The sequence below is a fragment of the Anabas testudineus genome, chromosome 13 (genome assembly GCF_900324465.2).
Source record: "Anabas testudineus chromosome 13, fAnaTes1.2, whole genome shotgun sequence".
Classification (NCBI taxonomy): Eukaryota; Metazoa; Chordata; class Actinopteri; order Anabantiformes; family Anabantidae; genus Anabas; species Anabas testudineus.
Genome location: NC_046622.1, coordinates 8,298,446 through 8,354,354, shown reverse-complemented (window position 1 = coordinate 8,354,354; position 55,909 = coordinate 8,298,446). Strand labels below are relative to the sequence as shown.

Sequence of the window (55,909 nt, the reverse complement as noted above, 5' to 3'; positions counted from 1 at the left end):
TCTCAAGTTGTGGCAAAAATAAATACAAAGGCTCCGTTTAGTAATTTAGGGGGTACTGGCTGAATTAAATGAGTGAATAAAACAGCAGCTATTTTCAGAATTTTTATTTTATTATAAATAGGAGTGATAATGCGCTTATACACATGACATTACGTCATAACGCTTTGTCAAATAATACAAAAAAATATATGAAAGGAATGAAAGGACTGGTTCTAACATAGACAGACGAAACAAGAGTGCTTATGAAGGCACTGCTGGGCTGAAATTGGATTGATAAAGTATTATTAGTCACTCATTTGTACATATAGTGTGGAAGGTTTTATACTGTTGACAAACAGTACGCTTGTGACAATAAATATGACTGGAATGCATCTGAAACCTAATCAATATCACCTTCTTTTGCTAAATGGAAACAGAAAAGATGCCAAGCAACACAATATAATAAAAAATGCAATTTTGGCTTCGTCATTCCTGGTAATTTTCAGTTTTTATTGGCATTCCCTTGATTCATTCTTTTCATCACGACGGCACTGACTTAAGTCCTTACAAATGTGGTCCCCTCATTGCGCTATTACAGCAATGTTGACAATGTTTCCTATTTGTTTTGGACCGTCAAGCCTTCAAAGGCACATGTGTTGTTCCAGAGTTCCAAACTAGATCCAGAGTATGAATCAAAAGTTTTTTTGTGAGACTTTCCGAGGCACGTTTGATTTGAAGAAAAAAAGATCCTAATGTTTAATGATGAGGTCGACTCTACGATACATGATATTGCACTTCTGGTCAGCAGGGAGAATGGCTGTCTTTAGTCTAAACTCTCTCAGCCTCTCGGTTTCTCAAGTGTCTCTCGGTCGTGACTTGTGACCTGGTGGCTTTTTCTCGATGTGTGAGGATCTTTAAAGGGTTTTTTTAACCCTGTGATGGATCTTGCCTGCCCCCCCCTCTTTAAAGCCACTTCTCCACCGCCCTTCTCCGCTGCTCTCTCATCTGTCACTTTCCCTAAAGTCACCCCCTGACCTCGTCCGAGTTGTTCTCTAAAACTACAAAAGGCCAGGAGCCCTGTCTCACCGTCCGTCTGAAACATCAATGAGACAGAAGGACAGAAAGAGAGACAGAGAGAAAGACGAGGGGAGAGGGGGTAGAATAATGTTTGAATGAGCTTTTCTTTTTTTTTTTGCACAGCTGTGGTGTACATTAGAGTTTCGGATACATTAAAAACCCACAGATTCGTTTGCTCACGTTTGTTTTCTTTCTCTCTGGAATTTCTCTCCATGTGTGGGATGTGTGGGATGTGTGGGATGCTGGGATCTCAAATAAATGCAATAAAAACAACAAAGCCCTTTTTCTTTTTTCCCCATAAGCAGATACAATTTGGGGATTCATTTGGAGATACATGGAATTTCATATGCACTTATGTGGCCCTAATATATGTAAACATGTTCCTTCGCTCATCGGCTCAAAAGGCCGGTAGTCTGTGACGATAGGTGTCCTTACAAAAGGCCCCACAGAGTCCACAGATGGTGTTTGGTCACTGGATTTGTCTGGTCAAAGTGCCTCTTCATGGCACTGTAGATGGTCACAGCTTCATTCACAACACTAATGCAGCAATGTTCAGTCAATCAGTTTTTGGTTTAATATTCCTTCTTGTGGTCCCTTCTTTATTGTGTCTATTCTCCACCAGGAATTATTAGTATGATGACCTGCAGTAGAGGACGTGTCCTGGTAAATTGTAGCAAAATGTTGGTCCAGATATTAAAAGATTTCCATCACTGTACACACAAATGTTCCTCTGTGAAGTCCAGAGAGTCCGATCAGGTGATCTCAGGCCTCAGATAAGGAAGGGCACCTGTAAAAAAGGATGGGACAGTTGTTAAATTATAACCAGTGAAGAGGGATTTTTTTTAAAATACAGTGGAAAGATGATAAAAGAGATATATGACCGCAATAAATTCTGGGCATATGTTTCAGCGTGCCATTCTTCTAACATATGGCTGTTGTTAGCATAGCATGTGGTTTTTGGTGTCAGATCAATTGAGGGAGATGTGAGAACAGAAGTGTGAAGATGCTTTGAATAAAATCAACTATAAGTTTAAATCTGCAACATTACAAACAAAATATAACGTTAAACAATAATGTATAGAATATGCTTTTTACATGATAGACTTATTGAGACCAGGTCAATAGATGTAGATGTTTTATGTTTCAACTGTTTACTTATGTTTTCTAAACATTTTATTTCTCAACATCAACTGAATGCCATCTCCATACAGTCAATATATTTCTGACGAACAATTTGTGAATAATTAAAGTATTACAATGTACAGCCAAGTAAATATCTGCTTTAGTTTTAAATTGCAGAAAGTTACTTTGCAATGCTGCTAAAAGTAAAAAATCTAGACACATTTTATATGGGAAATGTAATGAATTAATTAAAATAATAAACAATGTCATAATTAAAACAAGTCTTTAGATTGCAACTTAAAATGTTATTATGTACTGTGGTTAAGATTAATTTAACAATAACTATATAGAACAACAGATATGAGAGCAACAAGTGTGTGTATGAGAGGAGGTCAAATATTAATCAGACGGCATTATTCATTATATATAAAAAGTATTTCATTTGGTAAAAGATGGGTAATAGTGACAATTGTAATGAAATTAGCATAACTTCTTTTTTTAAAAATCATACTTTTTCACAATGTGACATTTAGTTACAGCAAATAAAGATGAGGGAGTTCAATATAAAAAAATTCAATTCAATTACTAATTTGTTTTCTATTTTTTGTGAAATTACCATTGATGTTGCTATTTTTAAAAGGAAAGTATAATAAGGTTGTTGTTTCCTTCTATTATCAATATTCACTGTCATTAAAAAGTGCTTTATAATTCACTTCCAACCTAACTTTCCCTTGTACCCAGGACTGTGTGTAGCCACTACACATTTAATCGGTACCTTGTCATTTGCAGTTGCTGTAATCCAAAGTGTTACGCTGTTCTCTATTATATATTAATATAGGTCTTCACATTGATGCTGTGAGATCAGAGATTTAGATGTTTAATATGTTTTACGTTTCTCATATATGGAGGACCACAGTAGTTAGTGCGAGCTTTTGCCACCGTGGCTAAAAAGGTAAAAAAAAAAAGAGCACAACCTGATAAAACTTTACCAACATAAAACCCAACAGTAAGAACCGTACACTGACAGGTGATCTCTGCTTAGCAACAGAGACACTGCAAAAACAAACAAGTATTTCTTGGATTACCACTCTTTATTTCCGTGATGCAGTCCAGTGAGAACTACACGTAGCAGTATGGACCAGTTTCTGACACTGTGCTGGAACCAGGAGCAGCACTGTTCAACACTGCTTCCCCAGCTGACCTCAGTCCTAGCACCTGTTTCTAATAGCTGCACTGCCAGAGGCTATTAGGATCCATCCACCCCCAGAAAGGACCTTTCCTCTGCAGCTCCAAACCCAACCGCACACCGGCTATCCAGTCGCACTGATTAATCACATCAAGATGGACTGCTCAGGCTTGTAACGCTGTGGAGGTGTATGCAAGTGTGTGTGCTGTCCTGGTGGCTGCCTTTCAGCCTGTGTGTGTATGTGTGTACACACGCACAGTGCCACATGCTAGCGGGTTTTCATGTGTGTCGTCCTAATTCTTTATTCTGTCCACTTTGAGATATTTAACCGAGATATTTCATTAGGCATTTGCTGCTCTCGGATATTAAGTTAGATATTCATTTGATACCTGCCACCCCACAGAGCTACATGCAGTCAGACTCATTGGACCGTTGCCATGCTCTTTGAAGGGACCGCTTGTCTTGAGGTTGCCACAAGGTCAGTGGATGAACCTAATTGGTCAACCCCCTGTGGACCAAAATTGAAAACGGCGGCCGCTGTAATCATTCTGTGGCAGAGAATGACGTTGTCTTCCAAAGTTAGGCAAAGATTTGTTTGAAGTTGATTTTAACCTTTGGAAGAACAGTAATGTGAAGTGAAAAGGCCCTCTCACTGTTGGACAGGTAAGTATACTCTGAAGGCAAACAGTCTGAGGAGGGCTATTGGACACTGCTGCAACTGCGCTTTACCCTGATGGGAGCTGACTACAGCGTACCTGACCGCAGAGTTCAGTATCAGCGTTGAACCAATCAAATCAGATCCGCACAATTAACCCCAACACTTGACACTGCAGGACTGGACCCGGAAAAATGTTCACCGCCTTCAACAACCAGTGCAGCAGCTACCTGTGCACTGTCAGTTGCATTTACAAGTGTTTTTTTTTTTTTCCATTCCTGGAATCAAAGCGAGGTATTTGCGGTTACAGGGTATGTGTCTATTGAGCTACAATAATCATACACTGTATCAGCTGATTTGATTCAGATGTTTTCATTTTAGTTCTTGCACTGAAAGTAAGTGAAAGGCCACTATAGAGGAGGTCAGTGGTTTGCACTAGAAAATTGAAAAGGTCTTCATAATGCCTAAGGTCATAAATTAAAAAAACATAATAATCCTGTGGATTTCTTGTTTTGTAGTCACGTCATCTCGGACCCCAAGACAAGCATATACTCAAAAACTACATTTGAAAACGTCTGACAGATAAATTGTAGTTTACTACATAAGACAGCAACCACAAGAGCTGCCTAACCACTGCAATGCTTTAAAAAAATCATAAATGTCACTACCAAAAGTGCTAATCACCAATGAATCAGGCCTAAACAACCACAAATACTGTATAGCCGTGTATATACTGCCTGTAAACTGAGCTACATCTTAGTTTTTTCATCTGTACAGGGTTTCTGCTCAGTTCAAATTTAGAGTGAGTTTGATCAAGCCACTGTTGCACCAATAACTATCAAACAACAGAAAAAAAACTAATAAAACAATGAAAAATATATTTTATCTCATCTTAATTATAAGACATCAAAGTACTCAGACATAAACACTTTATTCATACAGTGTGAGAATATTCAAAGTAATTAAAGGTTTTGTGACATGTGTCCAGGATATTTACAAAAGTCCAAAATAAATGAGATAAAAGTCACATATTGTTTTGTAAGTGTAAGTAAGGTTTTTACAGAAATTTTATACTTTTAAAAAGGACCTGAAAACTGCTGCTACTGACAGTTACACGTTGCTGAGCCTTCTTGCATTGGCGGAAAAATACGTAATGCATGGAGGAGGTTAGTACTAGTGAAATGTGTTTTTCTAAAACACCAAAATATATGTATAGATTTACATTAAAATATTATATATAAATATATTTTTTGTTTGTCTTTTTGTGATTTTGTCTATACTTTGTGCTTTGACCCCTTTATCTTGGTTGCTGTTTATTCCTTCCTGTTTGTTTTTTTACTTTAAATAATTATAGTAATTGTTTTTAACAATATGGTATTTGCTTTAATTTGTTTATGGAGGTCTCAGTGTGGAAGTCAAAAATGAGAGAATAAAAAAAGATTAAGTGTATTGACCTTACTTTGTCCATACTGGCCATACTGGTAGGATGCCACGTGGTCGACGGTGTACCCTGGTGAGCTGTATGTGGGGGCGCAGTAGGACTGCGAGCTGGGCAGGGAGGGAAGAGCCGACATGGAGGGAACGCTAGTGAGACCCTCCAGGCCCTTGATGTGATCCATGCGCTGGCTGCAGCTGGCAGCCATGCCGGCAGCGGGCTCAAGCCCGCCTGTCAGAGGGGAGATGGCGTAGTCACTTTGGGGTTGATGTGGTACGCCACCCGGGTTCAGCAGACCCATCACCTGATGGGAAGAACAGAAGGAAGAAGACACAGTAGAAGTTAGTTAGTTTTGAGTGTATTTCGTATCAGAGGACTGAGAATGGCTCTAATGTTGAGAGAGTTAATTCAGTTAGCTTGTGGTCAGCGATCAGAAGACAGCTACCTGCTGCAGTAGATATCATCAGATAAATTATGACAATGAATTGCATTCCTGCAATGTGGCGTTTCCAAAATTACAGTGATTACCCCCAAACCTAATCGTAACCAAACCAAAAAGGGGAACACAATATTTACAGCTAACATCACAAGGGTTAAGAAGCATTTGTGGGGGACATGTTTTCTGTTGTTAGTCTCTGACAAGCCTTTATAATACATCTAATATCTCACATAATATCTCACATATAAAAGCAGAGGGGTGTGTGTAATATATCTCGACACAGATAAAGAGACAAATACACTCTCAGAAACATACACACACACAAGGAAATCCCCCATCACAAACATCAAAATGCTCCCAGCAAGCCCATTCCAGACAGAGATAGCACCAAAGAGGAAGAATTAAGCAATTTGTCTCAGATCCATGGGTCCACTTATTCTAAAATTCCTTTTTGACACTGCTCCAAAAAGCCATGATAACAGCTTATCTCCAGGAGAGATATGCCAACAATGATAACACAAAAGAAAGGTCTGTGTGAGCTCGGCTCTGTTCAACCTCGGAATAGATTTGCAGTTTGAGAAATACGTTAGCTCTTGACCTGGGGTTTATTAGCAACCAGATAATCAAATTTGGGGGAATATTCCTTGGCCAGCAAAGGATGGAAAAGAGCTGTGGGGCAAAGTTTTTCAACTGGTTTCAAAACAGACCTATCCCACCAACCCCCCTTGTATATACTTGCTGACGTTGCTTGTCCATCATTAAAATGCTCAGTAAACCGTTAATAAGACATTGAGACTGACTTTATCGCTTAGGAAAGTAACTCTAACTGAACCTTCTAACTCTAAATGTATCACATCCCACCTCCTTCTCAACAGAACAAAGACCTCAAGGCTCTTCCAGTTGTCCTAATAAGAAGCAGGTATGCTGCTCTTGGGTCCTCTTGGCCCTCTAAGTGACATATTATTCTACATCCACACACACACATGGTCCTGTTTAAATCATTTCCCAAGTAGGGGAGGTGAATGGAGGAGTCCATGTTGATTTGGAGAGGGGAGTTGTATTTTCTCCCATTCCCAGTAAGATTTTCCAAAGAACACTGACCTGCGTTTGGACAGTTTGGTTTAAACAGAAAGCGAGAGAGATATGGTGAGTCTGAAACAAGACACAGAAAGCAGAGATTCATCCTCTTTAAACTGATAGACTATGGAGTTAGCACTCTTTCTGTCTTTTACCTATCTCCACCCATCATCTCTCTTTCTCTCCGGAGCCTCTCCCTGCCTCATGAGATGGCTGCTGGCGGGCCCATCTAGAGTGTTTCATGTTGGAGTGCTGCCGTTGCCAGCAGCCTAAATCCGTAGGTCCAGGACTGAGCAGGGAAGAATGTCAGGATGGGGGAAACATCTGAGATGGGACATTCCTTCTTCGCCATATGAAATATATACAAATAAAGTAGGAACTTTGCTTTCACATGGAGGAATGTTGAGAAGACATTTTAAGAATGCAATCATGAGACGCTTCCCTTGAGGCTACGGTGTGTTTGTGCACATATACATGACTATAATATGATGATGTGTCTAGCTTCCCGTTTAACGTACATCAATGTACAGCATGTTTTATGCAAGAAGCTGTGCATCTCTGTATGTCTTAAAACATGCGGCAAATAATATTGATTCAGTGTGTGAAAGGAAAGCATACGGGAGGGCTTGGCAGACACTTCTTTCCTGGTACTCATACACAATTTTTAAGTAGTATGACTGTTGTTGTGAATAAAATATTTTCCCTGTATGGTCCCTGTCCTGGTTTCATATTTGAAACATCTGAAAAAAGGAATAACCAATCTTCCAAGGTTGGAAAGTTGACTTTGACATGCTGCTCAACCATGTCATGTAATATTTGTGTAAAAGATGTTGCAAAATCCTTAACTGATCCTTATAATGTCATGGAGTTGATCAATTATCTACAGTGTATGTGTGTGCACTCCTGTAATTATATGAATCTGTGTATATCTAGCTTCACACCGCAGCAGAGTGTTCTCTCAGAATGTGTCAGGCTGAAATCTCGTTTTCTGCCTGTTAGGGTCTCTAACTCCTCCGTCTCCTCTGTTGTATCCTCTGTCTAAGTGCAGAGACCTTGGGACTTCATGCCTGGATAATTGGGTGTAATTGTCTTTTCACTTCTCATTTGTCACACACTCAATTGTCCTCTGTCCTTGTAGAGTCATCGATGGTGAGCAAACCGTCCTCCAGTTTGAAGCAGTGAGTGATTTAGTAGCATGCACTTTATGGTGCAAAGTTGATGAAGCATCGAGCTGTGAGTGTATATATTTCTGTATTGTACACTTGAGGGACACAATATTTGAAAAGGTGAAAACATAAAGCATGTTTTACTTTTTCAAAACGTATTTATCATGGAGCTGTGTGTCTGAAAGGATAAATCATACCTTTCTCAATAGTGTTCAACTCTTTGAAATCATGTCCAAATCTAATTCTGCCAAGCTCTGCTGCAGCAAGTTATGGGTATTATCAAGTAAAACTATCTGAGTCTCCAGAGACGTGTAGAGTGAAACTCGGTTTTGCAATAAGTGCACTGCAAAAGCAAAACCTTTTTGTAATGAATGAATGTTTATCTAAATTATTAATTAATTATTCTGTTTTCAATTGAAATAAATTAACACATTAAAAATGAAAACATGATATTTGTGTGTATTGAAATAGAAAATAGACAGTCTCAAAAGGTTTCCTCTTAATGTTTTAGATAAATATGTTACATCGACTGAGATATGTTTAATCCTATTTGGTGCAAGAAATAAAGTAGTGCACACTTTTTATCCTTTATAAGCAAATGTTTTTTGTGTATTTTTATTGTGATGTGATGGTTTACGTTCATGCTACAATATCCCTTTAATCCAAGATATTTTTTTTCTAGGACAATAAAAGTCGCCTAGAGCCAAATTTCTGCCTGCAGTCTCACCTGTGGAGAGAGCCCATTTCCTATGGCGGGGTTCATGGGATTGGCCGGTCCGCCAGGGCTCACAAAGCTGTCCGAATAGCCCGAGAAGGAGTGGCGCCCAGAGGATAGGCAGTAGGCAGAGCCTCCCTCTACCTGTCCTCCACCACCAGAGGTCTGGTGGCCAGAGGAGGGCGGAAGAGGCTGGGGCCGATGCACCGTGCTGGGGGGTTCTGACACTATCAAAGGCATGATAGAAAAAGTTAGAACACATTCAAGAATTGTTAATTAGAAGATGTGAAACTTACAACTTACAAACTTTCCCTTAACCAGAAAATTCGAAATTTTGAAAATATGGGCATAACGTTTAAAAAGTTCACAGGTTTTTATTTATTCATACAAAAACTGAGTATTATCTTATAATAGAGTGAAATTACTTTGATTTCATAATACAATTACATAGTAATAGTTTAAAGTTTTATTTTTACATTTCCAATAAAAAAAATGATATAATAAAAACAATACTTTTTGCAATTTCAAATAGTGTACAGAAGAATACTTAACAGTACTTCATTGATTTGCATGTATTGTGTAATGTTTTAACAACAGTAACTGAAACTGATAAAAGCCAAACTTAAAGCTAATGATCTTAAAAACGTTTGATTTCATTTCTACTTCACGTCAATTCTACTCTAAAACTTCAAATAAATGATCAAATGTGTGGTAAATGATTTCTAGGACAAATGGAAAATCATCTGTTTAAACTAAAAACAAAGCTTTCTTTCATTCCCAACTCCACAAAAATTATAATTACTATTGAATAAAATTCCAAAACTCATAGTTTGAATATGTCAGATGTGATTTTTGCAAACTTCTCATGAAGTCTCAGCAACTGTATTTATGTACAATACGTCCATTCTCTACCTTGTGCTATAGATGAGGGGGGGTAGGGGCTGTCAGAGAGCTGATAGGGTGGGATGCTGGACATAGCTGAGGGTGGGAAACCCCCTGGGATCAAGTGATTAAATGTCATCAGTTGATTGGCTCCTGCTTGCTTTCTCCATCTTGCCCGCCTGTTGCTGAACCACACCTAAAAAGACAATGATAATGTTTCATAACTGTGTGTGTGTGTGTGTGTGTGTGTGTGTGTGTGTGTGTGTGTGTTTCTCACTAGACAACAGTTGTTTACGTCATCACACAATCCATCTGCATCCATTTAAATAGATAACACATCATCTATAAGCTATAAATACACTACAAATATGAAGTCTGACCAGTTTCTCACACTTTTTGGTGCGATGTTAAAAACATATATGGCTCGTTGTATGATTGACATGCTGTGTCCATATGGTCCGAGCTCTTTCTCAGTCTCCTTACACTTCCCATATTGAGTCAGTGGAGAAGATTTGACTAGACTGCACATCGGAAATGTGAATGCGAAAAGCCTAGATTGGGCCTCTACAGTATGTGTGTAAATGAGAGGTGTGTGTGTGTGCAGGTTTGTGCTGTTGTTTGGAGTCAACAGGGCTTTTCTGGATTTCTTCGTGGTTGAGGTAAATTTTGGAGAGACTGAAAGTTGGTGTAATGCTGCATTTGCAGGTTCATACCTGCACCCTGGCCTCGGTGAGTTTGGCTCTCTGAGCGAGCTCCTCCCTGGTGTAGATGTCGGGGTAGTGGGTTCTCTCAAAGGCCCTCTCCAGCTCCTCTAGCTGCTCCGCCGTGAAGGTGGTGCGACTGCGGCGCTGCTTCCTCTTCAGTGGCAGATCGGGCTCTGACTCAACGTCCGAACCCTCATCTGAGTGACTCGCTGTTCAGACACAAGGCAGAAAAAAAGGACGGGATTTGGATGATTGTCCTCCCAGTGTCAGATGTTTAATCTGTGACTCAGGAACAACTTCAGCAGCTGAAATCCAGTTAAGGATCAAACAGGCTGGGAAAACCTAATTGTGCTTTAACTGGATTTTTGTGTCGGTATCTCTGACATCACTTTGACTGATAAACAAGATCACAACATGCCAACTGATTTGCTCGCTTTTAACTTGTTTGCCCTTGTTTTCATTACACACTACCATAAGCACACACACATACAACATCAGACATCAGTCTTGCTCATGGTCCTGTGGCCAAACAGTCACTCTATTCAGACAAAATATTCCAATCCCAAGGAATAATCCCTATGGAGAAGATTCCCAGGGCACCACAGAGGGACTGGGGGACTAAAAGCCACAGAAAAGGCTCATTTGGGTCCAGGGCCATTCTTCAGTGTGTGTGTGTGTGTGTGTGTGTGTGTGTGTGTGTGTGTGTGTGTGTGTGTGTGTGTGTGTGTTGACAGTAGCCAGGAGCAGTTGGCTGGATAAAGAACAAACTGTCTGTTCAGTCAGGTGAATGCTGGTCTATTTATTTAAACACAACCTACATGTAAGCAGAGATGGTTATGAATCAGCTTTATTGTATTTAAGTCTCTCTCTCTCTTTCTGTGTGTCTTGCTTTTTTTATATCCTCACAACTATGACTCTACATGTTGAACCATGCAAACAAAACATGTAATCGGGAACAAGTTCCATGCCCTTTAAGTCAGTAGGGTCCAAGTCAAAGTATATATATACTTTGCTTCTTTAAAATGTGTTAACAGAAGTCGATTTATATTAAATGAATGGATTCCCTTATCAGCTATAGTTCCATTACTGAGTTTTTTTATCATTGTGATGAAGAAGCAGTACAAGGTCTTTAAATTGCCTGACCACAAATTTAAACACCAAAATGTCCAAGTACTGTCTATTAAACTGAGAAAAACTGCAAGGCCTCAAATTTGAGAAGCTGCAAAGTCAGCATATTTGTTTTGGTAAATGGTAAACAACATAAAATAATAATCTGACAATTGATTGTTGTTGATAAGTTTTGTTTATGTATTAAGCAACTAGTATTTTAGTGCTAATTAATTGAATATCCCAAATTTGAGAAATACAGAACTTGGATTTCTGACTTGTCAAGTGTGATCTTCAGGCTGGCTGAGCTCCAGTGATGTTATCTGCCCTGACAGCTTTGTGTTCCTACGTTTCATCTCTGTCTCAGATCAGTATTAATACTATTGTGAGCCGTGTTCTATGAGGCAGCAGCTTGGTTTTTAACTCAGTACTTCAAACACTCCTTTGGCTTGCATCTAAGTTCACTAAGGCCAAAGCACCCACTTTTTGTGTTACACTTAATTAATTCCCCCTCAGTATAGGGGAAGTTTTGTGTGCAACACTGTATTAGTTCCCCCTCAGAAGCAACAATAAAATACAAGAGAATCCAAATAGCTCAGGGCCCCTCATGTGAAACTGATCCTCTCTCCCCCTTTGGCGATTTTCTCCTCACAACACCAATAGCAGTGGGAGTCAACTTAACATGCATTAGGAGCAAATTGGTAAAGAAACATTCAAGCATGAGGGAGCCAATAAGTAAAATATTTTCAAAGGGGCAGCGAGAGAAATGGAGACATTGCCTTAAGCCTCTGCTCAATATCTCGCAATTTTGCACTCTTTATCAACCTGTTTATCAACTTTTAGTTCAGCATTTTACAGCAATATGATAAAAAAGGAGTGCCCAGTTTCTCAGTTTGATGCAACACAAGAACAGACTTTTCAAAATGGCCACTGTGGTTTGAGATTTCAACATCATCAGTTCATTTCAACACTTTTTCTTCACTGCAATGTAGTGAGAAGTTGTTCTAGTTTGGTAGGCTGGAAAGGTTTACCAAACCAAACAACAAATACCCAATATTTAACATAAAACATTACAGTTACAGGACTTCGAGAATTCGGTATGTGTGGAACTTTGGGGTTTTGGACAGGATGGCTGAAAAACAAGAGATGAGGCCTTTTGTGGCCTCCCCCTCCAGTTCCTGCATGGAGGAGGGCCACTAGGAATGCTTTTTCGCTCCCCCTCCGATTTTAGCAGCATGCACGTTCCTTAGCATTTCACAGGGATTTGGGCCCTGGGAAAGCTGAGGCGGCAGGGAAAATCCTTAATCATTTTGGAATTACCTATTGGTTATGACTGCTACCGGGGTTTCGAGAACTATTCAAAGGAAGCGACAGAGAGGCACCTCTCAAGTCTCAGAAGTGTAGTGGTGATAAAATCCGAAATCAGATATTTTATGGAGGACTCAAGTGGGTTCATTTGTTTCACTTTGTTCGATTGCTGCGTCGCTTGATGTTAAGATACAACAAGATAAGATGATGGGACGAAACGATAACAATGCCTTTGAGGAAGCTCAAGTGCAACAAGCTGATACAAAAAGACAGGAGATACAAATGGCTACCAACATGGCTAAAAACATCAGACTTTTTCACTTCAAACACCAGCAAACTCTTACTTAGCCCAACAAACACACGTTTTGCACGTTGGCACGCCACCCTCTTTAAACAAGCACCACCTTCTTCTTCCTCTTCTCTCCCTTCTCATCACCCTCTCTCGTAGTCTCTCTTTGTCCCCATTCTCCCCATCTCTCTCTGTTTTTCACCCATATTTCTCTCTCTGACTCTCAGTCTCTTTGTTGCTCTACAGGGCTGAGGTCTTTGCCGGCGATTTCCACGCTCCATCTGTGGAATCCGTCATGGCTCCCTCGGCCCTTCACAGTGGAGGGCTGTCACCTGCCCCACGGGGGAGCTGGGAAGGGGGAATAAAGAGGCTCCACAGAGGGCTTGGGGGAGGTGGCGAAGATAGGGGGAATAGCCGGGGGCATTCTACTCCCTAGTCCCCCACCCCTTCCTCAATACAAAAAATAAAAAAATCACTCCCTTTCTCCAGAGGGAACTGTAAAAACACCTGAGGGGGTGAGAAGGGCAGCACAGAGGGGCAACAGGCGCTGTCGTTGGTGATATAAATGTACCCATGGGGGCAGTCTGTCTGGGCATCTGTGTTGGTTGTTGTTGATAGACGCCATCCGCTAACTGTGCACACTTCATCCGAGCGGTTCTTCCGATGATTTTCCCCATGTTCAGTTTTCTTTACTCCTTCACTGCTCTGTCAGCTGTTTGCAAGATGCGGTAACAATTGGTTTGGGTTGTTGTGGAATACTGAATAATAGTAAGGAAGTTGGGCCTTCTCTGGGATATAGCATACAGTCCATTTATCAGTTCAATCGAGGTTTTAAAAAATACAATTTGCTTTGTGATGTTAACCATTTGTGTCTCGTTTTGTTTAGAAAATCAATGCCCATTTTTAACAGTTTTATTAGAAAGTCACCAAAATATGGAATTCATGAGCCTGTTTGTCATGAGTCTGAAGTAAATTTAAGTATAGCGCTCAGATAATTAATGGATCTCATTTTAGTGATTGGTAACAATTTTTCTTTTCTATTTTTAAATTTTGAGGTTGCCTAAAACCTAAAAGAGAAAAGTTTTTCCTCTTTCTCAGAACTTCCAAAAAAATGTGTTTGAACTTTATTATTTTGCAGCATGCTAATAGCCTGTCTTATTAACCACATGCCTGAAAACCTGAAATACAGTATAATGTCAACGTCACGTGAGTCATGGTGTGACACGTGGGGTGTGAGGGCCGAGGGGCTGCTTCTTGGCAAACTTTACCACGAGAGAGGCCAACCACCAAGTCATCCCTGAAGCTCAGGACTCCCCACAGCTTGGCTCGGGAGCTCATAAACACACACCTCTAAAGACTGCAGTGCTACACGCACATGACCTTCTACACACATGTACACAATTGTGGCCGTCCCCTGATTCCACAGGCATTTTAAGGTTATGTTAATGGAGGCTGTCAGCCCAGAGGCATTTCCAGGTCTCCTTGTTGACACGGCTCATGTGGTCAAGCACAAACACACACACAATACTTTCCAAAGCTATCTTTGCAACAAGGACATATAATGCTAAATCAGCATCAGGACAAAACATATGTTACCTCTCACAATGACTAAAAGGAGGATAAGAAAGAGGAGATGGAGAGTAGAGGGTGCAACCCCTGCCTCTCAGATTTTATCCAACCTTGTAAACCTGTGGTTTTAGAGCGCCCTGTTTGCCATCATCGCCTCACTATCCCTATGATTTGATCACATCGATTTGGCACTGTAAGATAGCTTTGGCCAATCAAATTATCCACTTTAACCTTGTATCGTTCCCTCCTTGTATACATATACTATATTTTAAAATGCTACATTTATGGCCCCTGTAAACACTTAACTTCTGTCTGTATACTTTTTCTCCACCTCAGCTTCATGGAGCAAGGGCTTGCAGACGTGGTCCTGGCTCTTGTCAGTTCATCAAAATACAAGAAAATATGAGCCTTAAGAGGGTAAAATTATCTGAGCTAGAGAAAGTCTGGAAAAGCAACAAGATCGCCCGGGAGCCCAGGGAGCATTAAGCCGCAAAATAAGAGGAGCAGTTGGAGGGGGTGAGTGGAAGGGGTTAGAGGAGAAAAGAAAACTGTTTAATTTAACCAAACTGAAGCCCTGAGAGGCACAAAGTGCATGAGACTCCAAGCCAAAACAACGTCTCCAGAGCCAAGAAAGCCCAAAATGGCTCCTGTCGTGCAACGCCATTCCAGAAAAGAGAAAAACGAGGAGGAGAATAGAGGATTTGGCTGAAGCAGACTGCTGAAAAGACTGTGGCCTTGCTGATATTTTAGGGGGGCAGTCAGATGGGGACACAAAAGCTTAAATATGTCCACTGAGACATCAGACAGTACGTATTGAGCATGTACGCATGTGTGCGTGAGAGAGACAGTGAGAGAAAGGGGATGTGTCAAACTTGGATTTTGGGACTTAAGGGAATTGACTCGCCATATGTGGACTATTTACACCTCTCTTCGAACATCCCAGTTACTCTTCTGGGGCTTTGGTTAATAGTGAGGGTAAATTGAGCCTCTGACACATTGCCCCCCCTTCTCTCCACCTACCCCTCTCAAAAAACACAAAACAAAAGGCAGAGGAGACAAACGCAGCATTTATTTGGGCAGGGCCAACCATACTGCTCCTATTCAGGAGCCGGGGGACTAAGTGACTGGCTGACTGCATTAAACAGTATATAGAAGTCAAGGCAGGCAGATGCTGGTCAGGATAATAGCTTTACTGACAGCTTATGGACCCATCTGCGGCTCTTTTTGGCAGGTTGAGAAAAAGACGGTGTGAGTGGATGTGGATTTTTGTGTGTGTGTGTGTGTGTGTGTGTGTGGGAGGAGGGTTGAAGGGCAACTTCACTTGACTGGCTAAGGAGGAGTTTCAACCTTCACAGCTGCCCTGTAAATGAAACTGTGCCAGAATCTTTCTCTCTCTCTCTCTCTGTGTGTGTGTGTGTGTGTGTGTGTGTGTGTGTGTGTGTGTGTGTGTGTGTGTGTGTGTGTGTGTGTGTGTGTGTGTGTGTGTGTGTGTGTGTGTGTGTGTGTGCTAGCACAGGATTGATTACACATTTAGGAAATTATGCTATAAATGTTGTCAATCACAGCCTTGTTGTGTTGCAACAAATTGCATCAAAGGGGATCCAATGTTTTCACCAAAGAATTATGGGTGAGGTTGTGGGCTATGAGGAAATCGTTACCTGTCATTTGTAACTAAATGTGTTTCTAACCTTGTTTCCTGTGTAGCGTCGGGGGAGAGTGACCCTCTGCAGCCCTGTGACCCTGCAGTTCTTCTTTCTCCTTTAACTTTCAAAATGCCTCACAACTTCAAGTCAGTGGGGAACAGGCTCACTGTCATGCTCAGGTTTTTGTTGACAGGGAGGGAGTTTGACAGCTTTATCGTCTTCATCAGGTTGTCAGGTCGACTACAGTCACAACAAATCCTTCACATGAACCAATAATCTCTTATAAAAACTGTAAGACTTTTATCACACAGACTGCAGCTATACATGCGAAACACTTCCCCCCTTAATATCCAGATATTGTGGGTCAGATATTTGATCCAGTGCAATTTACACAAAAATTATAATAAGATCAAGTGGGACACTGAGAACGGCAGTAATGTGCTGTACAGTATAATGCTGCATTCATGTTACGTGGGTAAGAGTAGATCTCAGTTTCCTACTTTTTACCTCAACTTTCAGATGGTAAATATTACTAGGGAGCTCATGGTTTGGCAGTAAATCCCAATTTGAACAAGGAAATGTCTGTAATCTGGTTCCACAGAGCAGGACATTGATTCAAAAAAGCTGAATAAAATCGATTATTTTCAAGATGTTGCATTTTGTAAGCGGCTTCGTTGCAAACCTGAATGACCATTGGGTTTAAGTGTGAAACACATCACAAACCACGATTAAGTGCACACTCTCTCAAGCCTGAGAGTGTGCGTGCTGGTTATTACAAAGGATGTCCCCACATGGCACGGCCGCAGCATAAACACTCGTTTAAGCCTCTTTCCCAATGCGGCACAAAAGCTTCTGGTCTAATTAGTTAACAAAGCTCTGAAAGAAAGTCAGGCTCCGTCAGTCAGGTGATTGACAGCTGCCTGTCCCCAAGCAGCGCCATAGATGCTGCATTTACTGGCCTCTGGCTGGCCTCTGCAAACTCTGACACATGACCCTAACCCCTGTATGCACACATGCACATACACACACATGAAAAACACATCATGCTCACAAATACACAGATGTATGAGAGAGCGACACACACACTGACTGATTGTTCATTACTTTCTCAGAAACACACGCAAACACACTCATGCACATTAAAAAACAACCTCTCTCCCCCTGTCCCCCCCAGCTGTTGTGCCTATAGTGCATACTTGCAGCAGATAAAGAGGGGCCTTATTCTAAGGCAAGCCATTCTACTTGACCTTCGCTGGGCCTTTTCACTCTTTCACTCCCCTCAAACCGTCTTTAGGGCTTGCTCACTCTCGGCTCAATGTGGCTAGTCCATCACGGATGAAGGCTGGGGCTCTGCAGCGGGTCTTGAAGGGGGAATACCCCTAAATATCCCCTGCCCTCTCCCCCCATACACATATGCACATACACACACACGCACAGCCCCCTCCCTCTCAGAAATCACCCTGACTTCAAAGTTGGTGTGCATTCATTAATTGCCCTTTGAATTGATATCAGAGGGTCACAATAAGAGTGTGAAAGGAAAAAGAGGCTTTAATGAAGCATAGAGCAGCCATTCATTTGCAGATAACTATGTTTTCATGCTTGGATAGTCATCATGCATGGGCTTATTAGAAAAAACTCACGAGAGAGGGCGGAGTGCGAGATGAGGAGAGAGACAGAGAGAGCCCCAGGGTAGAGGAGAGTGATTTGGTGCTCACCACTTGGCCCTCGTGCCCCCCTTTGCCCTCGTGCCCAAGGACTCACTGAGTGACACATTCATCCTTTCAACGGACAGACAGAGCCCTCTTCACCAGACACTTGGCTCAGACCAGTAATAGCCAATAGCTATTATAGGATCCATCGAGAGCTTATTGGTTCTGTCTTTGTCAGAAGTGAGGAGATAGAAACAGCCACTGGCAACTGAAGACGATTTTCATTATAAATCATTATAAAATCATTATTCAATCATCGTTATTATTTGTTATGTGAAAAATCACTTGGCTTTGAAAAATGACTACATTTCCTACACCCCAAGGTGATGTCATCTGTCTTGTTTGGTCTGACCAACAGCCAAGGTCAAAAGATATTTAGTTTTCACTGATCTGAAACAGAGAGAACCACCAGTTGCTCCTATTCATCCAGAAACAGATCATTTGAAACACTTGTGTTAAAAAAAATTAATAATTAATATACTTTAATGTTAAAAACAATTTATTCCAACACTATCTGGTGTATAAAAGTTATTGTAAAAATTCAATCCCAAATAATAATGCTCAAAAGCCTCTGCACACATCATCCCATACTAAAACCACTACACCTTCTGTGCCCTCCACTTACTCCTTTCTGTAACTCCTCTTCCTTTAGTCCGCTCTTTCCTCTTTGCCCTGGCATGGATCCAATGTGCGCCCACATATTACATTTGCAGCACGCCATACTTCACGCCGAGTGGCAGAGAAACCCAAGTTCTTCAATCACTTCACATTATTTACACAAACAGAGTCCTGCTCCATTTCTGTGACAAAGCCAGCTAAATCTTTATGGCTCTTTCATGTATTGTCTGCTCACAGTTCCCTTTTGTCCCCCAGCCATTGGCCTGGGCCCTGGATACAATAAGCCCGGGAGAATGGCGGCAGATTGAAGGAATGCGCCTCAATAAACCTAATTATGACATGATGACTGCGTTCACCATGGTAGGGGTTTTTCAAAGATCCTGGGCTTATTCAATTAGCCCTTTCCAGGATCCCCTTTCACCAAATAAAGTTATCCATTTGACTGTTTGCATTGCAGAGTGAAATGTCTACGTATGCATGCGGTTGTGTGTATATGTGTGCATACACACCGCTGGCCTAAATGGAAATGTATTGGCTCTCAACAAGGCTCCTCTGTATTATCTGGCTAATTTCACCTAATGAAGTATGGACTCAGAAAGATACACTGTGAAAACGTGAAGGAGGAGGCAAAGGGAGGAGGGATGGACACAGTGACTGTTTTAATCATTAACTTTGTCTTCAGGGTTAATTACTATGCTGCTGGGAGTGTGGAGAGAAACAGCTACAGGCCTGGAAGGTAAATACCACTGCCAAATAAATTAATAATTATAGAAAATTGAAAGGGGCTCTGGAGTTTTTATAGGAATTTATTTCCATTCCATTTCATGGATGTTAAAAGATAATCCTTAAGATTTTTTTTTTTTATTTGAGCAACAGGCTGAGTTGGGAAAATGCCTACAAACTCTACAATCATGTAGAATAAATAGCTTAAATAAATGAAGGTATAGGATGCACTATTGTTACTTTACTCTCAAGAAACTACAATAACTATGTTTCCAAAGCATTTAGGTAAAAACAAATAAAGTAAGTGGCCAACTTCTTATGTGAAAAATGTGTTTTAGAAGAATGGTATATTGGAAGTGTAACATCATAAATTATGGCTGCCCGCAAAAGGTTATTTAATAAGATAATTAGAAACTTTATGGAACTGGACTGACTTTCCATTGTGCGCTCTGGATGATGCAGCCCAGATATTAAACGAGCTGTGCGCCGCAGGCTGAAAGAAACAGAGAGAACGAGTAGGAAACAGAGGGAGAGGGGCGGTGTTGCTCTCCAGATGAAAGTGAGATGAAATAAAAGAGTCGATTTAATCTGCTTGAAGAGATTTGGGGAGCAAGTGGTGGAGGAGGAGCGGAGGGGGAGGTAGTTTTCGGAGTTGTGCGCAGCGGAGGACGGGTGGCCGGGGCCCCCATTGTGAAGCTGCGCTCCGGGCCAGACCGGGGCTCTCCGGGGAGAACATTGGTCCCCATTCACCAAAACACTCTTTAATACACTCCCTCCGTCATTAAATGTTACATAGCACAATCTCGACATCATTTAGAAGACATTAATAATGTTCGAGGGGCAAAGCCGGCAAAGAATCAATAATAAATCATGAGTTCCACACTCAGGATTATCGGCGTCATCCTTCAAGTCGGAGAAGGCCACTTTGTTTTGCAGACCAATTACAGTCTGAATATTATGACAAACACAGCAATTAGACTTTAACAAATGCTACTGAATCTGGCAGTGTTGATTTTTCTGTATTAAACCACTGGAATGTCAAATGTAGCAGGACGCCAACAAGTTATCCAAAGTTTACTGACGTTAGAAAGATTAAATAAACTCATAATAAAGTAGCCTGTGTTTGACGTTTTACTAATAACCCAGCTCATAATTTAAATTAATTATTAATTTGGTAACGTAAAATGTTTCTTGTTGATTTGCTGGTTTAGTTTTGTTCTTCCTCTCTCTCTCTCAGATATCTGTGCTCTCTCTTGGGAAGCCCTTGTGATCCCACATTGTTCTATTTTTAAAATGATGCATCTTGAAAACGATGGTGAGTGTTTGAGTCACTTTTTTTTGCGCGTAACCGCCGCTTGTGCACAGATTTGGGGGCGAGCACGCATCCTTGGGGCGATACGTGAGTGGATTTCAGAGGGCTCAATTGTCCTCCTGAATGGCAGTCGGCTTCTTTAGCCGACCCCAAAAGGAAACATTTTGTAGGTGAAAACGGCCATTTTCTCTCGGTGAACGGGCCTTCTAAACTGTGCCGGGGCGCTCCCTGAATAATTCATCCTTCATTGCGGCCTCATAATGTGTTTTGTCCAGCTTTTCTGTGGAGAAGCTCTCCTCTCCCCTTCTTTTTCTCTGACTGAATAATAAATAGGCTGCCTCCTTCTTTAGCGGAGGCCAAAGCTGTTTCCAAGCTGGCCTTTTGTCAGCGCGCAGCCCAAGCGTGAGCCCCAAATAGACTCTCGCGCTTTTGTCTCCCAAGTTCATCCTTGAGCATCCCGTTGTGCGCGCAAGGCGTGTCTTTGTGAGGAGATGGAAACCGTTGAACAAATGTTTGATCAACTCATCTGGGGGACATTTTGCCTCCTAAGACTAGAGAGCTTGCTCTCTCCTCCCCTATTTTACCGACGCACAGACCCAAAAAAGTGCTTACAGGGAAATGGTGGGCTGCATGTTGACATGTCGCGGCTTAAACTGTTGAACACATGTTTGACTTGTTCGTTTTAGGACCCTAATGTGGACACATAGCTTATTAATGAACTTGGTCTTGCTTTTTAACATTCACTAGGCATTTCTAAACTTCACTTAAAGTTAGGCGTGAGTTAGGATGAAGGTGACTGCATCGACTACTGTCACAGTGGGGGTGTTTTTTGTTTTTCCTGACCAATTTCAATTCTACCGTCACATTTTGAGCCTGTGAATTAGACTCAAACGTGTAATTAACTTTTTTCATGGGCAAAGAAAAACAGTGAGACTGATTTTAATCGAGTAAAAAAGCAGAACAAGCACTTTATGAGAACCTGTTCCAGCAGCCTATGTGTCCATTAGGGATGTAGTAATAATTTGGAAAGTACCTAATTAAAGAAGCAATTTCAACCATAATGGAGCAGGTAAATAATAAAGTAATAATATTCAAAACAGACTAATTAGGGCAGTTGTGGAGTAACGAACCACACTGGTTCTACTACTGTCTGTGAAACTATTCAGTGGAGGAGGTGAAGACAATGTGTTGTATTTTAATTCTTGGCCTGTAACACACCCAGTGACACTAAGCTTTAACCAAAAAGTTTGCTCGTACACTTTGAAATGTCAATATTTAAAATGAAGAAGCATCGAGACATTATTTTAAGATTAAACCTTCGCACATAATAAGAAAATCACACTTGTTTCCTCTTTTTAAATCACTGCTTTTTTTCCGAACTGAGTATTAAAAACAGTCTTTAAACCGGTTTCATCATTTCATTTGTTTTAAATTAGCATTTCGCACATTTTGAGTGTGAGGCTGAATATAGTGTTATTTTTTTAACAGTGGACTAAACACAAATAACAAAATATATATTTGTTTCCTCCAATAATGTTGAATATTGATCCCTAATGTACGAATGTAGTTCACTCAACTATGATGGAGACATTTCTTTCTTTACTCTCTTTGTCATTTGCTGGTTCACAAGACTAATGTTTTTCAAAATACGTGCATCCTAATATGCAGACACAATGTAAAATGACTGTCTGTCCGAACTGCTTGTAAACCACACATACACACACACACACACACACACTCACTTTCAAACGCACACACACACACTTTTTTCCCGCACATAGCCATCACCTGCTGTTTGATTTACGGTGTGGCCTCATGGGAAAAGCATTAGCCAGAGAGATATGGTCGATAAAGAATTCCTGACAAAGGAGGACACACACTCTCCACCCCCACCCAACAAGTTTACAGCATGCTAAAACTTCACAGAGCTGTTATACGACTAAATAAAACCAGTCCCCTTTACACTCCGTTCAAAGACAATCAGTGTGTGCAGACTGAATACTGGGGCTTCACAGATCTGTCTGGTTTCTACAAACTGGGGTCGTATTCCTCTATAATTTAATTCACGGGAAATTAGACCAATTGCAGATTACAAATAGATCCCCTGTTAAGTTTTCACTTTCACTAAACTAATGGCCTCTTTAAACTACAGCCTGCAAAGACAGCGTGTTACATTTGACATCCTGCCATGTGGACTCACAGAGAAGATCTCTGATCACTCCACTGGGCTCTAATGTGTGTCTACTCCAAGTCACTGATGTGAAAAAGATAACTCCAGCTAAAGTTAATAGTCTTTTATTTCTAATTGAGGAGGAGTTCACTCACATCTGTCTCCTAAGATGCCTTCAATGCTGTGTTTCGCCCTGCGGTCGTTGTCCTCCATCTCTTTCTTCTCGATCTCATCTTCATCCTCCTCTTCATCGCCTTTTCCCCCGAACTTACTCCTCATGATGCGACTGATGGAGCTCACTGCAAAAGTTGGTTCAAAAAGTGGAAGTGAGTCACGAAAATCAAAAGTAAAATATTAATATTATATAATAAGTCATTGGATAGTACGAACTGTCAATGTGCGTTAAAATAGGGCGGGAAAAATGTGGGTTATTAATCTGAAATTAACAAGATTTAAAAATGATAAAATAATTTACTTCCAGTGTAATTATTATAATAAATAGATTGATTGTTTTTTATTTTTTTTAACAAAAGAAATTACTTATTAAAATATAGTATAATAATAATTATAATAACAATAATAGTAATTTTACATTTTTTACCTGAGGGCACGTTGTTGCGGTCACATATCCCATCCTTCAGTAATTTATCCCGAATCTCCCAGCTGAACATGCCCGGGTTTTCCCGCTTGTATTCCTCTATTCTCTTCTCTACGTCCGGCGTTGTTCCCTGCTTCAAAGGTCAGAATAAAGTCGTAGTGTTTATTCACTGTGTCGTGGTCCTGGGGCACAATGCATGCAGAACTTATTAAACTTAAAAATCAACAGGCTGCTTTTGCAGATCGTCAGATTAATGCGCAGTAGTAAAATGTGGCTTCTACTAGTTTTAGGGTTCAGCCTTAGTCGTGCCCGACCTCTGCTGATGTGCCATCTCTGCTCCATACCTTGGGTTTGCTGCCTCCGATGGCCCCAGGTCTTATGGAGCCCGTCTCCTGGTACCGGCACAAGATTTTGGACACGCAACCGTGGGAGACGCGGAGCTGTCTGGAGATGACGCACGGCCTGATGCCGTGGTGGGCCATCTCCACGATCTTGTGACGGATGTGGTTGGGCAAAGGTCTGCCATTTATGAAAACCCCTCCGAGCTGGTTCACTCGGCCTTGACCCAACGGGGTAGAAACTAGATTTGATCAAAATATGAGAGGGACCAGTGCAAACTGTTAGGCTATATCCTGCACAACACTACGAGGACACAAATAAAAACCTCCACCGATCCAAGTGCGACTGAATATGATAATAAGACCAGGTCAGAGAGGCAGTGTTACTGTGCTGCTGCAAAAACAGATGGAAATAGGCCTAAATGTTCCACATATTAAAAAACACATTTAAAAAAGTGAGAAAGAGCTTCCCAAGTTAGAAACAAGGATTGATGATTGGTGAATATAACTACAATTATTAAAGACACTAGCATCTAAACTGGTTCACAAGTTTCTATAATTCTAAACTAACAAACAGCCACAAATGAAGCAATAAAAATAAACTCAACCAGCTCATGTAAATTCAGCTTCCAAGCCAAAGCTGATGCTCCTTTAAAGTCTGGGTGCTATCACTAGAAAACAGGTTGTGTTTCTATGTTGATTAAGACTGATTAAACGAAGACATGTGATCAACTAGCACTGAAAAAAACAATCATCCTCTGAATATTCAGGATAGTAATCGGTCCTTTTGGCAAAGAGATGCTTTACCTTCCAGAGGGAAGCCACTTCGGGGGTAGTTCTGAGCCAGCGTGGGTCGCATCATCCTGGGTATTGACCCCGCCAACGCAGTCATAGCTCCACCACCCCAGCGACTACAGAAATCTCCTCCAAACGGAGAGGCTGCTGCTCCGGCACCGATTTTGCAGCGAGGGGACGTCGATTAAATCGTCTTTTCGCCTGTTAGAAGCTTCCAGGACTCGGTTAGCCGCGGTTAGCCGCACCCGGGCTACAGCCGAGCACCAGTGTCCCGGGACAGCCACAACCCTCTGAGGAATTAAACTCTGACAACAATAAAAGAAGCTTTTTAGTTTTTTGGAGGTTTAAAAGAGTTGGATTCTTATTCTCCTCGGTCTTATTCGTCAGCACTGAGACTCTCGGTCGTGTGGTCACCAAAGCAGTGGAGCTGATGTTGTTGTTGTTTGTTGACACCGGTTCAAAGTGAGGGGAGACGGTCAGAAGTAGCGGAGCTGCTCGCTCTTCCCCCGTCAGCGCTCCGGGCTCCGATTGGTGGAACGGATACACCCGGTACGCAGCGGGACGCCAGGATTGGCTGAGGCTGAAAACTTTTGTCCAATCAGAGGACTCGCAGTTCAGTTCGGACTGGGCAGAGGATTCAATTCACAAAACCCCAAAAGCCAAAAACAGAGACAGTGCACGCACTGTGTCATCACCAAAAACTCTACAATCTGCTTCGAGAGAACCACTGAGGGCAAAGTGGGGCAGCAAGGATCAGTGAGGAAGGATTATTATTAGGTTATTGTGACAAATGAACAGTTTGGAGCTGTTTTACACAATCCGATCCTGCAGTGAGATTTTGCAGGTGAATTAACTCTTGAACCTCTATTTTTTTAATCAAATAAAACGTGCAGGATGGAATTAATACGTTTACAGTGACAAATTGTGTGCAATGACAGAACCTATTATAATGTGAATGAACCAGTGCTACAGATAAGAACAATACGTTCTCATCCTGCATTTTGACGTTATGACGTTTGTTAATAATAATAATAATTAATAATGATAATAGTAATACCAACAGCAACGTAAGGTCTACTGCAACAACAGGAGGCATATCCTCACATAATTTGAGAAACAGCACAAGACAAAAAATTAATTTGATTTGATTTGATTTAATTTTTCTTTATACATAGACTCTGACCTTACATCGTTACATTGTACAGATGCATACAGCCCAAATTCCTATGAGGTAGTCATCAAAATGTGTGATGCCTTTACCCCAAGTGATAAAGCAAATAATACTAATCGTTAAAATTAATTTACTGCCAGTTTTGTCTGTGCGTAACACCAATTCTAAACTATCTCCAAACTGTTTAATGCATGCTATTGTGCACGACCTCTAATTTGTTTTCACCCCGTGGCCTCATATATGACACAAATGGTGGCAAAGTGTGTGCACCTCCAGGAATTTACTGTGGTTTTCAGACCGAGCAGCAGCCAGCCGAGAACAGTCTGAAGGGGGACGTGCGCCACAGCAGGATACGACGCCAGGGCGGCCGTAAAAGCAAGTCTAGCTCCGTGCCACTGTAGAGAAAAGGGTGTATTTTTATCCCCAAATGTCTAATAATCAATATTGTCACCTCCCAGTAAAGAGAGTAGGGTGGCAAAGCGTTGTTTCTTTGAAAGTTCAACTATCCTTCCCGCTTTTTAGGCGTTGTCTGTAATGGTCACAGCACCCTTTAGTCTTTAATCAATCACTGAAGCAGAGGTTCCGCTCCTGAGCTTAGAAATCAGACAAAAGCTGGTTTTATTTCACTGTCCATCATCCGGAGGAAGGCACCGTGTGAGCTTCGAGCACTGTCCCCAACTCGGTCCACAAAAAAGAACATTTTGAAAAGACGAAAAATCCACAGGCTGCTTTGCTGAAAAACATCACGATTCAAGTTTAGTTCGCGTTAATTCAATTCAATTCCTGATTATAGACACATGGAGGAATAGCAATCAGACAAGTGGGGTTCGACCTCATGGAACTTGACCTATTTGCAATCAAAGTATGGTATGACAATAAAGCAAATCTGTTTAAGATCAGATGTGATGCAGGCCTACAGAGGAACTGTTGCATTGAAGTGCTGTCGTCAATGTGTTTTCTTCCTCTCAGTTAATTTGCCTGCAAGGAAAGATCCAAAAAAAAATACGCGTGACTCACAAAACACTGATCTCTAAAACACCCCCAGCACCTGATCAGCTCTTTCATGTCTCACCTCGCTCACCTATGGGCTACAGAGCAAAAACGGGCCCCGACGGGGGGGGGGGGGCCCCACTGTAGCCACTGTCATTCATTTACGCAGTGAGGAGATATCCCACAGGCTAAATAGGTTTCAATTCACATGCGCCTCTTTTAATGGTTTTCTCAAAACGCACTTCAAATGTTGTGTTTACTGCCAGAAACGCGCACGGACAATGGGTGGACGCTGGGTTTAAAATAAGCAGGGGAAACGGGGGGTCTTTCACCTGCTAAGGAGGATGTCATTATCTCCTGGTAGATTATTATCATACCCAGAGATGAATGAATCCTGCAAGTTGTCATAACACGGCTTCAAAGCGAGGGGAAATACGAGTTTGTTTTTGAGTGATTTTACATTTGTTATAAACCAGATGCACGTGGAAAGGCTGAATTACTGTACCGTAGTCGATAATTCAGTCCTAATGCACAATAGATTGACATGAAATGGGTTTTTTAGGCATTTATAGGCTTATAAGAATTATATGAATACCCCATGTAGTTAAATATTTTCGTCGGTTTCAGTAAATTTAAGTTGGAGCATAAGATGTGTGAGTTACAGTTATTATTCAGCATATTTACTTTTCTAGCATTCGTTGGCTACTGGCTATTTCTAAAAGGAAAATACACATCAGTCTTTACGCAGACGAACGTGACGATTTGGGAGTGTCACTGATCTTTTTGAAATTGGATATTATGCTGCCAAAAAACAGAGGGGCCAAATGGAAAACAGAGAGAGACATGATACATACCTCGGTCCTTACTTTAAAAGCGACACTGAATCTCCGTGTCCAATCCATTACCGGGGGATGAAATTCAAAGTCAGAAGTCCAGCTTGATGAGAAATAAATTAGTTGCATCACATACTTTGCGCGGAGGTCACACACAAACACATTTCTACCAAATCAATTAGTTTTAGCTGCTAAATAATCTAATTAGAGTAACAATTAATAAGTCGATAAGGGGGCTCAGAAAGGGGCTATTAATATAAATTTCCATTCATTTCCATTCATTTCAAAGACAAATATTGTTTTATGTTCCTCTAGTGGTTCCACGCTTCATCAGTGGACCTGACAGCTACACTAGCTGGTTAATTTCCAGCTAAAAACTTAATATATAAAAGAATTAATTTATACAGAATGATGGGACCTAGTGAAGTTAGTGGTAGAATTAACTCCACATTGACTGCATGAAAAAGCTGCTCACAATAAATATAAGTTTAAATGTAACTCTGTTAGTCGCCATTTGTTTAATGTCAAGCAGACTACTGTTACTTCTTCACAGTAGGCTGCATTTTATTGAATAAACTTGTCTCAATATCGTCTATTATTTATTTATTATATATTATTTATTTACTTTTAACTCCAATCATCTGCATATAACACGTTTGAGCCAAATATATTGCCATTTTAATTAGGCTAAATGTTTGACAGTTGTCCTGAGTACATCATGCTGCAGTGGTTTTTACAAAAATTAAAAAGCAGGGGGTTTCAAATGGGTCCTGTCGATAATATTATGAAGACCTGGCAACGGAAAATACAAGAGCAGGGAAAAAACACAAGTTACTAAACGAATAGTAATGTAGAATAAAGTATTGTTTCTGTATGTTGTACCAGATGCTTGTTGTAAGAAAAGTGAATGTAAATGTCTAATTTAAAAAGATTTTTAAAATGAATAGTTAAACACAGTTAAATGTTTAATGAGAGGCATTACAATCCATTAGAGTTTGTTGTCATGGCTAATTAGCAAACATACATTTGTCTCCAGCTCCAGTAATCAGTGGAACTGCAGCGCATTGAAAAGCGCAGCTGGACCGTGGTTCAACAGGCGTTGGTGTTGTGCTGCTGCACTGAACTGAGCAATCCGTCCACAGAGAGTTGTTCAGGTGGTGCTGAAAAGATGAAAAAGCACATGGAGGTATATTATTTGAGCAAATACACCATGTGGCTGTATTAATTTATGGGTCGAGGAACTTCTGGTTAATACATGTTGTAAAGTATGTGAGTCCTAAATAGTCGCCAGTGATTAGATGGTGAATCAACATGGGTTTTTTTTTTTATCTATTCTGTTTGTTTATGAGAGGAAATGTGACTGCTCAATGGCTTAATTTAAGTCAAATATAAAGGGAGTCTTGTATTAGCTGCTAAACATTATGACAAATCTCTATCTGTGATATTAAAAGTGCATCAGCATGCAGCCCATTTTGAAAAATGTATTTACTTATAATCAAGCTTTAGCCACCAGAAGTTTACACAACTGCACCTACATGAGAAATTCAACCAAGCTGACAGAGAGGCTTGGGATTTCCCTTTTTTTTTTTTACAGCATGTAGCATCCCGTGTCTACCAGTAGGGGGCATATGTGATGCACAGCAGGATGCTAAATGTGTCAAATTGGATCACGTTCAAGTTATTACCCATCATTATGTAAGAGTGGGCATGCTAAAAAAGAGCCTTGGTAACAGGCTTTTCTATCATCTGCTGGACTCAATATACTGAGACAAAGGATGAATGCAATGGTTATTAATGTTTCCTTTATTACTGAAATGTGTTTATGTATGTAAAACAGCACATAAAGAACATTTCTTTGTGCAAATACATTTGTTACTTAAACAACAACCACAGATTCTCATAAAAAACAACAACATTTTCTAGGTCCTCTGAAATAAATAGGATGTGGTTACATTAGTCAAAGGTTAACCCTATTACTCATGTCAAATAAGAGGGCGAAAGTGCAAGAAGTTGGAAAAAGGTTGAGCAGAATGATTGAAGCAAGCATTGGAAATCAGACAGGAGAGGTTTAAGAATCATGTCAAAGTGTTTTGTTGTTTGTTTGTTTTGTTTTTTTGCCTTTTCCCTGTGCAGTGAGGTGGGGATACCCTAAGTGTCCAAGGGCAAGCTCTTTGCTTAAACCACCTTGGCCGAATCACCTCCCAATTCTGTTCTAAATGCTGTCAGGAAGGTCTGGTAGCCAGGTCATAACACAGGAGTGCAAGTCACATGCTCCATCGACCACATCAACACATTTGTCAACATGAGGATTTTACACTGCACCATAAATAAGGAATCGCCATCTGCCATGTTCAAGGATTATAAATAAATAATTGTATACATTGTACCAAGAAGTATATACACAGAATAATGCTTCACAGTAATATAATTAACAAAAAGTATGCCCACTGTCGACCCTAGACTTTCAGCTTGTCGGTCTCAAGCTGAGGGGAAACTACAAAATTAATTATATTAAGTTTTAGTTTGGTAAACATAATATTTGCATTGTGCTAGTAAATGAAAAGACTGTATAAAATACCGCTTTCTGGTCTCAGCCACTGCTCATGGGAAGCTTTAAGTTTCAGGAGGTGATTATGACCCCTGACACTCTCAGAGGAACCAAGCTGTTCACCATGTCAGACAGGAAAAGAAAGATTATTATGTCGCTTTTTAGGAAGCAGAGGGGTGAACTTGAACTTGGAAGCAGCTGAAAATTAAACTTTAGCCAGATTTATACCAGTTTTAATACTTATTATAGACACATATGTCTTTGACCTCTCTTTAAAGCCTGATGCAACCCACCCGCACACACTCCCATTTTATAAGTATAAAAAAAGTGCTCCATGTTGGAAACCCTGTTTTCAATTTCTGCTGTGTAAATGATGTGACAGGAGGAGGAATTCCCTGCCGACACCCCAGCTGGGTGCTGTCAGTGGCAGGAGGCCTGTGATTACAGTGAAGATTTGCTTCATTCAGCAATGAGGTGAGGCACACAAGTCAGGAGACACAATGTCCCTTCAATTAGAAAATTAAAAACCTTTCAGTAGCCTAACATGCACAAAAGTAGCCAAACACAGGATCAAAATTACAAGCTAATTTGTAACCCTTTGCCTGGAAGAGGTGCTATTTCCATTTTGACAATGGAAACAGTGCCGCCCTGTAGGATACGTTAAAGCACAAGGATTCAGAAAGTGTTCAAGAAAAAGCCACGATTACACCCATCCTGTTCCACTCAGTACTCATCTGTAGACTATTTACAGCTTGGATTGTGGATTCGTTGTAATGGAATCACATTTCAGGGGCTTTTCACATAAACACATAAGCCTCCATGAAAACCAGTCCATTACCTGAAAACCCAGAAGTGAACGTTGCCAAATATCTGTACAGCAGAATCGTGCTTTGTTGACATATAAGAGTGAATCATCAGGGACAGTTATCATACAGTGAGTGGTTAAGTGAAATATGCATATTATTTAGCAATATAGGATTGGGGAGGGTGCCAAACCCCGGAAATGAGCACTTGACATTCAGCCATGAAACCAGACACAGCTTAGACCAACTCCAGGGTCTCAGGCTTACGTCCACCCATCAAGAGACTCATCTAACTGGGTGTACTGCAAATTCAAGTGCATAATTTAAGGAACAGATTATCAAGGGACGTCTTGGCCTATTGCTCCAAACAACATAAAGACCTTTGGGTGTTTGCTATACTGATAGAAAAAGGCCATTTGGGGCAAGATTTATTCCTAGAAAAAGTAAAGGGAGCAGGAGTAGGTCTATCTGTTACAGTACTATGTACACAACCACACACCCACACCACATCTCCATCAGTAGCCTACTCTAGCACCCTGTCAGGCGTTTCTCCGCGAATTACTGGTGGCAGATGAGCGGCCTGTCTCATGGTCCGGTCTGTATTTGAGCCAACAGATGAGCCATGTGACGACCACAGAGAACATGGCCAGGATGCTGGCAACCGACAAGCAAATGGGTCCCGCCGGAGAGGGAGGAATGCTGTGACTGTGCACAAAGATCAGGCCCATGAACAGTAACACCAGCATGGACAAAAAGGAGAAGATCACGCAGACGCAGCCGGTGGTCAGCGCCACCCTCTTGCAGCTCTGACAGCTATCGTAGCGCACCGAGTCCTGGGAGAGGGTTGTGGCCGTTGACACGGTGGTGGAGGGGGTCGCCTGGCTGGCGCTGGACGTCCCCGACGCCTCCTCCCTGCGCAGGGCGACAAGAGCTGGGTGCAGCGGCGGAGGGTACGGCGGCAGAGCGTCCTGAGGCAGAGGATCCGAGTCGATGTAAAGCGGAAAATCCTCTGTCACCTTGGTGTTGTTGGGCAGGTTTTGTATCCGATAATCCGGCACCGGAGTCCGGTGGCGACAGACGGGGCAGCTGATGCGCCATGGCCGCTCCTCCCGGAGATGGAGCGTGTTCAGGCACTCCTCGCAAAACGTGTGCAGGCACTCTAAGATCTTAGGAGCCCGGCGGTCAAGGTCGAAATAATTGTAGCAGATTTTGCATTCATACTCCTCATAGGGAAACGCCGAGGAGGCCTCGCCGGGGGGTTCCGCTCCGTTTGATGCCAAATCTACCTCTGCCATGTCATCTTTCGCCATTCACATTCTCCGGTGAACACAAAGGGAGCTGGCGGACAGATGCTGATGACGGTGCAATTCTCTCCTCCTCTCTCCCCCCCTCTCCTCCCCGTTCATTGAATCGCCATCATCCCCGCAGACATTGTTTGTGTCGTTATAATCCCCACAGCTTCCTTTATGAAGAGATGATCGGGATCCCGTTTAAATATATATTTAAAAAAAAAAAAGCTCTCATCTCGTGCTCGGCTGTGTGGGAATAGATGATGTAATGGTGGTAACTCCGGTGCGAGAGCTCATCCATCCAGAGGGTCGGAGCATCCCACAAAACAGGGAGGGAGAGAGGGAGAGAGAGAGAGAGAGTGGGCGATGTGTCGCCTTAAAGTCCTGTCAAAGAGAGGGAGTGTGGACTTGTTGTTGTTGTTTTCAGTGCTCTGGTCCTGCAGGAAGCAGCTATGACAGCAGTGCTCGTTCACAATTACGTAGAGCATGTTAGACAATAGGATGGGGGCGTCAATTCCCTATTCCCTTTAACAAAGAGCATCAAAACTCACCCAGTGTATCAAGAAAACTTCTAAACAGAGAGCCTGTAGGAGCAGTGGCTGGTATAGACTGTCATATAATCAATTAAAAAGAGAAGAGTCTTACCTGACATAAAGAAAGCAGATCCAAAGTGTAATAAAAGCACTGTATGGAATAACCTGGAGTTACACACTATCAGAAATACAGTCATGTACCTCTACCTCAAGCCAAGAAACAAACAGGCTCATTTTATAGAATAGTTTCCAGGTAATTGTTTGAACCTTCTGCTTCGGTTTCTCCAGAGGATAATTAATTCTGGTCTCATGATGAGGCAGCTGTTACACTTCCATCTACAATATCAAATGATGTGGTTAGACGTTTGTACAAATTATAGTAGATCCTAAATTCCCTGATTCATTATTTTAAGCTGGCCCAGAGTGCAGTCAAGTGTTTTTTTATTTTATTTTATTTATGTCCACTTGACTCTATTGATGACAAACTATTTAAATATTATATTTGGGAAAATACAAATCCAAAGGCTATATTTATATGGCCTAAAAATATTTATATATATTTAGCACCACATATGACATGGGTGTGAAAAATGGAGAACAACAGGTTATGAGATCAACAAATTAAAGGACATTTTGTTTGTGCTTTGTGCCTCTAATAACATATATAACAGGATTCTACGCAAAGACAGCTGACACGGTTTCATTTCTATTTCACGTCTCATGTTGAACATCAACTCCATGATTTATCCTCACTCACTTACCTTTTAGTCAGTTTAAAGTTCTCAGAACTGTAAAGAAGAAACAGAGACACCAGTGCCCTGCAACCATGGACATGCAACAAATCCTCCCTCCGTTTACTATAAATAAAAGGCATAAAACCTACACCAACCCAGTACAAAGGTTGAACAAGCTTCTACTGCTGCTGAAGACCATCGGTCCCGCCCCCTCATAGACCCGCCCCCTGCGCACACCTGAGGCTCAGCAGGCTCACCTGCACGCAGCTCTTCACTCTTGGGATGTTCACCTGCCGTTGCCTTCCCTGCTGAGTAAGTCCACATCGGCCTGGCCCAGCCCTTCCGTCTCTTCCTCCTGACATGCCGGAGCTCTTGACCTACCTTCATGACCCGGAGCTCGTCGCCCGGTTTCAGAGACGATGCGGACTCTACCTGGTCGAAGCCGCCCATCACAGCCGGGGGAGGACGCCCACCCCGTCAGGAGCGCGGGTGTACGCCGACAAACCATGTGGACGACGGAAGGGAGGATGGGACAGCAATTCAAACTATAAGTACACAGAGAATGGATGTGTTGTTGGTGTAAGTCCTTCACCACGTTTAATTTAAACCAGACCGGTCGACTGTGGCAGTGAAACCACGTGACTTTAATTCCCACAGCATTTAAGATGAATTTTAAAATAATGAAATATACAGTTGGTTGGTGTTAGAGCTCCTACACTGCAGGTTTACTGTGGACTATCAGGAGCTAAAACGATCATTTATAGTTCTGTTTACATGTTACGCAAACCAAGCTGTGACTGGCTTTTCTTGTTTGTCAGGGCGTCTGTCACACACTAAATCCTCCTCTCCACAAAGCTCATCTGTGGATGTTTACATTCTTGTGTCTGCTGAAGTGAGAACGGTGTTTAACAACGTATAAGTCATTGATATTGTGAATGGAGTTGGTTACCTGTTGACAAATGACCCTCATAGTGTTCCCCCATCATAGCATTAGACTTTGTTTGGTATGAGTTTGCGTGCTTCCTTTATTAATTGCCGGAAGAAGATTTGGCTCGCTGGCTGTTATACTGTGCTATGAACGATGAAATGTACAGAAACTGTGAAAAAGGTTGGCTGATAGATGTAAATCTGAGCTCTCATCTTCAGGCCTTGCTGATAGGTGTTTGTTCTCTGCAGAACTCCGATGGGCCTCGGTATGAAGTGAGGAACTGGCTGCTGTACTTCCTCTTCCTGTTCTCGTCAGGCCTGGGTCATGAAATCTTCTACATCACCTGTCTGCCCTGCATTCACTGGAACCTGGATCCTTTCCTGTGCCGACGCCTCGTCAACATGTGGACGGTAAGTCGCACACGCAGAATGCATGTGTAGGAGACTGGTGTGTGTGTGTGTGTGTGTGTGTGAGAACATGTCGGACCACCTCAAAACGCACAAACACAAGTCTTCAGTCTGATGTCCGGTCAGTCCACAAAGCCACCTCTCTTCTCGCTGCGTGTCTGCCTTCTTCTCTTCACCTTTCAACCTCCTTTCATCCCTTTCCCCCTTCAGTGACCTGTCTCTGACACCATCCTGTCCACATATCCCCAGGCCTGGGGGGCCACTGGGGCCAGTGTGACCAGGGACTAACGATGAGAGGCCACACATGAGGACAGATCAGTGGAAAAAAAAAAAGACAAATCTCCCCTTTAGATGTTTATTCTGACAGAATCCAGTACATTATGACAAGAGACCCTGAAAACATGTCAAGCGTGATCCCAGAAGGAGTGTATTTGACACTTGTAGAGACACACAGACAGACACAGACAGCCATACACACTCACCCCTGCAGAGTGTGTGATGTGTTTTTGTGCCCTTTGTGTCCCCGCCGCGAGCGCTTGGTGGGTGCCCTGTGTCTGAACCCCTTGTTTGGCCCCTCAGGGTACGGGATGCCATTCTTCTGGCATCTTGACTACACCAGGCCCCTGTGTGAACTTCTTGCAAACACACATTAACAGCAACACACACACTCATGCTCATATATCCCATCTAGCCTACGAAACACGCTAACTGCCCTCCCTCTAGTTAGACATTACCAGCTTTACTCTGTGTTCTCCCCCCCCTCCAGCTCTACCAGCAGGGTGTTTTATTGGCCTCATCATTGCTCTGAGCTTTCTCTCTCTGGGCCATTTGGTCCTGTCAGCCCTCAGGGCGCATGGTCCAGCACTTTAAACTTCTAACAGGACCCCATCATTGTACTGGTGGAGTTATTTAAGGTTCATGGAGGGTTATTCACTCTCTCTTGTCTCTTCTGTCTCTCACGCACAGTCAAAAAGCTGGCTAATCCTCATGCCAACAACTAAAGTGTATCCATCCAAATTATGGTATGTTGGAGCAAACACATTTCGGGCCTATTAATGACACAAACACACAAATTATACACACACACCCCTATGTCCTTCACCACCTTCTGTTGGTTTTACTTACAGGGTGACTTTGGTTTTCTTAGAAAACAATGATTGTCATTTACCATATGGCCATGAATTACACAGCAGTGTTGTATAGCATCACTGTAGTGTTGTATTATGTAAATCATACACTCACTGTGCTGTCTAGAATGTCAACATTTAAGTTTCTACTTTTAATGACACAGAGGGCATACAGTAAGATACAAAGTATGTTTAGAAAGGGGCGTGCATGAGTTTCCACCACATGTGGTAAAAATGATGAGTTATTCTAATTTGACAGGAGAAGGTCAAACTGAACAACTGAAAGTCAGTTCATTCTCAGAAGACAAAACCCTTTCAGCTATCCAGTCGCTGGCAGTCCATCAACCATGGCCTGTGTGGGAATAATAGAGTGTACACTGAGTGTGTCCCTGCCCTGACATCATTTTTGAAATACGATTTTTAGTAAGGCTTTTCTCAAAACCTGCTCAGAGTTAGTCAGTGTGGCCTAGAATGAAGATGCAGCTTTCTTGTTATTCCTTAAAGTCAGTGATTTGAAAAATCATAAAATGAGCAACAAATAAATAATAATGTAAATGACAGTATTAATCTATATTATATGATTAAAAAAAGACACTTAACTGTACAAAACAGGAGAGATTGTAAGTCGTTTAATAGGTCAGCCATGACTCATTGAGTCACGAGCTCAACTTTAAAACTGAGCCCAGAAGAACAACTGAATATGCTGCTTTGATAAGGACATCTCACTAAATGCTGTGTGTATTTAGCATATTGTCTCCACATTCATATTATGGTAGAACTCAAATTTGCGCTTCTCAGTTTAAGAGAGTGGGCGGCGGCATGACTCCAAAATACCCATTGTACAAATCAAGCTGCAGCATATTATTAGAGAACCTCTGATATAACTTCACCAGTGTTGAAGAAGAGCTTACTGTTATCATAACCTTATATTGCAGCTCCTCGGTGGTCACTGGGCTGTTAGGCACCACAAAATAGGAACAAGCAGCAAAACCAGCTATTAATCATTTTTTTATTTGAGCTGTGGAGCAAAACAAAGAAATTGTGAATCTCTCTGATCAAACAGTGACCTGAGCGGTAGACCCTCTCCACACCCACACCCACACCCACACCCAGTCTCACATACTTCACTAACTGTAATCCACATGTTGACAGATCAAAGTCCAAATCTCCCTCAGCCTCAATCAATGCACTTACTCACGAGAAACACACACACACACACACTCTGCTACTGTCTGTGCGTGTCTCTTGACCTGTCTTCAATTTGTCCCTTAATGTGACCAGACTGTTCTTTGGGTCACACCTTTGATGTGACTTGTGTTCAGAAAGTCATAAGCAAGACATTGACTTCTCTTCTTTACTGGAGGCACTTGAGTCTGATGTTTGCGTTGAGTGCAGGAGGTGGAGGGAGTCGTTGGGTGCCATATCGTGCTGGTCGTGAACTCTTTATTGTGTGAGAGTTGGGTGGGGAGGGTGGGGTGTTTGGACTGAAGTGGATGATGTACGCGCAGTATGGTTTGTTGTATGAAGACACAGTCATGGTGACTGAAGTGGTGAAGAGGTGCTTCATGGGTTTGTCATTGTCTGTGTAGTGTCCACTTCATTCCTTTGTTTGTCTTTAACATTATGATTTAAGTAAGTAAGTAAGTAATGTAACTACTTCCTGAACAATGGGTTACCTACCCTTTCAGTACTAGCTAGAATTAAAAGGTTTAATTAGGTTACCTTAACATCAACGGTGAAAGCAGGTGAAGAGCTTTTCTTGTTGTCTGCTCATCTCAGCTGTATTAGCTTGGAACTCCACAGGTGTCTTTGTGGCCTCTCTTGCAGTCTCTCAGTTTTGAGAACAACCTGCTGTAGACAGATTTACACACGTTCTGTATTTCTTATATTTCTGTATCTTATTTTTCATTATTTGGTGACGTTATTGTTGACTGCAGATAGGATGGGGTGACCTCTGTTTGTGAATACTTGTTCAATAGCGTATTATCTGTTTATACAAACTTAAATAATTTAGACATCTGAGATCTACCAGCAAAAGGCAAAGCTATGACCTAAACTCCATCAAACACCTTGGGAATGACGTGGCACGCTGTGAGTCAGGCCTCACTAGCCAGCATCAGTGTTGGACCTCACTCATTCTCTTGTGGCTGCAGTCAGGCTCCACACTACAATTTCTACCTACACTATTGATTCCCAGTGGCTCACAAATGAGACAAAGCGATGCTCTGGTGTCGACATAGCTTGGGTAATTTAGTGTTAATTTCTGCTCTTGCCTCTGTCACCACCCCCCACCCCCCTTTTCTTTCTAGCTGCATGTCTTTGTGTTTTCACAAGTTGCTGCACTAACAGCAGGTCAGTAAATGTACTTTCATATTACTTACCATGGTAACAAGCATTTTGTGATTACGGTGTCAGTAGAGATGATAATAACAGCCTCTCTATCCTCGCCCTTAAACACACACATTAGTGTCCTGCTCCTTTGCTGTGCGCTGCCTCCCTGCTCCTCGCTAAGACAGCCATTCATTAAATATACAACGCAGAGCTTTAAATAAACCTGGAGCTGGAGCAGGCTGCCCCTCTGAAGGCCGCTGGGGATCTCATGAAAGAGAATAGCAGCAGAATATACACCCACACACACACACACACACACACACACACACACACACACACACACCAATACCTATACACCACCACACACCTTGCACTGACTGTGTCATTCTGTCAAGAGCCCTGTGTCTCATCCCACCAGCTCAAGACGCTGTGTCAGCAAACCTGTTCGCAGTTCTCAGTGTCTTACAATAGATTTTGTTACCGTACGACTGCAGCGTCTGCACTGTGTTCCAGGGTTGGTTCTCCACTCAGATTTTTTTATTTCCCCCTTTTTTCTTTTTGAGTGGAAATGGCGATTACTTATTTATGAGTGAGTGTAGTTAGTTTTAGAGCATAGCTTAATCAGGATTTGACTTCCTCTACTCATTATTTTATCATCCTCTCTCTCTCTAGCTGCTTTTGCACATGTGCTCCCACACATGGCAGCACTTGTCTGTGGTCTTTTTTGGTATTTCTATGTAAATTAATATCTTTATTGTTGCACCAAAAATATACTTGGACCCTTTAAGCGCTATAAAATTCACATTTTTTGTTTCTGTAGAATTTGTATGAATGTGTAATTCAACATAATACACATTTATGGAAGCCCACTGAAGAACGTCAGGTACTTCATCTTCTCTTTTAGGTGGTGATGTATGTTGGCCAGGTGATGAAGGATCTGCTGAAGCTGCCCCGCCCTCTCTCGCCCCCTGTGGTTAAGCTGGAGACACGTGTTGATGCAGAATACGGTCTTCCCTCCACTCACGCCATGGCCGCCACCGCCATCTCCTTCACCTTGTTATTAAGCGCTCCCTCTAGGATACAGGTGAGCATCGTAAACCTGCTCATTGGGTGAGCTGCAGCACGTGCTTACAAAAATCACACTATTTAACACGTGTTGATGCAGAATACGGTCTTCCCTCCACTCACGCCATGGCCGCCACCGCCATCTCCTTCACCTTGTTATTAAGCGCTCCCTCTAGGATACAGGTGAGCATCGTAAACCTGCTCATTGGGTGAGCTGCAGCACGTGCTTACAAAAATCACACTATTTAACTGTTTTTAAATGTGTAACAAAATAATCTCAGTAGAACAAACCAGCTTTTCTGTGTTTTCAGTTGCATCTCACAGTCTTTGTCTGCAAAGAGCAACACAGGTCACAGCATTAACTGAGAATGGGAGCGAGTCAATATACCAGGAGGAGAGGATGGAGACGAAATGATCAAGGAGAGCATTTAGCTCAAAGCTGTACAGTGCAATCACTGTTGTCTAACAGTGGTCAATATTTAACTTCAGCTCACATAGATAATCTATTATATTTATAAGCCTGAACGCATTACATCTCATAACATAATGCTAGTCATATTTGTTAAGTTGGATTAGAAAGGCACTAGTAACCGTTCCATTAGTCAACCTCAATGAGCAGCTTCTCTCCAGTCAAAGTGTTGAATGTGAGGTTGCATGTGATGTACCAGGAGTCTGTGGATGGCAGACTCCCACTCACTGGTATCTGAGTGGGATGAAGGGAGTGGCCCCCCTGTCCATCAGTGAGTCCTGATGGAGTTGTTGGACAAAAGGCAGGGAGGGGCGGGGCCCGCAGTCACCATCAGTCACCATCAGGCACACCCGCTGAGCTGCTGTTTGGTCTCCTGATGGACTGGACTGAGTCAATGTCTGTCAGTCCACGTCTCCACCTCCTACTCTTTACTATTCCCCTCTTTCTCTCCCACACTACTGCCAAGTCAATAAACCAGTCAGTGGCTCAATCATAGGCCGTCTTAATCAAGCACTGTGTTTTAATGAAGACTGAGTCTAAATCCATAAGCTAGTAGCTCACGGTCTCCACTGATGTCAGACTGATTTGTTGTCGGATCATTTCAGCTTGCTCTTATGATTTTTATTTTTTTACATTGCTGTTCTCAAGGTCATAGAACTCATGCCGGCAACACTGAGGGACCCATGTACAGTACAGCACTTAACTGTGGCCTGACATTCCCCTTAGAAAGAAAAGAGCATGCACAGCTATAGACGACTAGCAGCCTGTTGCAGACACTCGTGAATAGCAACCAGGCCTTGAGGCAACTCACCCTGTTCCCAGAACAGGTCAGAGGTCACGACAGTCAATCACAGAGTGACCCCCTCCTGTCCCTGGCATCCTTTGTGGCCATTCTTAAAAAACCTCTCTTCATGAACTACCAGTGAATAGGCTTCCAGCTGCAAAAGGCAGGAAAAGACACAGGAAAAAAGGCAGGGAGGAGGGGGTGCACAGGAGGGGAGGATGGAGGAGGTGAATGACTATACAAGGCCTCTCTTCTCACTGTCATTGAAATGGAGGTGGGAACAAAACCTGCCGCCATAGGTAAAGGAGGGAGGGGAGAGGAATAAAAGAATAAAGGAGCAAGAAACTTGATGACAGACAGTACGTCAACCAGACAGAATGAACTAGTGGCAGAGAGAGGAGCTACTCGTCAACCTTAGGAAGATTGACGAATGGATGATTTGATCACAATCTATGAGGAGAAAGGTTTTGAAAAGTAGAGGATCACTTCTGTCTTTGTCCCTGCACTGAGGAATGTGCAGAATGTTAGGCATGTGACACAGGACATTGTACGTATCAGATCAAATCTTTTTGTCACTTACATCAGGGAATGCTATGTACCAGGATGTATCTGATGTATCTACAGTCGCTGTGATGATTGGTGATACCAGTGAGTTTCTGTTCCTCAGTTCCAGTTTGAGGTGGGTCTTCTGATGGCAGTGACGCTGTCGTCCTTGGTGTGTCTGAGCCGCCTGTACACTGGCATGCATTCGGTGTTGGTGAGTGAGTTCCACACAGACGGCATAAAACATTGAAGCACAACACAGGATTCATAATTCATGTTTCTGGTTTAATTGTCTAAGGCTTTGATGCAAAACTCGTAGACTCTTTGCATGATGTGTCATGACCTTACTGCTGAACCTAAGGTATCCCTGCATTTTTGAGGAATGTGCTTATTCACAGTTAGATGCTAAGATTAATGCCACTCTCACTGCTGTTCATTAAACACAACATTAAAACCAGAAAATCAAGCAGCACCTGGCTTCTAACTGGTTTGCTCATTGCAAAAATATATCTCAAACAACTGCTTTAATTATTCCCGGTAACTCTCTGACATCATTCTACTTTCAGGATGTGATCTCTGGGGCTTTAATCGCAGGCGGTCTTGTGTTCTTCACCTACCCTTACTGGGAAAACTTTGACCATTTCCAGCTCACAAGCTCCATCTCTCCCGTCGTGGCACTGGTGGTACTCCTCTTCCTCAGCTACACATACCCAGAGCTCGACCATTACAGCACTACGCGGGGGGACACCACAACTATCCTGGGAGTAGGGGCTGGGTGCTCCATAGGATACTGGGTGAACGCACAGCTTGGGCAGACATTCGAGCCCCAGGAAGCGTTACCTGTGCCCCTACCCGCACTCACAGCAAACGCTCTGTTACTAGGTTCTGTCCGCTTTATTTTAGGAGTTATAGCCTTAGTGGGAACCCGTCAAATAATGAAATCATTGAGTCTCCAGTTGCTGTATTTTTGGTACAGAGTGCCAAAACATGACGACAGTGCCAGGAGGAGGAGAGAGATTGAAGTGCCGTGTAAGTTTGCTACATACACAGCTGTTGGACTTGTCAACTCTATACTGGTCAATAGAGTTTTCATTATGTTGGGATTGCTATGACCCGTTAACATACAACAAGACTGATACAATGACATGAAATAGCAATTGCAAAAAATGTACCTCAGTTATTTCATTGTGTGAATTTTTAGTTAACTATTTTATACGTTGTCACTGGGAAACATTCACAACAATGTGCTTGTGACTGACCTGTAAGCAAATAAAACATTTGCTCCCATAGCAATTTTACTTTGAGTCTGAGTTTGAATGTTTCAGCTGCGTAGGCGTCATCATTGCAGTCTTGTGTATTACAGAAGCAGCATGCCGCAATGCAAATTCCCTTTCATTTCGTGGGAGAACCCCTCCTTGAGTGAGACAAGCTTATACCAATCAAGAACAATCAAAACCAGTTTAACTGAATTTTACTAACCTTGTTTGTCATCTGTTGTTTTTAATAGAACAGGTAGTACTATACAGTACAATAGCCTGTTTACTTGAGGTTCTGGGCTGACTAAGCAGAAGTGAAAGTGTTAATCTCCCTTTGCTACAGTACAGTTTGAAGTAAGGCCAGAGCACCTGTCAGACTTCATTTGCAAGATGGCTTGTTATGTGCCTGTGATTTTCATAGATGGGAGGCTATTGGCTGCAACAATCTCCTGAATAACAAGAAAGCATCACTGGACATGTGCAAGTCTGTGTACTAGTTACCTCAAAATGAAGAACTAAAAAGATCTAAGCAGAGTCAAAATTCAGCCTTTATTAATGTTTGATGGCAGGATTTTTTATACTTCATCAAAAGATAAATAGAAATGAAGAACCTGAGGTTTGGTTATTGTATTACACAGACTGTGGAAAAGCTACTGAACAATCTTCACACTGTCACCTTTGTTAAGCCAAGGCTAGAAAACACTGAAAATCAGATGGTACCATTCAGCAAATTAATTCTGTGCATGTATGAATCAGATCTTATTGAAGGCAGCCACATCCACAGACTGAACATATTCCTCGAAGGCGGTGATGGCTTCCTCCAGCAGATCTGTGCCCACCTTATCATCCTCTACCACGCATCCTATCTGGAGCTTCTTGATGCCGTAGCCCACTGGGACCAGCTTGGACTGCCCCCACAGCAGCCCGTCCATTCTGACGCTGCGAACGCACTCCTCCAGCTTGGACATGTCTGTCTCATCATCCCAGGGTTTGACGTCAAGCAGGATGGAGGACTTGGCGACCAGAGCTGGCTTCTTGGACTTCTTGGCAGCGTATTCAGCAAGGCGCTGTTCCTTGATTCTAACTGCCTCTGCGCTCTCTGCCTCATCGTCCGAGCCGAATAGGTCAATGTCATCGTCGCTGGTGTTTGTCGAGGCAGGGGGAGTAGCTGGGAGGACAAACTGTCTACTGGCTGATGGCAGGCTTGCTCTTTCTCTCTGGAAGGTCTTGATGTGGTTGTACCAGCGCTGGAGATGACAGAAGGTTGGCGAGGGAGCAGAAGAGATGGCATCAAACACTGCAATGTCGGCTTGGGATGCCACAAAGCCCTCAATGTAGCTTTTGTCCGCCAGGAAATCATTGAGAGTTTTAAGACCGGCTGGCGTGCTCAGGTCACCAAACACAGTTTTTGAAGAGGTTGGGTGGGAGGCCGAAGCCTGCCGGGATTCATCTTGCATGGGAAACTTGTGCTTGATGACTTCCTGCATGGGGACGTCATGTGTGAGCTGGATTTCAGCAGTGTGGCCACTGGAAGAACCAAGGCAACAAAGCAACAGGTAATGAGTCACTGAGTTTAATTACCATTCACTAACCCCAAGGCACAAGCAACCTTAATCAAGACCAGACATGCACGTACAAGCCCACACACAGACGTGCACCATTCATGGCACAAACACAGTGAAGTCTCGTTAATTTGGCTTTTGGTAAAAGAAAAAAAAATTGAATAAAAAATTGATATTAAAAAGCATTGACTCTAAATTAGCATGCTACATAGATTTATCCCTTAGTTTTACCATGCATTAAATTAGATAACTACATAACCTCATACACCATGTTATCTTTAATGTTAACATATTTCAAGCCTCATATCATCCCAACAAATGTCATTGCTTTCTGTTTTGATCAGACAATAGAAACAGGCATTTAATTTCTGCATAGGGATTTAAGTATAGGAAGGTGAAATCACAGGAAGGGCTCGATGTCCATCTCCAGGGCAGAGCAGGGCATGGTCAGCTCGAAGCGGTTGATGACGTCTGGGTGGAGGACTCCAAGACGCCCTACACTATTTCCATGGACAAAGATCTCGGCGCAGCGACCAGGGAAAAAGGTTGAATCTAATAAAAAAGAAGACAGAATCATTACTTTTTGTAAGACAACAGCTCGAAGTGGCATCACTTCCACATAACTAATATCAGCCTTAAATTATTTATCAGGTAACACCTACACCCAGCCCACTTCCTCCTCTCCTTGCCAATACCAATACTTTGTTTCTACTTCACATCCTCTTATCGTCCTTTTAGAACAATTATCACCTCCACTAAGTTGTTTGTATCTTGACAAACTATTTTTGGCCAGTGTGTTACTATCTAATATGCCATCTGTTCCATCTTGTTGTTTCTTGGATCATGTGTCTGCCTCTTCGAACAGTTGCTATGTGTGCACTTTGTTCAGATATTTCTTTCTACTTTACTGCCAGCGTATTAATGCTTTTAATTATTAATGACATATTTGTAATCAAGAGCTCAGCTTCAATGTTTGTTGCCCATCACATCACACAGATCATGAGTCAGTCATTGTGTGGGTGGTATTGTGCTGCCTTTCTTGTTCCTTGATTCTCCTGATGTTTGTTCACCCACGTTGGTTATTAATGATCAGCTTTACATTAATTATTCCAAACAAACCCGAAACCTAAATGGCATTACTGTCTGTGCATCAGAGTGCATTCATAGACTGGTTGTGAGCTGGACTTAATCTCTGACTGAGCAGGAAAAAGAACATTGCTTATGCAAAAAATGTTGCAGGTATGTCATACTAATCGTTTTCCTGTCACAGCCACTTTTCTCACACACACTCTCACTCACACACACACACACACTGGGCAGTGCGGTGTAAGTGTCAGGAGTAAACGGATAAAAAGAGACTCTATTAATACTTTGATGAAAATACTCAGGCATTTTCTCACTTTGCTCAAAAACAGTGACATGCAAAATAAAGACGGACCTGTCAGACACTCACAGAGATACAGGGGTTGCTATGACAACAGCCCCACACTTTGAGACATGGGCATTTCTCCCATAGTGCACTGCTTCTTCCCACGCTGCCTTGCTAATGGGTTCCAGAGCCCAGTGTTTAGATGTTCACTAACTCACTCACTATAAATGAAGGCTCACAAAACACACAGACTTTACTTTCAAGTGTGTTTGTGTGGCTGAAGTGGCGAGTAAAGCAGAGAAATTCCGCCATTTATTTGAGATGCCTGCTCCTGTATCTATTAGGTGTATGCAGCTGCGTCACAAGTTCACACGTCACCTACTTATACCATGAGTGGGATGCCGAGGCAACTGTATAAATAGTTCTGGTCTTAAATAACCAATCAGTCAATGAAAATCCTACACTTGACCAGGCCACTTTTCGCCCACTCGCCTCCAACTTCCAGCTCAGTGGAAAGGAGAGTCAGGTGGTTATATCAGATAACCAATATCACTGGCATCTTTTTGCCATTGAATTCTCACTATTTTACTACACAGAGCCTTAACCTATATAAAGGGACTACTGACACCCACAAAAACTGGGTTTTAGTGGGTTTGAGAATTGAATATTGTGTTGATGTTGACACTAATTAATTGACTGACTATAAATTCTTAGAAAATAATTAATAATAAACGCTGATTCCAAGCTGATTCATAAAGCGTCTGAAGAAAGCAATATTTGGTATTTTTGACTGACAAATTTGATCAAATTAATCAGAATAGCTGTATGATCAATACATTTGTAATAAAAGTGTCACAACTCATCACCATCACCTGGATTAAAATCGACGACATGGAGAAGAATTCCTAAATCTGCAATCGGCTTCAAATTTCTGCAACTTTACTGTTTTGTTGGTCCAATTGTGGAAAAGTGTTGTTTTTGGCCACAGCAGACACTCGTTTTCAATAATAATAAAAAAAAAAAACACTATACACTACCTCACAGCCGACACACACATAGTGAGACGACCTGGTGAACATTGTGGAGAATTTAGCAGCAAGAGAGAGTCTCATATTTCCCTCAGGAGCCAGCATGGATTTTAAAAAGTCAATATTGAATTTACATGTCTGGCCAGAAATACAACTACAAATGAATGCTTATGTTTCTCAGTGAAATAATAGCGAACATGTTCACTATTGATGCAGTAATCAGAACTTGTTTTCACTTCCTCCACAGAGGCAAAAAAAAAAAAGTGTCATTAGATAGATTGGTATAGATCTTAACAAACCTATACATATCAGCAAACCAAAGCCTGAATCCTACGACATGAGTACAAACCTTTTAAAATATATCTAGACCTAATACTGAAGGTCAATTACTGAACAAAAGCTTCACACGAATAGACTCTTTCCTAACAAAGACTATATATGGGCCAAGACCTTGCATTGGACACAGTTGTTAAGTGAAACACAGGCATCTGTCTCTTAAGTGGTTTCTTCCTCCACTTCTGATCCCCCGACTCATTATTTCATCCCTCTCCCTCGGCTGAGTGGAGGAAACTCAGCTGACATGTATTCCCTCGGCCACTTGCTCTCTTGGCTGGCATGTGATGGTGAGTTAGCTGTAGTGCTGTTGCACCCTGCTGACTGACACATCCTTAGGGCGTGTGTCTATGTAAGGTGAGCTCTTAGATAGGGTCATGACCTTGTAATAGGGTTAAGGACATGCTGATGTATGTAGAGGAGGAATTACGTTAATGGTGCAAAGAGTGTGGAAAAAAAGCCTAAGATTGACTGTGTATGTGTCCAGTAACCTGCTGTGAATTAGAGTGCACCATGATAGTGTGTCCATTTGAGTTTCCAGAAAAGTGTGTGTGCCTGTCAGATGGACAGTCTAAGCACTCGTGGGTGAGTGTTGAATGTGCCAATCTGTCTCGCTGCTCAACACTGCAGTGGGTGACGTGAGTCCCATGCATTCTCCCACACTGCAGACTTTACATGCTCTCGTGCCCTTTCTCGCTTACGCCTCCAGCCGTCATTCTGTCGCTCTCGAGTACCCCCCCACCCTCTTATCTGCACTCTCTAGTCTAATCTCATTCCTTTATCCACTCCCCTGTGTGCCTTCATCCTCTATTCACTGATACTTGAGCCCATTGATTAGCAGTCTGAATGGCCCAGCAGAGCCAGAGTAGTTGTCCTGCAGTGTGACCTTGGAGCATGTAAGCCAAGGGGAGAGGGGGAAAAAAGCTGCAGGACGATGGGGCTGAGAGAGAAGATGTACGTATGAGAGTCTCTCTGGGAAAATGTAAGTGAAAATGCATGCAGATTGGACGACAATACTTCAGATCCTCAAGTGGAACCATTCTGATTACTAATCTCACAGGAACAGATCAGCGGCATCAGAAAGATGAAACTGAAACTGAGTTCTGTCTCCTGTTAACATACAACTTCATTCCAAGCAATACTGTGCCAATCACATGTCACCACTGGTTTGTGTGACTGCACTGTGAAAAGATAAAATGTAAGTGCAACCCACAAAAACTGCTTTTCAAAATAAAGTTCATCAAAAGTCTTAACAGACCTGTACTAATGCAACATGACTGACCTAATGATCTAATTCACTGTGACTTAAGAGAAAAATGTGCACTCTTGTACAAACACATTTCATCAGAGACACAATGAAGTTGTCTCAAATGAGTTCTTGGCCTGCAGTCCATGAATCTCAAGTGCTGATATGACAGCTTTGATTTTTATTCAGCAAAATAATCAAAGACTGTTTTACATCAATGCAATTCGGTTTCTCCTATCGTGTGAAGTGTGAATTGAGAGATTCCTGCGTTATCCTGATTTATTAGGGTAAGATGAATAAATTTCAGTTTGGATGTAGAACAAAAAGACAAATCAAACTTAATACTGTTGTTCAGAAGGAGTAAACTCGTTTTCCTGCAGATGTTAAATTTCCTTACAGAGACAAACAAAATAAAACCTGTTACTTGTCATTTTGTTAAGGTTAGGATTCTGATGTTTCCATTTTAAGAGTGGAAATGTACAACATGTATTTACTGTGTACAGTAAACTGTGTTACTATTAACACATTCTTCATTGAGTGTACAGCTACAGATGTGACCTGGATTTACATAATCTCATCAAAATGTGGCTTTTAACCTCATGTGACCCAGATTTTTTTGTTTAGCAGCTTGTACATAAACATGTTGTAGGATTTTCTCTTCTCTGTATAAAGGTTAAGATAGATTTTTACAGCTCTAATTGGTACTTTCCACCCCTCCAATCACCCAAAGTGTTTTACCATCTACAGCCTGGATGTGGTAGCCGTCTCCATGGGCAGGTTTCACCTTTAGGAGCTGCATGGTCCGGTCCAGCAGGCCATGGATCACCTCGAAGCCCGGATTCTTGTTGTAATAAACTGCACAGAAACGCCGGCTGTTCCTTGCACCTACATCTGGTTGATGGGATCAGGAGAGAGTGTGGTTGTGAAGTGCTATACTTTTTTTGTTTAATATCAATCAGCATTCCAGTACTAAAGGCAATTTTATGTGTTGGGGAAAAGAAACAGGTTATTCATTATCTGAATTTAAATCATCATATTACATACTGACCAGTTATTATGAACTTCTGACTGAAATGATCAATCTTACACTGTTTCCAAAAGAGTCAAATAGAATTTCAAGGAGGTCCACATGTATGTGTTATATTAAAACTAAGTGATTATCACTTCAGTAAGACACCTACCTTTGGTCTCATCCTTCAGCACCACATCAGATATCTCAAACAATTTCAGAGGAAGAGGCATCTTCCTGTTAGCAGCTATGGTTTTCAGCAAGCCTGGTAACAAGGTGGTGCGCGCCACCTGGTGGAGAAAACAACAACAACAGTGGATTAATTGGAAACAAGGCTCTTACAAAGGAGGAGACCTCCCTCTACTGGAAAAAGAACACTGCAACTTATAGAGAGTACAACAACATAGTTCTGGCTGGATTCAAAACAGTTGTCCATTGTTCTGATACACCAATGTTTTTAATTAAATGTATTTTTAATATTATAGTAGCATTTGGATCAATGTGAGCTTTTCTGAACAATTTATTGATGTGTGTCGGTTTTCAGGTGAACAAAAAAAAAAAAAAAGAGAGAATGTACAGGCTGTAGCATTGTTGTCTGAGAAGCTAATAGTTCAACTTAGCATCTTAGCATGTTTCTCTAGTGTCTAATGATCTATAATAGTCACTTTATAATTTAGAATTGTAAATACATTACCTAATGTTCCTTTAAGGATAAAGGAAGATATTTAGCAAAGTTCTTTTTTCAAGTGATGATCCAAGGGTAAAATGAATGTTTTCCATGTACAGTTTTACTTGAGGACTCTGTGATATTAACAGTTACCTGGAACTCCGCCGTCTTGGGGTTAGAAATGTGAGCTGCTCTGGTTTCTGAAATCTTCTTCCCAAGCTTATCAGCTATATCTTCTTGAGAACACTATAGAAAGAGAGGTGGACACATTCCTTTGAATATTTAAAAGAAACAGAAACAAAGCGTTTGTATTTGTGTGTCTTTCTTTAGCTTACCAGGGCAAAATTGAGGGCCTCTGTGAATCCAGCAGCTGCCAGATCCTGCCTCAACAACTCTGTCAATTTATTGAGTGGGAGCTGTGAACATGTAAAGCAAACATACAAGAACACACAATGAGATGAGACAAAATTTCTTTTGGTTATTCACACATACATCAAACCTACACACACAGAAGAATCCCCAGCTACCTGGTTAGCTATCGTGTAGGTGCGTGGTGTGGTGCGAGGTATGTTGTTGAAACCATAGGCGATGGCGGCATCCTCCATGATATCACAAGCGTGGATCACGTCGGATCGCGTGGGCGGGATCTCAACCTCGATCTCATCGCCAACACCGGTAGCCTGGGAGCGGAGGCACATCCTGGTCAGCAGCTGGGCGATTTTCTCTGTCGACTCACTGTCAGGGGAAAATGAAACTATCACTTTTAAGTGAAAGGTGTGATTTATCAAGTTTCTGAGGACACACTGACACCAACCTCCTGCAGAGTAGGTAAGTCTGCCCAATAGGTCAGTGGCTGTTCTGTGCGACTTTGTTAGAAATCTAGTTTAAATAGCTCATGTTGCAGGAATCAACTAAAATAAAAATACATAATTAAAACTAACATGATGCTGTGTTCATAGTATAATTATCATTGCATGCCAATTTAGTTTTTAGATCCATGTCATCTGAAACATTCTTTAATGTAACTTGTATCTTGTATATCCATGACTGTCACATCCCCTAACTCATCGAAAGCTTTGATTTAGTGAATGTTGTATTGCTTCAAACCTCATACACAGCTTTTTTATATATCTGGAATTATCTTGGGTATTTTACTGAATTGGTACAAATAACTTACTTGATGCCAACTTTTCTGTTGATAAACTCGCCGGATAGTTTCTCCTTCCTGTAAGCCAGCTCCTGAAACACAAACCATAGAACAACCACAGGGAATTAAAAGATATTAGAAGAAATTCATGTCACATTTAATAACAAAAACAAAGTATAAGATGATTGGTGTAAATACTGTACAGGATATATGCAGGTCTTGCCATCTGGGTACACCACCTCAGCCTTCTCTACTCTGAAAGAACAAAAAAACAAAAAGAAGAAAATATTAAAATATATCCATTATTGTTAAGTGCAGTTTACTAATGCTGGGCATATTTAAAGACAACAGGAAATATTGTAGAATAAAGGCTATGAAGTGCACGAAGGCCACTTTACAATATGCTGGAGAGAAATCACTGGAAGATGGTCACAGTTAATGTTTATTCAATGACGCTCAATGACCAGGATGTGAAAACAGTTTCAAGGTTTCAAACCAATCATTTTCTGCTGTGAGTAAGTTTGAATTTTTATTACAATACATTTCAACAGAATTTCATCATGTTCCACTTTTAAATGCTGACATGGATTCCCAGTTACTGTCAGTTTCTAGATTTTAGGACTGTAACTTACGTAAAAGGCTCTGCACAATACTCGCTGAACATGGTCACCATCATGTCCAAGACAATCTTTGCCTGGAGGAATATGGTCAAGTTTAAGTCAGTTTTTCAAGGACATCAGTGATAGATTTGATTTTTCTGGTCTCCTCTGTCTCAGCCTACCTTGGTCAAATCTGTAGCTGTGCACTCAATGAAGACGTTCTTTGTGTTTAAGGTGATTTTTGAATGGTTTCCTACAAATAAAAACAAAAATTGAAACCATGTTATTATATATTTTTTCCCTTTTTATTTCATTAGACATACAGTATGTTCTCCACAACATATTTTATCTATTTTTCCTTCTGTATCGAAAAAAAAGAAAGACAAACTTTGCTTGGTTTGACGCTCGTAAAAGATAGCGGTGAGATAACCGCCCTCCATGTGAGGGACATGCGGGGGACATGTGGGGATCAAATCTCGGTTTTGGCCTACCTCCAGTAGTGGGTTCTTAGGTAAGATCTCATTATGCTTACCCTACCTTTGCATTGTACCTGACTAGTAAGTCGCTTTGGATAAAAGCATCTGCTAAAATGACAAAATGTAAATGATAAAGTATCTATAATGTGCAACAGACACAGAAAAGAAACTCAGAAATTAGGATATAGAGAGGACTCACCATTAATAATGGGAGGCATAGACAGGACAATGCCATTGCTGTCATAAATGATTGGGTACACAGGTTTGTCTTCAATAATGTGAAGGTAATGTCTCAAGTGGCTGTCTGTCTGTATGAACCATAAGAACGCTGGGTTAACAAACAAACAAACAAACAAACAAACAAAACAAAACAAAACAAACAAACAAGCAAGACGCTCATCTGACCGGCATCCAGTCAGGTGGCTGTATACCTTGTAGAGGCTCATGAGCTCAGTAGCTGTGTACTCTTTAGTCTGGTTCAGTGGTTTGAAGCTGATGTCTCCAGGAGGTTTGGCTGTATATGTGAAAGGACCAGAGATGGTGTCCAGGTCATGGGTCCCAATAGCCACGATCGTCCTCTTCCTACAAAAAATGTTAAGTGTTTCTTAATATTTCCTTTCTTAGCTATTTGAAAATGATCATAGTGGTGTGTTTTATACCCTGGTTTGTAGCCTGACACTTAGCATTTTCAGTGAGTACGCTACACTACAACGGCCATGTTTTTTGTAATGAAGGAATATGTCAGGCAGTGCCACAATATGGTTCTTCTGGCAGTCTGTATAATAGATTGGGGTGGCAATTACATTCTGTAGTAGTTGCCCCTGACAGACAGATGGCACTTGATAACAGTGTGGAATAGTATGGACCATTACATAAACAGATGCTAACACTTTGTAGTTACTAAGTTACAGGAATCTATATGTATCTGCCAGATGTGAAAAGAGACACAATAAGATATTTCAATGAAAAATGCGAAGTGCCAGTTAAACACCTTGGATAGGTCGGCATCTGCAAAGTGCTTCTAGCAACTGTTTTTATGACTCCCACTGGAAAAGTGCAAGTGTATGAAAGAAAGTGGCACTGAAAGTAAAGTAAACAAGGTTTAACTAACAAAAATTACACAAATGATATGAAACACTTAAGTAACTTACAAAAACATTGCTAAGTGGAAGGTGGCAGATGGTATTCCAGATTTGCAGGTGTAGTTAGTGTTTCATCTGTTCTTACCTGCAGATGTTTTGGTGGAGTTTTTCCTGCAGCTCGATGAAGCTGTCATAGCGTTCCTGTGTGAAGGTGATGTTCCTCAACACTGCTGCCACAGCATGCGGTCGCACTGCCGCCGTCTGTGCAGATAAAAATAAAGTAACTGGTTACCACTGTGACACACAGATTTTTGACTTGTGACTTAAATCAATAAGTTCACACCATTAACCTTTTAATGCATTACTATTTGTTAACCATAAAACAATCCCACCTCTTTAGTGATGATCAGCTTCTGAGCCTCCCCACTGACTGGACTGACACGTCTGTAGCGAGGTGCCTCCAACCTGTAACAAAACAAATAGGACTGCTATAGTAAAAGCAACTATGGACAGTAAAGCACGATATTCAAACAAATTTGACACAACCAAAACATCTCATCCTTCTTAAATTAGAGCATTATGTTTCTGTGTTGTGTTAGCACTAAGTATTACTTGTGCACTTAGCATCAACCTTACACTCTTAAGCTGATTTCATGCATTGTCCAGACCTGATTCTCTGGAGTCCAGAGTGCATATGTGAAAACAGTTTTAAATCACCAAAAACAACAGGAGTCTGTCCCCTTCACTATGCAGGATACTACTTACTTATTCTTAAAGACCTGCAGACCACGGACCAAGCCCTCCAGACACAGCAGGTCATAGCGATTTGCCGGTACATCAATCTTGTACAGAATGATGTCAGAAGCTCCTGATGCTTTGGAGTCACCCTGCTCTCGGCTGATTATCTCCTTCTCTGACGTCTGTAATTGGAAAAAAAAAAGCAGAAAGATGTCTACAAGTCATTGTTACCACAGGCATAACTGTATTATTTCCTCCTATGACAAGTCAAACTATTTTAGGAAACAGTGTGGGTTAAACTTTGAAGTCATTTACTCACAATTTCATCCAGCTCCAGCCCAAATTCAAAGCACAGTTCGTCAAACTCCGCATCAGCTACAACCAAAAACAAACACCCATTATCAAAAGCCATTTTAAATAACTTTAAGTACCCCCCCCCCAGTTAATATTTTGCCACTTATGGGAAATGATGCAATCACACTGACATCCAAATGAGAGATTTCAACACAGAACTTTTTAGAGAGCTGTTACTAAAATTATCAATGGATACAAACGTTTTATTTTCCATTTATAATACAACAGATGCATTAATGTATCTAATGCCAGTAGCTAATAATTTAAATTTAGCCGCTGCTAAGCTAACTATCAACGCATGGGCTCAGGCAGTACCCGGACTTTCTTTAGCTTTAATAGCCAAAAGAATTATGTAAAAAATAGACAGACAAATTATCCACTGCTTAAGAAACACAGTTAAAAAAAACTGACTGTAAGTTCTGCCCAAAGCTTGAAAAAGAAGATCTCTTTTCACTCCGACAGTCGGCATGTTGGCAGCTAATCCTCCTCCAGCACGGTACGAAAGGACCCCAGCAGCGGGCTGTAGCTGCCGGACGCGGTGCCTGAGTGAAAATCACTCACTTTAAGAGGCGAATCTATCCTGTATCTACAAACTATCTATTTATAGGCGGATTCTTATTACTCTTGTTATACTATTCAACTAAGAAACACCTCATACAGAGGCTCCGTGTCTTGATTTAAGTATACTATGAGATTAACAACATTAGCCATGAAATGTTTTTTTATTTATAGTCAGTGATTTAATGTTTCAGTTAAATACATTTGGTTGTGTACAAATAAAATAAATCAGAAAACATTTATGATACAGCATCAAGACTAATTGGAGTAAATTGACTTATTCAAAATCAGTATGCACTAAGCTCTCATTGTTTACACTTTAGAAACTTAAGAAATCTCAGTGTTTCTGATGGACAGCAGATTAGAAATCCTCAAATCTGTTGCTATTATCCAGCATATCCAGCATGTCTAAAAGTTGCCTAGAGACCATGTTTTCAAGGACTTTAGAGAAGAAATAGAACAGATGATGGGCACAGAGTTCTAGGACAGGATAAGTGGGCAAGAAAGGCTGAATGTGCTTCAAATATTGATGTAGTCAGTAACAAGGGAGTTATCCACATTGACAAGGATTCATGAATAGAAACAAAGATCTCTATAGTATAATAAATGGCACCTACATTCAAGCAATTGTTATTATGATCCATATGAGAAAAGCAGCAAGCCACATTTCACAGTTAAATGTTTACAATAATAGTTTGGCAGAGACTGCCATCAGCCTGTTTTTCTGTAATATATCACTGTGCCAGTGCAAAATACTGCAGCATGAGTCATCACACTGCCAGTGGCACACACACTTTCATAGCTCCATAATTTCTATATCTATATCTACACTACGGCCAACATTAAAAATGCATAATGTTTTGACAATAGAACGATGGGTCTATCCATCTTTTCATCCTAACCACTTTTCCCCAACTATGGGAGTTCTAGAGCCTGTAATGGGGCTGAGTAGGGTACCTCCCAGATAGGTTGCCAGTCTATCACTATTCACACCTATGGGCAATTTAGAAACTTCCATTAACCTTTAACCTAACCTGTTGTGAGTAGAGGAGAAAGCACACTGATCTGGGGAGAACATAAGGCAACCAGACAACCCATTCTTGCTGTGAGGCCACAGTACTAACTAACTATTGCACCATCATGACACCCTGCATGACAGATATTGCAGAATAAAGACATTCCATACATTACAGAAACGTTGCATGAGATTTACATCCTCTGCTTAAAAGCATTTAGCATTGAATGCCCAGGCTTGCAATAAATGGGTTGCCAAGTTGATTCCGTGTGTTAGATTCTAGGGCCTAGAAAACAAGT

At 41.6% G+C, this 55,909-nt stretch overlaps 4 protein-coding genes across 8 annotated transcripts; 1 reads left to right on the top strand and 3 right to left on the bottom strand.

The window, feature by feature from the left end:
* Positions 1 to 1,808: 1,808 nt before the first annotated feature.
* On the bottom strand, positions 1,809 to 24,805 carry pax3b (paired box 3b). 5 transcript variants are annotated; one of them, XM_026374101.1, is made up of 9 exons: positions 24,629 to 24,805; positions 23,828 to 24,063; positions 23,487 to 23,616; positions 23,041 to 23,184; positions 10,447 to 10,646; positions 9,764 to 9,929; positions 8,852 to 9,078; positions 5,479 to 5,758; positions 1,809 to 1,843 (listed from the first exon to the last, which is right to left on the bottom strand). In XM_026374101.1, the coding sequence occupies exons 1-9, from the start codon at positions 24,711 to 24,713 to the stop codon at positions 1,809 to 1,811; spliced, it is 1,503 nt and encodes a 500-aa protein (XP_026229886.1). In that variant the 5' UTR covers positions 24,714 to 24,805. The 5 variants fall into 5 exon arrangements, with proteins under 5 accessions (XP_026229886.1, XP_026229895.1, XP_026229903.1 ...); XM_026374110.1 differs by having other exon boundaries at positions 8,864 to 9,078; XM_026374118.1 differs by having other exon boundaries at positions 8,864 to 9,072.
* A 4,590-nt stretch (positions 24,806 to 29,395) lies between these two features.
* Positions 29,396 to 33,668, bottom strand: LOC113169635 (E3 ubiquitin-protein ligase rnf152-B). The gene is made up of 2 exons (XM_026371211.1): positions 33,545 to 33,668; positions 29,396 to 33,119 (listed from the first exon to the last, which is right to left on the bottom strand). Exon 2 carries the CDS (start codon positions 32,269 to 32,271, stop codon positions 31,501 to 31,503), a length of 771 nt encoding a protein of 256 aa, XP_026226996.1. The 5' UTR covers positions 32,272 to 33,119; positions 33,545 to 33,668; the 3' UTR covers positions 29,396 to 31,500.
* A 114-nt stretch (positions 33,669 to 33,782) lies between these two features.
* Positions 33,783 to 42,469, top strand: sgpp2 (sphingosine-1-phosphate phosphatase 2). The gene is made up of 5 exons (XM_026371198.1): positions 33,783 to 34,096; positions 34,694 to 34,855; positions 39,215 to 39,394; positions 41,296 to 41,385; positions 41,738 to 42,469. The coding sequence occupies exons 1-5, from the start codon at positions 33,878 to 33,880 to the stop codon at positions 42,281 to 42,283; spliced, it is 1,197 nt and encodes a 398-aa protein (XP_026226983.1). The 5' UTR covers positions 33,783 to 33,877; the 3' UTR covers positions 42,284 to 42,469.
* A 482-nt stretch (positions 42,470 to 42,951) lies between these two features.
* Positions 42,952 to 54,558, bottom strand: farsb (phenylalanyl-tRNA synthetase subunit beta). The gene is made up of 18 exons (XM_026376023.1): positions 54,449 to 54,558; positions 54,003 to 54,058; positions 53,711 to 53,865; positions 53,338 to 53,410; positions 53,091 to 53,206; positions 52,295 to 52,445; positions 52,063 to 52,171; positions 51,570 to 51,640; positions 51,421 to 51,482; positions 50,992 to 51,043; positions 50,819 to 50,880; positions 50,169 to 50,376; positions 49,977 to 50,057; positions 49,795 to 49,887; positions 49,147 to 49,264; positions 48,704 to 48,856; positions 44,394 to 44,541; positions 42,952 to 43,954 (listed from the first exon to the last, which is right to left on the bottom strand). Exons 1-18 carry the CDS (start codon positions 54,504 to 54,506, stop codon positions 43,180 to 43,182), a joined length of 2,541 nt encoding a protein of 846 aa, XP_026231808.1. The 5' UTR covers positions 54,507 to 54,558; the 3' UTR covers positions 42,952 to 43,179.
* Positions 54,559 to 55,909: the final 1,351 nt, after the last annotated feature.

What these genes read in the sequence shown, in the direction of transcription:
- LOC113169635 (XM_026371211.1), bottom strand. Translation starts at nt 32,271, where the DNA reads ATGGCGAAAGATGACATGGCAGAGGTAGATTTGGCATCAAACGGAGCG.
- farsb (XM_026376023.1), bottom strand. Translation starts at nt 54,506, where the DNA reads ATGCCGACTGTCGGAGTGAAAAGAGATCTTCTTTTTCAAGCTTTGGGC. An exon ending in AGCTCATGAGCCTCTACAAG is followed by an intron (nt 52,172 to 52,294) that starts GTATACAGCCAC and finishes TGGTTCATACAG; the next exon opens with ACAGACAGCCACTTGAGACA. An exon ending in TATTGTGCAGAGCCTTTTAC is followed by an intron (nt 51,044 to 51,420) that starts GTAAGTTACAGT and finishes TTGTTCTTTCAG; the next exon opens with AGTAGAGAAGGCTGAGGTGG.
- pax3b (XM_026374101.1), bottom strand. Translation starts at nt 24,713, where the DNA reads ATGACTGCGTTGGCGGGGTCAATACCCAGGATGATGCGACCCACGCTG. An exon ending in TCGGAGGCAGCAAACCCAAG is followed by an intron (nt 23,617 to 23,827) that starts GTATGGAGCAGA and finishes TGACCTTTGAAG; the next exon opens with CAGGGAACAACGCCGGACGT. An exon ending in GTATGGCCAGTATGGACAAA is followed by an intron (nt 1,844 to 5,478) that starts GTAAGGTCAATA and finishes CCTTTTTTACAG; the next exon opens with GTGCCCTTCCTTATCTGAGG.
- sgpp2 (XM_026371198.1), top strand. Translation starts at nt 33,878, where the DNA reads ATGCCGGAGCTCTTGACCTACCTTCATGACCCGGAGCTCGTCGCCCGG. An exon ending in AGAATGGATGTGTTGTTGGT is followed by an intron (nt 34,097 to 34,693) that starts GTAAGTCCTTCA and finishes TGTTCTCTGCAG; the next exon opens with AACTCCGATGGGCCTCGGTA. An exon ending in CTGGCATGCATTCGGTGTTG is followed by an intron (nt 41,386 to 41,737) that starts GTGAGTGAGTTC and finishes TTCTACTTTCAG; the next exon opens with GATGTGATCTCTGGGGCTTT.